This window comes from Coffea arabica, chromosome 8e (genome assembly GCF_036785885.1).
Source record: "Coffea arabica cultivar ET-39 chromosome 8e, Coffea Arabica ET-39 HiFi, whole genome shotgun sequence".
In the NCBI taxonomy this organism is placed as follows: Eukaryota; Viridiplantae; Streptophyta; class Magnoliopsida; order Gentianales; family Rubiaceae; genus Coffea; species Coffea arabica.
In genome coordinates, this window is record NC_092324.1 from 43578841 (window position 1) to 43639788 (window position 60948).

General features: G+C 41.0%; 2 protein-coding genes and 1 pseudogene across 2 annotated transcripts; 1 reads left to right on the forward strand and 2 right to left on the reverse strand.

Moving 5' to 3' along the window:
- The first annotated feature begins 21509 nt into the window (after positions 1-21509).
- Positions 21510-26165, forward strand: LOC140012798 (uncharacterized). The gene is made up of 8 exons (XM_072061108.1): positions 21510-22014; positions 22281-22490; positions 22671-23930; positions 24144-24474; positions 24662-25187; positions 25260-25370; positions 25452-25566; positions 25666-26165. The coding sequence occupies exons 1-8, from the start codon at positions 21510-21512 to the stop codon at positions 26163-26165; spliced, it is 3558 nt and encodes a 1185-aa protein (XP_071917209.1).
- A 2141-nt stretch (positions 26166-28306) lies between these two features.
- Positions 28307-30340, reverse strand: LOC140012598 (isoleucine N-monooxygenase 2-like; annotated as a pseudogene).
- A 17080-nt stretch (positions 30341-47420) lies between these two features.
- LOC113702845 (tryptophan N-monooxygenase CYP79A68) lies at positions 47421-49657 on the reverse strand. Its single transcript, XM_027224001.2, has 2 exons — positions 48662-49657; positions 47421-48216 (listed from the first exon to the last, which is right to left on the reverse strand). The coding sequence occupies exons 1-2, from the start codon at positions 49655-49657 to the stop codon at positions 47593-47595; spliced, it is 1620 nt and encodes a 539-aa protein (XP_027079802.1). The 3' UTR covers positions 47421-47592.
- Positions 49658-60948: the final 11291 nt, after the last annotated feature.

The window sequence follows — 60948 nt, forward strand, 5'->3', positions numbered from 1 at the left end:
TAGCAAGACTCCCCCTTGACTAGGACTCAAAATCCTATAAGGAAACTCCCTCCCTCCAGCCTATAAATATAGCACCACACAACACTTCAAGGGACACCATCTACAGTACTCTATACTGTTACCTTACTCATAAGCTCTACTGACTTGACCGTCGGAGCAACTCCGGGGACTTCAGCCCCGCCGTTGTTCTTTCTTTGCAGGGCTGCCTGCTCAACTTCCCCCTCACAGCTCGGCTACACTCAGCCAACCCGGCCCGTAGCAGCTCAGCTCGGACTGTGTCTTTAGCTCCCTGGCCAGCTCGCCAGCTCGCTCCCTCTCAGCCCGTCGTGGGAGTTACTCTGGGGAGCTAGCCCCCTTCGTTTATTTTTCTCTCTGCAGGACAGGTCGTTCGTTCTCTCCCTGTCAGTTCGGCCCCTCAGCTCGCTCCCACTCAGCTCGCTCAGCCCGTGGCAGCTCAGCTCGGATCTTGTTTTTGGCAGCCGCATCAATTGGCGCCGTCTGTGGGAAACACGTATAATTCTTCTCTTGCGAATCATGTCAAGAACTAGGTCTCAGAGGAACACTGACGGATCCAAGAGGACTGAACGAAGTGGCCCCCAAAACCCCCATCGGGGTCCGACTCCTGGAGACGAGGGGACGGGGCTCTCACGAATCCCGCCTGAACAGCTGGTTCAGACGGTGGCGGAAAACCTACCTACCTTCGAGGCAATCATGAACTATCTCAAAGGGCAGACGGGAGGTCATCATGACCAGGAGCCTAAGGTCCAAGGAGTGGAAGGAATTGGGCAATCAGAATCCCGAACGGGAAGTCCTAATCCCCGGCCGAAGCGGGCGTGCAGGGAGCTCATGCATGAACAGATCGAGGTCAGGGAGCCTTCCCACAAGAACTCTCGAACTGAGCACCCGGAGCCCTTCCGAAGGATTTCAAGGGGAGAGCTCTCCCCACGGAAAGAGCAACACCAGGTATAGGACGAGCTGGACCTACTGTTGGACCCTGAAGCGGACAGGTACATTGCTTCCCCCTTCGTGCCCGATATTGAGGACTACCCGCTGCCCGCGAAATTTAAAATACCGAGCATGAAATCTTACGATGCAACCACGGATCCGGAGGATCATCTGTTCGAATTCATGACGCAAATGCACCTGCAAACGGCTGCGGATGCGGTCAGATGCAAGACCTTTCCAATGTTCCTGGAGGGAAATGCGCGCCAGTGGTTCCAGGGACTACCCCCCAGGTCAGTTCGGTCCTTCAGCCAACTTGCGCGACTGTTCTCAACTCAATTCATTTCGTCGCAAGTCTTTTCCAAGAGCACTGCTCACCTGATGACAATCCATCAAAAGCCTGAGGAGTCGCTGCGGGGATACATGGTGCGATTCAACAACGAGTCTCTCCAGGTTCGAGATCGGGACGATAAGGTCGTCATGGCCGCCTTCATTAACGGACTGCGCAAGCAGAAACTATACAGCGAGTTCGAGGAGAGACCTCCCAAGTCAGTTCGGGAGATGCTGAATCGAGCTCACGAGAAAGCTAATGCAGAGGAAGCCAATCGCTTGAAAAGCAGCCCAGGCCGAGCTGACCGAAGACACAGTTGAGGCCGAACAGGCCGGAGAAGCTGCCGAGGTCACACAGGTCACAAAAGCAGCCCAGGTCGAGCTGAGGCCGAACAGGCCTGAGAAGCTGTCGAGGTCACACAGGCCGAGAGAGCGGCCAATGCCGAGCTGACCGGAGACACGGCTGAGTCCGAGCAGGCCGGAGAAGCTGTCGAGATCACACAGGCCATAAAGGCAACCGAAGCCGAGCAGATCAGAGGAGCAGCCGAGGTCAAACAGGCCGAAGAAGCTGCTGAGGTCGGACAGGCCAGAGAGGCTGTACAGGCCGAAGAGACCAAGGGGGTTGCCGAACAGGCCATCCCAACCTGGATATTGTATATCGGTGGAGCATCAAGCACGGGTGTGGAGTCGGGCTCCTCCTAATCAGCCCTACGGGGGAAGAATGGGCTTGCGTCTTGAGGTTCGAGTTCAATGCCTCCAATAACGAGTCCGAGTATGAGGCTCTTTTATTAAATCTCGCTCACTCTGTCCATACATGACCTGAGTTGTTTGGCATAGCTCTGAACAAGTTAGAGGTCAACTCGTGCATGTCAGGTCGCGCATGCGTCTATCTTTTCGCGCAAATGTATGAACTATTTTGCATTAGTTGAAAGTCAGATCGCGCGCCAGCTCGGGGTCTGCTCGCACAAGTGTATTTAGACAGTATGATAAGAAAGACATGGATGAAAAATTTTGCTAAGTATAGAAGAAACAAAAGTCTATTCAGTTCACAAGAGTCTATTTACAAAGGAGGAGTTCATACAAAAAACGGACTGATCCTACTCAGTTCGGTCTTACAAGTTGCTCGAGCAAGGGCCGCAATCTTGAAATCATGGGTCCCACACCGAACTGACTCGTCGTCTCGAAACTTGGTCCAGACTCATGCGACTTTTCGATGACTCTAGACTCAAAGGGGGGCTAGTGTAGTGGGGCAAATTTCCCAATAGCCACGTGTCAGTTCGGACATGATGACCTGTCAGCTCGGCCAACCAATCTACGGATGCCACGTGTCAGCTCGGATGCTGTGATAGGGCAGCTCGGTCAGAGCAGCTCGGACATAGAAAGTATCAGTTCGGCTGTTTCCACCGCCTCGCAAGTCATGTGGGCTTAATGGGCCGCGCCTCCCAAGCCTTTCGGGATCCACGGGAAAAACCCTAGCAAGACTCCCCCTTGACTAGGACTCAAAATCCTATAAGGAAACTCCCTCCCTCCAGCCTATAAATATAGCACCACACAACACTTCAAGGGACACCATCTACAGTACTCTATACTGTTACCTTACTCATAAGCTCTACTGACTTGACCGTCGGAGCAACTCCGGGGACTTCAGCCCCGCCGTTGTTCTTTCTTTGCAGGGCTGCCTGCTCAACTTCCCCCTCACAGCTCGGCTACACTCAGCCAACCCGGCCCGTAGCAGCTCAGCTCGGACTGTGTCTTTAGCTCCCTGGCCAGCTCGCCAGCTCGCTCCCTCTCAGCCCGTCGTGGGAGTTACTCTGGGGAGCTAGCCCCCTCCGTTTATTTTTCTCTCTGCAGGACAGGTCGTTCGTTCTCTCCCTGTCAGTTCGGCCCCTCAGCTCGCTCCCACTCAGCTCGCTCAGCCCGTGACAGCTCAGCTCGGATCTTGTTTTTGGCAGCCGCATCAATTGGCGTCGTCTGTGGGAAACACGTATAATTCTTCTCTTGCGAATCATGTCAAGAACTTGGTCTCAGAGGAACACTGACGGATCCAAGAGGACTGAACGAAGTGGCCCCCAAAACCCCCATCGGGGTCCGACTCCTGGAGACGAGGGGACGGGGCTCTCACGAATCCCGCCTGAACAGCTGGTTCAGACGGTGGCGGAAAACCTACCTACCTTCGAGGCAATCATGAACTACCTCAAAGGGCAGACGGGAGGTCATCATGACCAGGAGCCTAAGGTCCAAGGAGTGGAAGGAATTGGGCAATCAGAATCCCGAACGGGAAGTCCTAATCCCCGGCCGAAGCGGGCGCGTAGGGAGCTCATGCATGAACAGATCGAGGTCAGGGAGCCTTCCCACAAGAACTCTCGAACTGAGCACCCGGAGCCCTTCCGAAGGTTTTCAAGGGGAGAGCTCTCCCCACGGAAAGAGCAACACCAGGTATAGGACGAGCTGGACCTACTGTTGGACCCTGAAGCGGATAGGTACATTGCTTCCCCCTTCGTGCCCGATATTGAGGACTACCCGCTGCCCGCGAAATTTAAAATACCGAGCATGAAATCTTACGATGCAACCACGGATCCGGAGGATCATCTGTTCGTATTCATGACGCAAATGCACCTGCAAACGGCTGCGGATGCGGTCAGATGCAAGACCTTTCCAATGTTCCTGGAGGGAAAGGCGCGTCAGTGGTTCCAGGGACTACCCCCCAGGTCAGTTCGGTCCTTCAGCCAGCTTGCGCGACTGTTCTCAACTCAGTTCATTTCGTCGCGAGTCTTTTCCAAGAGCACTGCTCACCTGATGACAATCCATCAAAAGCCTGAGGAGTCGCTGCGGGGATACATGGTGCGATTCAACAACGAGTCTCTCCAGGTTCGAGATCGGGACGATAAGGTCGTCATGGCCGCCTTCATTAACGGACTGCGCAAGCAGAAACTATACAACGAGTTCGTGGAGAGACCTCCCAAGTCAGTTCGGGAGATGCTGAATCGAGCTCACGAGAAAGCTAATGCAGAGGAAGCCAATCGCTTGAAAAGCAGCCCAGGCCGAGCTGACCGGAGACACAGTTGAGGCCGAACAGGCCGGAGAAGCTGCCGAGGTCACACAGGTCACAAAAGCAGCCCAGGCCGAGCTGAGGCCGAACAGGCCTGAGAAGCTGTCGAGGTCACACAGGCCGAGAGAGCGGCCAATGCCGAGCTGACCGGAGACACGGCTGAGTCCGAGCAGGCCGGAGAAGCTGTCGAGGTCACACAGGCCATAAAGGCAACCGAAGCCGAGCAGATCAGAGGAGCAGCCGAGGTCAAACAGGCCGAAGAAGCTGCTGAGGTCGGACAGGCCAGAGAGGCTGTACAGGCCGAAGAGACCAAGGGGGTTGCCGAACAGGCCATCCCAACCTGGATATTGTATATCGGTGGAGCATCAAGCACGGGTGTGGAGTCGGGCTCCTCCTAATCAGCCCTACGGGGGAAGAATGGGCTTGCGTCTTGAGGTTCGAGTTCAATGCCTCCAATAACGAGTCCGAGTATGAGGCTCTTTTATTAAATCTCGCTCACTCTGTCCATACATGACCTGAGTTGTTTGGCATAGCTCTGAACAAGTTAGAGGTCAACTCGTGCATGTCAGGTCGCGCATGCGTCTATCTTTTCGCGCAAATGTATGAACTATTTTGCATTAGTTGAAAGTCAGATCGCGCGCCAGCTCGGGGTCTGCTCGCACAAGTGTATTTAGACAGTATGATAAGAAAGACATGGATGAAAAATTTTGCTAAGTATAGAAGAAACAAAAGTCTATTCAGTTCACAAGAGTCTATTTACAAAGGAGGAGTTCATACAAAAAACGGACTGATCCTACTCAGTTCGGTCTTACAAGTTGCTCGAGCAAGGGCCGCAATCTTGAAATCATGGGTCCCACACCGAACTGACTCGTCGTCTCGAAACTTGGTCCAGACTCATGCGACTTTTCGATGACTCTAGACTCAAAGGGGGGCTAGTGTAGTGGGGCAAATTTCCCAATAGCCACGTGTCAGTTCGGACATGATGACCTGTCAGCTCGGCCAACCAATCTACGGATGCCACGTGTCAGCTCGGATGCTGTGATAGGGCAGCTCGGTCAGAGCAGCTCGGACATAGAAAGTATCAGTTCGGCTGTTTCCACCGCCTCGCAAGTCATGTGGGCTTAATGGGCCGCGCCTCCCAAGCCTTTCGGGATCCACGGGAAAAACCCTAGCAAGACTCCCCCTTGACTAGGACTCAAAATCCTATAAGGAAACTCCCTCCCTCCAGCCTATAAATATAGCACCACACAACACTTCAAGGGACACCATCTACAGTACTCTATACTGTTACCTTACTCATAAGCTCTACTGACTTGACCGTCGGAGCAACTCCGGGGACTTCAGCCCCGCCGTTGTTCTTTCTTTGCAGGGCTGCCTGCTCAACTTCCCCCTCACAGCTCGGCTACACTCAGCCAACCCGGCCCGTAGCAGCTCAGCTCGGACTGTGTCTTTAGCTCCCTGGCCAGCTCGCCAGCTCGCTCCCTCTCAGCCCGTCGTGGGAGTTACTCTGGGGAGCTAGCCCCCTCCGTTTATTTTTCTCTCTGCAGGACAGGTCGTTCGTTCTCTCCCTGTCAGTTCGGCCCCTCAGCTCGCTCCCACTCAGCTCGCTCAGCCCGTGACAGCTCAGCTCGGATCTTGTTTTTGGCAGCCGCATCAATTGGCGTCGTCTGTGGGAAACACGTATAATTCTTCTCTTGCGAATCATGTCAAGAACTTGGTCTCAGAGGAACACTGACGGATCCAAGAGGACTGAACGAAGTGGCCCCCAAAACCCCCATCGGGGTCCGACTCCTGGAGACGAGGGGACGGGGCTCTCACGAATCCCGCCTGAACAGCTGGTTCAGACGGTGGCGGAAAACCTACCTACCTTCGAGGCAATCATGAACTACCTCAAAGGGCAGACGGGAGGTCATCATGACCAGGAGCCTAAGGTCCAAGGAGTGGAAGGAATTGGGCAATCAGAATCCCGAACGGGAAGTCCTAATCCCCGGCCGAAGCGGGCGCGTAGGGAGCTCATGCATGAACAGATCGAGGTCAGGGAGCCTTCCCACAAGAACTCTCGAACTGAGCACCCGGAGCCCTTCCGAAGGTTTTCAAGGGGAGAGCTCTCCCCACGGAAAGAGCAACACCAGGTATAGGACGAGCTGGACCTACTGTTGGACCCTGAAGCGGATAGGTACATTGCTTCCCCCTTCGTGCCCGATATTGAGGACTACCCGCTGCCCGCGAAATTTAAAATACCGAGCATGAAATCTTACGATGCAACCACGGATCCGGAGGATCATCTGTTCGTATTCATGACGCAAATGCACCTGCAAACGGCTGCGGATGCGGTCAGATGCAAGACCTTTCCAATGTTCCTGGAGGGAAAGGCGCGTCAGTGGTTCCAGGGACTACCCCCCAGGTCAGTTCGGTCCTTCAGCCAGCTTGCGCGACTGTTCTCAACTCAGTTCATTTCGTCGCGAGTCTTTTCCAAGAGCACTGCTCACCTGATGACAATCCATCAAAAGCCTGAGGAGTCGCTGCGGGGATACATGGTGCGATTCAACAACGAGTCTCTCCAGGTTCGAGATCGGGACGATAAGGTCGTCATGGCCGCCTTCATTAACGGACTGCGCAAGCAGAAACTATACAACGAGTTCGTGGAGAGACCTCCCAAGTCAGTTCGGGAGATGCTGAATCGAGCTCACGAGAAAGCTAATGCAGAGGAAGCCAATCGCTTGAAAAGCAGCCCAGGCCGAGCTGACCGGAGACACAGTTGAGGCCGAACAGGCCGGAGAAGCTGCCGAGGTCACACAGGTCACAAAAGCAGCCCAGGCCGAGCTGAGGCCGAACAGGCCTGAGAAGCTGTCGAGGTCACACAGGCCGAGAGAGCGGCCAATGCCGAGCTGACCGGAGACACGGCTGAGTCCGAGCAGGCCGGAGAAGCTGTCGAGGTCACACAGGCCATAAAGGCAACCGAAGCCGAGCAGATCAGAGGAGCAGCCGAGGTCAAACAGGCCGAAGAAGCTGCTGAGGTCGGACAGGCCAGAGAGGCTGTACAGGCCGAAGAGACCAAGGGGGTTGCCGAACAGGCCATCCCAACCTGGATATTGTATATCGGTGGAGCATCAAGCACGGGTGTGGAGTCGGGCTCCTCCTAATCAGCCCTACGGGGGAAGAATGGGCTTGCGTCTTGAGGTTCGAGTTCAATGCCTCCAATAACGAGTCCGAGTATGAGGCTCTTTTATTAAATCTCGCTCACTCTGTCCATACATGACCTGAGTTGTTTGGCATAGCTCTGAACAAGTTAGAGGTCAACTCGTGCATGTCAGGTCGCGCATGCGTCTATCTTTTCGCGCAAATGTATGAACTATTTTGCATTAGTTGAAAGTCAGATCGCGCGCCAGCTCGGGGTCTGCTCGCACAAGTGTATTTAGACAGTATGATAAGAAAGACATGGATGAAAAATTTTGCTAAGTATAGAAGAAACAAAAGTCTATTCAGTTCACAAGAGTCTATTTACAAAGGAGGAGTTCATACAAAAAACGGACTGATCCTACTCAGTTCGGTCTTACAAGTTGCTCGAGCAAGGGCCGCAATCTTGAAATCATGGGTCCCACACCGAACTGACTCGTCGTCTCGAAACTTGGTCCAGACTCATGCGACTTTTCGATGACTCTAGACTCAAAGGGGGGCTAGTGTAGTGGGGCAAATTTCCCAATAGCCACGTGTCAGTTCGGACATGATGACCTGTCAGCTCGGCCAACCAATCTACGGATGCCACGTGTCAGCTCGGATGCTGTGATAGGGCAGCTCGGTCAGAGCAGCTCGGACATAGAAAGTATCAGTTCGGCTGTTTCCACCGCCTCGCAAGTCATGTGGGCTTAATGGGCCGCGCCTCCCAAGCCTTTCGGGATCCACGGGAAAAACCCTAGCAAGACTCCCCCTTGACTAGGACTCAAAATCCTATAAGGAAACTCCCTCCCTCCAGCCTATAAATATAGCACCACACAACACTTCAAGGGACACCATCTACAGTACTCTATACTGTTACCTTACTCATAAGCTCTACTGACTTGACCGTCGGAGCAACTCCGGGGACTTCAGCCCCGCCGTTGTTCTTTCTTTGCAGGGCTGCCTGCTCAACTTCCCCCTCACAGCTCGGCTACACTCAGCCAACCCGGCCCGTAGCAGCTCAGCTCGGACTGTGTCTTTAGCTCCCTGGCCAGCTCGCCAGCTCGCTCCCTCTCAGCCCGTCGTGGGAGTTACTCTGGGGAGCTAGCCCCCTCCGTTTATTTTTCTCTCTGCAGGACAGGTCGTTCGTTCTCTCCCTGTCAGTTCGGCCCCTCAGCTCGCTCCCACTCAGCTCGCTCAGCCCGTGACAGCTCAGCTCGGATCTTGTTTTTGGCAGCCGCATCAATTGGCGTCGTCTGTGGGAAACACGTATAATTCTTCTCTTGCGAATCATGTCAAGAACTTGGTCTCAGAGGAACACTGACGGATCCAAGAGGACTGAACGAAGTGGCCCCCAAAACCCCCATCGGGGTCCGACTCCTGGAGACGAGGGGACGGGGCTCTCACGAATCCCGCCTGAACAGCTGGTTCAGACGGTGGCGGAAAACCTACCTACCTTCGAGGCAATCATGAACTACCTCAAAGGGCAGACGGGAGGTCATCATGACCAGGAGCCTAAGGTCCAAGGAGTGGAAGGAATTGGGCAATCAGAATCCCGAACGGGAAGTCCTAATCCCCGGCCGAAGCGGGCGCGTAGGGAGCTCATGCATGAACAGATCGAGGTCAGGGAGCCTTCCCACAAGAACTCTCGAACTGAGCACCCGGAGCCCTTCCGAAGGTTTTCAAGGGGAGAGCTCTCCCCACGGAAAGAGCAACACCAGGTATAGGACGAGCTGGACCTACTGTTGGACCCTGAAGCGGATAGGTACATTGCTTCCCCCTTCGTGCCCGATATTGAGGACTACCCGCTGCCCGCGAAATTTAAAATACCGAGCATGAAATCTTACGATGCAACCACGGATCCGGAGGATCATCTGTTCGTATTCATGACGCAAATGCACCTGCAAACGGCTGCGGATGCGGTCAGATGCAAGACCTTTCCAATGTTCCTGGAGGGAAAGGCGCGTCAGTGGTTCCAGGGACTACCCCCCAGGTCAGTTCGGTCCTTCAGCCAGCTTGCGCGACTGTTCTCAACTCAGTTCATTTCGTCGCGAGTCTTTTCCAAGAGCACTGCTCACCTGATGACAATCCATCAAAAGCCTGAGGAGTCGCTGCGGGGATACATGGTGCGATTCAACAACGAGTCTCTCCAGGTTCGAGATCGGGACGATAAGGTCGTCATGGCCGCCTTCATTAACGGACTGCGCAAGCAGAAACTATACAACGAGTTCGTGGAGAGACCTCCCAAGTCAGTTCGGGAGATGCTGAATCGAGCTCACGAGAAAGCTAATGCAGAGGAAGCCAATCGCTTGAAAAGCAGCCCAGGCCGAGCTGACCGGAGACACAGTTGAGGCCGAACAGGCCGGAGAAGCTGCCGAGGTCACACAGGTCACAAAAGCAGCCCAGGCCGAGCTGAGGCCGAACAGGCCTGAGAAGCTGTCGAGGTCACACAGGCCGAGAGAGCGGCCAATGCCGAGCTGACCGGAGACACGGCTGAGTCCGAGCAGGCCGGAGAAGCTGTCGAGGTCACACAGGCCATAAAGGCAACCGAAGCCGAGCAGATCAGAGGAGCAGCCGAGGTCAAACAGGCCGAAGAAGCTGCTGAGGTCGGACAGGCCAGAGAGGCTGTACAGGCCGAAGAGACCAAGGGGGTTGCCGAACAGGCCATCCCAACCTGGATATTGTATATCGGTGGAGCATCAAGCACGGGTGTGGAGTCGGGCTCCTCCTAATCAGCCCTACGGGGGAAGAATGGGCTTGCGTCTTGAGGTTCGAGTTCAATGCCTCCAATAACGAGTCCGAGTATGAGGCTCTTTTATTAAATCTCGCTCACTCTGTCCATACATGACCTGAGTTGTTTGGCATAGCTCTGAACAAGTTAGAGGTCAACTCGTGCATGTCAGGTCGCGCATGCGTCTATCTTTTCGCGCAAATGTATGAACTATTTTGCATTAGTTGAAAGTCAGATCGCGCGCCAGCTCGGGGTCTGCTCGCACAAGTGTATTTAGACAGTATGATAAGAAAGACATGGATGAAAAATTTTGCTAAGTATAGAAGAAACAAAAGTCTATTCAGTTCACAAGAGTCTATTTACAAAGGAGGAGTTCATACAAAAAACGGACTGATCCTACTCAGTTCGGTCTTACAAGTTGCTCGAGCAAGGGCCGCAATCTTGAAATCATGGGTCCCACACCGAACTGACTCGTCGTCTCGAAACTTGGTCCAGACTCATGCGACTTTTCGATGACTCTAGACTCAAAGGGGGGCTAGTGTAGTGGGGCAAATTTCCCAATAGCCACGTGTCAGTTCGGACATGATGACCTGTCAGCTCGGCCAACCAATCTACGGATGCCACGTGTCAGCTCGGATGCTGTGATAGGGCAGCTCGGTCAGAGCAGCTCGGACATAGAAAGTATCAGTTCGGCTGTTTCCACCGCCTCGCAAGTCATGTGGGCTTAATGGGCCGCGCCTCCCAAGCCTTTCGGGATCCACGGGAAAAACCCTAGCAAGACTCCCCCTTGACTAGGACTCAAAATCCTATAAGGAAACTCCCTCCCTCCAGCCTATAAATATAGCACCACACAACACTTCAAGGGACACCATCTACAGTACTCTATACTGTTACCTTACTCATAAGCTCTACTGACTTGACCGTCGGAGCAACTCCGGGGACTTCAGCCCCGCCGTTGTTCTTTCTTTGCAGGGCTGCCTGCTCAACTTCCCCCTCACAGCTCGGCTACACTCAGCCAACCCGGCCCGTAGCAGCTCAGCTCGGACTGTGTCTTTAGCTCCCTGGCCAGCTCGCCAGCTCGCTCCCTCTCAGCCCGTCGTGGGAGTTACTCTGGGGAGCTAGCCCCCTCCGTTTATTTTTCTCTCTGCAGGACAGGTCGTTCGTTCTCTCCCTGTCAGTTCGGCCCCTCAGCTCGCTCCCACTCAGCTCGCTCAGCCCGTGACAGCTCAGCTCGGATCTTGTTTTTGGCAGCCGCATCAATTGGCGTCGTCTGTGGGAAACACGTATAATTCTTCTCTTGCGAATCATGTCAAGAACTTGGTCTCAGAGGAACACTGACGGATCCAAGAGGACTGAACGAAGTGGCCCCCAAAACCCCCATCGGGGTCCGACTCCTGGAGACGAGGGGACGGGGCTCTCACGAATCCCGCCTGAACAGCTGGTTCAGACGGTGGCGGAAAACCTACCTACCTTCGAGGCAATCATGAACTACCTCAAAGGGCAGACGGGAGGTCATCATGACCAGGAGCCTAAGGTCCAAGGAGTGGAAGGAATTGGGCAATCAGAATCCCGAACGGGAAGTCCTAATCCCCGGCCGAAGCGGGCGCGTAGGGAGCTCATGCATGAACAGATCGAGGTCAGGGAGCCTTCCCACAAGAACTCTCGAACTGAGCACCCGGAGCCCTTCCGAAGGTTTTCAAGGGGAGAGCTCTCCCCACGGAAAGAGCAACACCAGGTATAGGACGAGCTGGACCTACTGTTGGACCCTGAAGCGGATAGGTACATTGCTTCCCCCTTCGTGCCCGATATTGAGGACTACCCGCTGCCCGCGAAATTTAAAATACCGAGCATGAAATCTTACGATGCAACCACGGATCCGGAGGATCATCTGTTCGTATTCATGACGCAAATGCACCTGCAAACGGCTGCGGATGCGGTCAGATGCAAGACCTTTCCAATGTTCCTGGAGGGAAAGGCGCGTCAGTGGTTCCAGGGACTACCCCCCAGGTCAGTTCGGTCCTTCAGCCAGCTTGCGCGACTGTTCTCAACTCAGTTCATTTCGTCGCGAGTCTTTTCCAAGAGCACTGCTCACCTGATGACAATCCATCAAAAGCCTGAGGAGTCGCTGCGGGGATACATGGTGCGATTCAACAACGAGTCTCTCCAGGTTCGAGATCGGGACGATAAGGTCGTCATGGCCGCCTTCATTAACGGACTGCGCAAGCAGAAACTATACAACGAGTTCGTGGAGAGACCTCCCAAGTCAGTTCGGGAGATGCTGAATCGAGCTCACGAGAAAGCTAATGCAGAGGAAGCCAATCGCTTGAAAAGCAGCCCAGGCCGAGCTGACCGGAGACACAGTTGAGGCCGAACAGGCCGGAGAAGCTGCCGAGGTCACACAGGTCACAAAAGCAGCCCAGGCCGAGCTGAGGCCGAACAGGCCTGAGAAGCTGTCGAGGTCACACAGGCCGAGAGAGCGGCCAATGCCGAGCTGACCGGAGACACGGCTGAGTCCGAGCAGGCCGGAGAAGCTGTCGAGGTCACACAGGCCATAAAGGCAACCGAAGCCGAGCAGATCAGAGGAGCAGCCGAGGTCAAACAGGCCGAAGAAGCTGCTGAGGTCGGACAGGCCAGAGAGGCTGTACAGGCCGAAGAGACCAAGGGGGTTGCCGAACAGGCCATCCCAACCTGGATATTGTATATCGGTGGAGCATCAAGCACGGGTGTGGAGTCGGGCTCCTCCTAATCAGCCCTACGGGGGAAGAATGGGCTTGCGTCTTGAGGTTCGAGTTCAATGCCTCCAATAACGAGTCCGAGTATGAGGCTCTTTTATTAAATCTCGCTCACTCTGTCCATACATGACCTGAGTTGTTTGGCATAGCTCTGAACAAGTTAGAGGTCAACTCGTGCATGTCAGGTCGCGCATGCGTCTATCTTTTCGCGCAAATGTATGAACTATTTTGCATTAGTTGAAAGTCAGATCGCGCGCCAGCTCGGGGTCTGCTCGCACAAGTGTATTTAGACAGTATGATAAGAAAGACATGGATGAAAAATTTTGCTAAGTATAGAAGAAACAAAAGTCTATTCAGTTCACAAGAGTCTATTTACAAAGGAGGAGTTCATACAAAAAACGGACTGATCCTACTCAGTTCGGTCTTACAAGTTGCTCGAGCAAGGGCCGCAATCTTGAAATCATGGGTCCCACACCGAACTGACTCGTCGTCTCGAAACTTGGTCCAGACTCATGCGACTTTTCGATGACTCTAGACTCAAAGGGGGGCTAGTGTAGTGGGGCAAATTTCCCAATAGCCACGTGTCAGTTCGGACATGATGACCTGTCAGCTCGGCCAACCAATCTACGGATGCCACGTGTCAGCTCGGATGCTGTGATAGGGCAGCTCGGTCAGAGCAGCTCGGACATAGAAAGTATCAGTTCGGCTGTTTCCACCGCCTCGCAAGTCATGTGGGCTTAATGGGCCGCGCCTCCCAAGCCTTTCGGGATCCACGGGAAAAACCCTAGCAAGACTCCCCCTTGACTAGGACTCAAAATCCTATAAGGAAACTCCCTCCCTCCAGCCTATAAATATAGCACCACACAACACTTCAAGGGACACCATCTACAGTACTCTATACTGTTACCTTACTCATAAGCTCTACTGACTTGACCGTCGGAGCAACTCCGGGGACTTCAGCCCCGCCGTTGTTCTTTCTTTGCAGGGCTGCCTGCTCAACTTCCCCCTCACAGCTCGGCTACACTCAGCCAACCCGGCCCGTAGCAGCTCAGCTCGGACTGTGTCTTTAGCTCCCTGGCCAGCTCGCCAGCTCGCTCCCTCTCAGCCCGTCGTGGGAGTTACTCTGGGGAGCTAGCCCCCTCCGTTTATTTTTCTCTCTGCAGGACAGGTCGTTCGTTCTCTCCCTGTCAGTTCGGCCCCTCAGCTCGCTCCCACTCAGCTCGCTCAGCCCGTGACAGCTCAGCTCGGATCTTGTTTTTGGCAGCCGCATCAATTGGCGTCGTCTGTGGGAAACACGTATAATTCTTCTCTTGCGAATCATGTCAAGAACTTGGTCTCAGAGGAACACTGACGGATCCAAGAGGACTGAACGAAGTGGCCCCCAAAACCCCCATCGGGGTCCGACTCCTGGAGACGAGGGGACGGGGCTCTCACGAATCCCGCCTGAACAGCTGGTTCAGACGGTGGCGGAAAACCTACCTACCTTCGAGGCAATCATGAACTACCTCAAAGGGCAGACGGGAGGTCATCATGACCAGGAGCCTAAGGTCCAAGGAGTGGAAGGAATTGGGCAATCAGAATCCCGAACGGGAAGTCCTAATCCCCGGCCGAAGCGGGCGCGTAGGGAGCTCATGCATGAACAGATCGAGGTCAGGGAGCCTTCCCACAAGAACTCTCGAACTGAGCACCCGGAGCCCTTCCGAAGGTTTTCAAGGGGAGAGCTCTCCCCACGGAAAGAGCAACACCAGGTATAGGACGAGCTGGACCTACTGTTGGACCCTGAAGCGGATAGGTACATTGCTTCCCCCTTCGTGCCCGATATTGAGGACTACCCGCTGCCCGCGAAATTTAAAATACCGAGCATGAAATCTTACGATGCAACCACGGATCCGGAGGATCATCTGTTCGTATTCATGACGCAAATGCACCTGCAAACGGCTGCGGATGCGGTCAGATGCAAGACCTTTCCAATGTTCCTGGAGGGAAAGGCGCGTCAGTGGTTCCAGGGACTACCCCCCAGGTCAGTTCGGTCCTTCAGCCAGCTTGCGCGACTGTTCTCAACTCAGTTCATTTCGTCGCGAGTCTTTTCCAAGAGCACTGCTCACCTGATGACAATCCATCAAAAGCCTGAGGAGTCGCTGCGGGGATACATGGTGCGATTCAACAACGAGTCTCTCCAGGTTCGAGATCGGGACGATAAGGTCGTCATGGCCGCCTTCATTAACGGACTGCGCAAGCAGAAACTATACAACGAGTTCGTGGAGAGACCTCCCAAGTCAGTTCGGGAGATGCTGAATCGAGCTCACGAGAAAGCTAATGCAGAGGAAGCCAATCGCTTGAAAAGCAGCCCAGGCCGAGCTGACCGGAGACACAGTTGAGGCCGAACAGGCCGGAGAAGCTGCCGAGGTCACACAGGTCACAAAAGCAGCCCAGGCCGAGCTGAGGCCGAACAGGCCTGAGAAGCTGTCGAGGTCACACAGGCCGAGAGAGCGGCCAATGCCGAGCTGACCGGAGACACGGCTGAGTCCGAGCAGGCCGGAGAAGCTGTCGAGGTCACACAGGCCATAAAGGCAACCGAAGCCGAGCAGATCAGAGGAGCAGCCGAGGTCAAACAGGCCGAAGAAGCTGCTGAGGTCGGACAGGCCAGAGAGGCTGTACAGGCCGAAGAGACCAAGGGGGTTGCCGAACAGGCCATCCCAACCTGGATATTGTATATCGGTGGAGCATCAAGCACGGGTGTGGAGTCGGGCTCCTCCTAATCAGCCCTACGGGGGAAGAATGGGCTTGCGTCTTGAGGTTCGAGTTCAATGCCTCCAATAACGAGTCCGAGTATGAGGCTCTTTTATTAAATCTCGCTCACTCTGTCCATACATGACCTGAGTTGTTTGGCATAGCTCTGAACAAGTTAGAGGTCAACTCGTGCATGTCAGGTCGCGCATGCGTCTATCTTTTCGCGCAAATGTATGAACTATTTTGCATTAGTTGAAAGTCAGATCGCGCGCCAGCTCGGGGTCTGCTCGCACAAGTGTATTTAGACAGTATGATAAGAAAGACATGGATGAAAAATTTTGCTAAGTATAGAAGAAACAAAAGTCTATTCAGTTCACAAGAGTCTATTTACAAAGGAGGAGTTCATACAAAAAACGGACTGATCCTACTCAGTTCGGTCTTACAAGTTGCTCGAGCAAGGGCCGCAATCTTGAAATCATGGGTCCCACACCGAACTGACTCGTCGTCTCGAAACTTGGTCCAGACTCATGCGACTTTTCGATGACTCTAGACTCAAAGGGGGGCTAGTGTAGTGGGGCAAATTTCCCAATAGCCACGTGTCAGTTCGGACATGATGACCTGTCAGCTCGGCCAACCAATCTACGGATGCCACGTGTCAGCTCGGATGCTGTGATAGGGCAGCTCGGTCAGAGCAGCTCGGACATAGAAAGTATCAGTTCGGCTGTTTCCACCGCCTCGCAAGTCATGTGGGCTTAATGGGCCGCGCCTCCCAAGCCTTTCGGGATCCACGGGAAAAACCCTAGCAAGACTCCCCCTTGACTAGGACTCAAAATCCTATAAGGAAACTCCCTCCCTCCAGCCTATAAATATAGCACCACACAACACTTCAAGGGACACCATCTACAGTACTCTATACTGTTACCTTACTCATAAGCTCTACTGACTTGACCGTCGGAGCAACTCCGGGGACTTCAGCCCCGCCGTTGTTCTTTCTTTGCAGGGCTGCCTGCTCAACTTCCCCCTCACAGCTCGGCTACACTCAGCCAACCCGGCCCGTAGCAGCTCAACTCGGACTGTGTCTTTGGCTCCCTGGCCAGCTCGCCAGCTCGCTCCCTCTCAGCCCGTCGTGGGAGTTACTCTGGGGAGCTAGCCCCCTCCGTTTATTTTTCTCTCTGCAGGACAGGTCGTTCGTTCTCTCCCTGTCAGTTCGGCCCCTCAGCTCGCTCCCACTCAGCTCGCTCAGCCCGTGGCAGCTCAGCTCGGATCTTGTTTTTGGCAGCCGCATCACATTGACTTTAATCAATTAATCGTTGGTTATAAGACTACAGTAAAAATTGGTAATAGAAATTCACTGTCAACCAAATTTTGATGGGTACATAGAATAGATGCCTTTGAATTGTTCATGTCTGTCCTAATACGTACTGCATTTAGCAACCATTCTCAATAATCAGAAAATAGTGCATAGAATAGATGACGAATGGTGAATTTTCAGGTTCTGTTCCATGCGTAAAGCAATTAGTGGGTAATTTCGTCACGAAAAAATGTGACCTTAATTTTAGGCATAAAAAAGTTAACGAGAGGGAGGCAAAGTGTACATACATTAATTTCAATAGGGCAAAGTGTTATTCAATCCCAAGTTCAAGGAAGCAAAGTTTATTTAATCCTTATTATTATTGTTAGCATGATTATCATTATTATTGTTTTGGTAAAACCTTGCATTCAGATGATGAAAGGCATTCCTTCCAACCAAAAAAAAAAGATGATGCAAGGCATGACATTGGAGCTTTAGAAGAATTAAACCTGCCTCATGTCCAAACTTCGAAGGCATATTCGTCCCCATATAACTATAAGACCGCTTCCAATACCTCCAACACGTCATTAATTAATCCTTTCATATCGAAGCATGAATTCAGAGCTTGCTTACTGGTACATGTACGCACCTTGCGCGCGCGCGCACACATAATTTTGGGGGTTGTCTATAGATTTGGTGATGCTCGAAATTTGGTGATAAAATGTAACTTGGGTACTAGCTCATTCAATGTCCAGTTGTTCCAGTAAGGGTGATAAATTTAGATTTGCAATAAAAGAATACACTAGGCGTAGAGGGTTCTTCATTATAACAAACGCATAAGTAGATAAAAAATAAGATCAGTAAGGAGAGGTGAAGTCCTGGATATACTTCAGGGAAATCCTCAATGTCTTTGAAAGGTTGTAATTTCCAATTTGGTCACTTTTAAGATTTCAATCCTACTCAGCGTCACAAATTAGATTGCTAACTCACGTTAATAATGAAAATATAGTCCTTTGATATGTTATTGCCTTGTGTTTTAGTGGAGGCAGCAAAGTGCTTCAATTTGGACGACAAAGTTTACTATTGTCGAAACATGTTACCCCACTTAGGTCCAATTGGTCGGGGATAATTCGTGGATTAGATCACACTAGGTAAGGGAGAAATGCTATTTTGGTCCTTAATATTTGGTGTGTGTGCTAAATTGATTCTCCAAATTTTTGAATTAAATTATATTTAGGATAATTGATAGAAGTTCAATAATGACAAATGATTAAAATCAAATTCTCGTTAATTAATAAATTTGACTTTGCACTTTGGATCCCTAGAAAGTTTGGAGTTTAGATTATTATGCACTCATAAATAGTTATTTGAGGGTTTTAGGATGACATAAGATGTAAATATAAATTGAAATTGTGTTAAATGAGTGCTAAGAATTCTGATAATAAAGAAAATGTGAAAAATGTAGAAAATTTGAGTCCTCCCGCTTACACTAAAAAAAAAAGAAAATGTGGAAAAGCTAATTAAACTCCCTTTTCCTCTCTCTCTCTCTCTCTCTCTCTCTCTCTCTCTCTCTCTCTCTCTCTCAATTTTCTATTTCATTTATTCAAGCCATTAATTTCTTATATGCTTCTTTTCTTTACATGTTTGGCCACAAATTTGGCTTTATTATATGTATTTGTTGTTTTGCACCAAGAATAATTAATGAATAATGAGTTTTGTCATTTTTTTACTTATATTGATAGTATTTAGTGCTTTAAAATATAAAGAATGTATACTCTATGTAAATTAAGTTGATCATTCTTCTATATTTCTTTCTTTCTTTCTTTTTTCTTGCATTTGACTAGGTTATGAAAAAAGTTTAATATGAATTAGTTACTTTGTAGAATTGTTTGAGTTATTCAGTAAAATTATAAATGCACCGAACATTATAATAAATGCTTCAAAACTTTACAATTGGAATGTTAGATTTTAATAAGAAAGAAAGATGAGAAAAAATGAAAATCGAAATGACAAGTGTCGAGTTTGTACAATAATAAATATATATTTAAATAAAATATAAATTTTTGTATATAGCGGTGAGAGGGTCTAATCCACAGGGACTAAAAAAATTCGTTTCTTCTAGAGTCTAGAGTACAGGGGATTTTTATAAAAGTGAGAATAATTAAATAACTCAAATAAAAGGACTAAGTGACAATTTATTAAAAATTGAATCAATAATAAATAAATTCTAGCCAAGAAATAACTTCAGAAATGCTTTACTCAATTTATCATTGATGCAATAATAATTCCATTTATTCACAGATAAACTAAACAAGCAATGACAATCAACTTTTCCTTACTGTATTAGTAATTAAGTAGGACCGTTAACTACTAATCTAATCAAGAAATATCCATAGGTATGACCTTAGAATTCAATTTCTCAATTGCCTTAAGAATTAGAGAAACTCTGTTCTAATCAAATAACACGCTACGAGGGTTATTTCAAATTAGCCCATATGTCCCCCTGACACAAACTCAATCATGTCAGTTGCCACTATTTTAAAACAATTAAACAATTACGGATCTAACTACTTTAATTGGTTCAAGGTTATTAGATTAATTCAAATACTAGATCCTAGATATTCAAATAATATAAAAACCATAAGAAATTAAATCAGGAAACATATGAATACCAGTAAGTAAAAGGAATAAATATAGTCAGTTCAATCTTACAATTGAACCAAATCCTTCGTCATTCCTTGACTAGAATGGGAAGCTTAGTTCATCTCTCCAGCAAAAGATACCATTTGAATTGTTTCATGCTTCATTTTATACTCCTAATCTAATTACTTTCCTAAACGAAATCAAATCCCAATGGGCAAATGATTCTTTTCAAAAAGTCAGGATAGATAAACTAGACTAGTATCCTATTAAAAGTGAAAGACTATCCAATCAGTGAGGAGAATCTGATCCTTGCAACTTTGATTTAGAACTGGAGATCTTCTCACGTGCCAAATCCCGAGCTTTCCAGACGTGCAGGGTAATACTTTGATGCACCCACACTGAACAACATAAAATTCCAGTGAAAAATCATGTCTTTAATTCCTTTTTGTTCCGAATCCCTACAAACCAATACCAATTACCAAATATGAGTAGAGTCTACCAATTAACACAATATTTGGCAAAATTCACGAGGAAAATAATCATAAATTTAATAACAAAAATGCAACCTATCAGAAAAGTTTTCAAGAATTCCTAAAAGAACTTTATATTAGTACTTAAGTCCACCGGTAAATCATAAATTTAATAACAAAAATGCAACCTATTAGAAAAGTTTTCAAGAATTCCTAAAAGAACTTTATATTAGTACTTAAGTCCACCGGTTTTTATTATCATAATTATTAATTACAACCATTAATTTTTTTCCTCTCTTTCTAACCATTTTCTCTCGATAGACACTTCCTTCCTCCACCATCTTTTCAGATTAATTCTAAGTTACATGGCTGCCCTTCAGCCACCGGCTGAGGGGCAAGGGTCTCCTATAGAAAAAAAATCTTTTTTCCAACTCTTTTCACATCCTGCAGCATCTCCTATCAAAATTCAGCAGGCCTCTGTGTATAAGGGGGCAGCTGCGGTCATCTTCTCCAGAGTAGATGCAGATAGACTTGCGGCGCCATTTAGATGGACTTTGGTTGGAAAATTTTCTCATGGACGACCTTCTTTGGAGGAGATTCGAAAGTTCTTTGCTTTGTTAAATTTGAAAGACCACGTTTCTATTGGATTGATGGACTATAGACATGTTCTGATTAAGTGCTCCGCGGAAGTAGACTTTAACAGGATTTGGACGAGAGATAATTGGCAATTGGGCAAATATCCGATGCATGTATTTCAATGGACCAGGGAGTTTCATGTACATAGAGAGTCATCTCTGGTACTGGTATGGGTAAATCTTCCAACCTTACCTATTCATTATTTTGATAAACACTCTTTGTTTTCCATATTGTCTCCAGTAGGAAGACATTTATTCCTGGATTCGGCAAAGGCTGTTGGGACACGTCCTAGTGTGGCCAGGGTGTGTGTGGAGATTGATGTAGCAAAAACTGTGGTGCCGAGGGTCTGGGTGGCTGTCGAAGGGGAATCAGGTTTTTAGCAAAGATTTGTACTAGAAAACATTCCACCATATTGTTCCTCTTGTTGGCGATTGGGTCATTCTCCAGAGGAATGTAAGAAGATCATCACAGAGGTTGGATATCGGAACCAGAATAAGCAACCCATGTGTCTGCAGAATGGATCAAACTTGGAAACAAAAAATGATCATATGACAATTTTTACACCTGTGCACAAACCACAAACTAATGGAAATGCAACCACGAAGTCTGTGGTTAATATTGAGGATACAAGACCAGCTGCTGTGATGGAGGACGAAGGGATGACATGTATATTGGACAAATCTGCTGAGCTTGATCAGATAGCCGACAAAGGAGAAACAACACTTTACAAACTGCTGAAATCAACGGCATTGTTCATGAAGAAGATCGCGATGTTGAGGTTCAACAAGTAACAGAATCCATGGGTGATGATATACATCGACAGGCTGGTAATGGTGATGACATGCACGGAGCATTGCATGGGGAACAAGGGGTAATTGGAGCCCAAATGCATAATGACCATGGACATGATTCAAAGGGGACCCAGATTCTAACGGTGCAAACTTTGGGAGAAGATAAAAAACAAATGGCCGACACCACCACCATGCAAAACAATAATGTCGACACTCATCATGGCCAGGAGGACAAGGGACCTCAGCCTATTGTGGAGCACATTTTGGGTGTTGAACATCATCAAGAGGCAGACAACACCGACCTGGACAATCTCTATGTCGATTTGCGTAGGGTTCAGGAGGTGGATTCCAAAGCAAATGCGGGTGATGAAATTATCTTGCCAATTATAGCAAGAAATTTATCCCCAAGACTGGTTGTACCACGTGAGAATTCAATGGAAACATCCACACACGCTTTGAACATTGACCAATCAGTAGCCGTTGAGCAGGATTGTCGACAAGTGCGGGGCAAGGGTGTGCGGGCTTATTTCCCATCCGACAGACAATTACGGTCATCGACATCATCCTAAAACTCATTCTAGGTTCTTTCCTATGATTAGTGGCATATTTTGGAATATTAGAGGGGTAGCTAAAACCCCTAATCTTAGAAGATTGATTAAATTAGTACGAATTCATCATTCTCAATTTGTTGTCATTTGTGAACCAAAGCTAGACGTGTCTAAAATTGAGTCCATCTGTCTACGATTATTATTTGATTATGTTTTTGTTAATTGTTCCAGAGATATTTGGGTATTCTATAGTAGTCCTTTTGTGTGTTCCATCGTTGAGAGTTCAGACCAGCATATTTCTAATAGATGTCCAAAATTCTTTGCTCCCTAGTCCAATTATCATGTCTTTTGTCCATGCAAAGTGTTCAGTAGAGGAGCGCAGAGAATTATGGTTCAACTTATTAAATGATAAGCCGAATTCTATTCCTTGGTGTATTGGGGGTGACTTTAATGTTATATTGGCACCTCATGAAAAAAAGGGGGGGTCATCCATTTGCTATAGCAGAGGGGGCGGATTTTATGTCTTTCAAGGAAGAGGATGGGTTTTTTGATGTAGGCTTTTCAGGACATAGCTTCAAGTGGATAGGTTTTTAATTAATGGAGATTGCTTGGATCTCTCAGACTCCATTTCTGTGCTTTACCTGGCAAGACATCCCTCGGATCATGCTCCGCTGAAGATTTCGTTTGCAGCTCGATCGGATAATAAACCAAGGCCCTTCCGATTCTTGAATATCTGGACGACTAAACCAGAACTCTTGGAGGTGATTCACCAGGCTTGGAATCAAGATGTGGATGGATCTCCGTTACGTATTTTATGCTCTAAATTATTGGCAACCAAGAGGGCTATTCAAGCTTGGAACAAACAACATTTTGGGAACATATTTGATGTTGTTCGATCTGCGGAAGATGCGGTACAACGGGCAGAGGAGGCTGTGGATCATGATGTTTCAGAGGAGTGCCAGGTGGAGCTCAGCAAAGCTCAGGTGCAGTTGCGGCACGCATTGTCAATTGAAGGACAATTTTGGAGTCAAAAGGCCAGGGTAAAATGGCTTCGACAGGGAGATCGAAACTCAAAGTATTTTCATGCGGCAATAAGACAGAGACGGGCTCAAGGAATGATACACCGCATCAAAAAATCTAATAGTGATTGGGTGGGCACAAATGCTGATATAGCAAGTGAGGCAATCTCTTATCTCTCTGATCTCTTCACGAGCTCTTTGGAATCGTCTTCTGAAATGTGGCATCTAATTCCGTCCATGATCTCAGAGGAGGACAATGTAAAATTGGAGGCAGTACCTTCGATTGATGAGGTCTATCGAGTTGCAAGGTCAATGGATGGGGACAGTGCTGCTGGCCCAGATGGATTCGCAGGCAAATTTTTTACATACGCGTGGGAAGTGGTCGCCCAAGATGTCTACAAGGTGGTACTTAGTTTCTTCTGTGGTGCAGAATTGCCTCGATTCATCACCTCTACTTCCATTATGTTAATTCCAAAGATGCCAAACCCTCAGGATTTTTCTCAATTTAGGCCCATCAGTCTGTGTAATTTCTTCAACAAGTTGCTATCCCGTATCTTAGCGGATAGAGTGGCTTGTGTGTTGCCAAAAATTATCTCTCCCCAGCAGACAGGTTTTGTCAAAGGTCGTAATATAACAGAAAACTTTCTGCTAGCTCAGGAGGTAATATCGGGTATTGGGAAAAAGACTAGAGATGGCAATGTGGTAATAAAGCTTGACATGTCTAAGGCGTATGACCGGGTGGCATGGGGTCATATTATTGGTATTCTGAGGAGATTTGGATTCGGGGAAATATTTATTGATTTGGTATGGAGATTGCTATCTAATGTCTGGGTCTCGGTCATTATAAATGGGTCTTCGTATGGTTTTTTTAAGTCTACGAGACCCACTATCGCCTGCATTATTTATTATAGGAGCTGAGGCGTTGTCTAGAGGATTGAATAACCTCGTCATGCAATCGGGTTATGTGGGTTTCAAAGTCCCATATGCATGTCCTCATATAACTCATTTGGCGTTTGCGGATGATGTTCTCATATTTTCAAACGGATCCTCCTATTCTTTAAAAGCTATCATGCAGGTACTAGAGGTGTATCAAAGGTGTTCGAGACAGCTGATAAATGTGGGAAAAAGCTGCTACTTAGTTCATTCGTCAATGTCACTGGCGAGACGACGGGTGATCGAATGTATCACTACATTTGCCTGGAAGTCATTTCCCATACGTTATCTAAGGTTCCCGCTCTATTTTGGAAGGTGCAAATCATCATATTTTGGGGAAGTATGTCAATCTATTCTAGCAAGGATTATGTCATGGAAATCAAGACTGCTTTCCTTTGGAGGCAAGGTAGTGCTAATCAAGCATGTATTGGCATCAATGCCAGTACATCTGATGTCAGCTGCAGTGATACCAGGTAAGGTATTTAGAACTATTGAACAGGCTCTCTCGACCTTCCTATGGGGGTCATCAATCAAGGAGTCGAAGTTTCACTGGATACGGTGGTCTCATATGTGTTATCCGGTAGATGAAGGAGGAGTAGGCTTCCGGAGGATACAAGATGTCTATACAGCCTTTTCATTCAAACTTTGGTGGAACTTCAGAAAAGGGTTGTCGTTGTGGGCTACGTTCATGAAAGCAAATTGCTGTAGACATCTCCATCCTTGTCAGGTAGAACTCAGGGCAATGGACTCGGCACTCTGGCGGAGGATAGTGAATGTGAGTCGACAAGTAGAGCTCTCTATGCTATGGGTGGTCAAATACAGAGCATGTCATTTTTTGTACGACAATTGGTTGGGGAATGGTGCTTTGTTCCTCCGAGCAACGGTTGTCCCAAATTTATCGTTCGAAAATTTCATTATCAATGGGCATTGGGATGTAAATATGTTATGTCAGACATTGCCAAACGAAATGGTGCCCTCCATTCTAGACCACCCAGTCCCGGAAGAAGGGGGTGAAACTAAAGTGATTTGGATGTCCACGACATCTGGAAAATTCTCTCTAAATTCAGTTTTTGGGGATATTAGACAAGCCCGTAACACGTCGATGGTATTTGAGAGGATATGGCATCCTAGGTTTCCTCTGAAAGTTTCATTTTTCATGTTGCAATTGTTGGTGGAGAGGTTGCCGGTACCAGATAGATTATGTAAACTTGGTTTTCAATTACCTTCAAAATGTTTTTGTTGTCATTCATCATCTTAGGAGTCAATTGAGCATTTATTCTCCAATGGCGATATAGCCTCGGAAGTTTGGAATTATTTTGGAGGAGCATGTGATTTGGAATTCCCAGCATCATCCTTGAGGCCCCGCATAGTGAGTTGGTGGTTGAGTTCACATGATTTTGAGATACGACGATTTATTGGACACATTATTCCCAGTATAGTTTGTTGGCAGATTTGGAAGGCAAGAAATAAAGCAATGTTTGAGGGTGCCCAGATGAGGTCTTCTGCCATTTGTCATGCCATTTTTTCGGAAATACAGTCCATGGTGGGAATTCAATTTAAACAAGGTTTTCAAGTACAGTCATTTCATTAGTTATATGATTGGTTGTATTCATCTAATGTTGGGATTGCATACAAACTTGTTTGCTGGGAAAATAAGCAATCAGGTCGATACATTCTTAATACGGATGACTATTCAAAGGGTAATCCAGGAGTGGGTGGAAGCGGTGGGGTTCTTCGGGATTCAAAGGGCATGCCTCTGATTGGTTTTTCGGCATATCTTGGAGAAACTACATGTCTCCATGCAGAGGCTAGGGCCCTCCTTATTGGTCTTCAAATATGTGTACATAGGGGTTTTGGAAATCTATATGTGCAATCGGATTTTTTGGTATTAGTTGGAATTCTTCAGCATCGTATTCATTGCCCCTGGCACATTCGACGGGAGGTCAGGCAAATTTGGAAGTTCGTGGAAGATTCGGATCGCTTTTTGCACTATTACAGGGAGGCTAACACAGTTGCTGATGCTTTATCCAATGTGGCTGTATCGCATCCAGAACAACAACTCAAGATATATAAGGCCTTTAATTCGTTTCCAAGATTGGCTCGTGGGGCAATTCGATTGGATAGATTAGGAATGTCTTCAATCCGGAAAATTAAACTCAACTAATCTCCTCGTGTATTTATTTTGTTGCTATTCTAATATAAAAGAAATTTTATATAAAAAATAAATTACAACCATTAGAGGCCTACATCCGCAAGTCATGCACAAATTTATATAACAGTATTTAGAATGAGTTGGTATATTAACATTACAATTATCTTTATTGACTAATTCTTACTTTACACAATACTTGTGTATTGTTATTTAATTATAATTAATTACATAAAGATATGCTCTTTAGGTTAATTGATACTTTTACGCCAATTTTCAAGAACTTTTATAGGAATTTAGGAACGTACTCATCAAATATTTAAACCAAATCATGTTTTGTTTCATCTTAAAACCCTAATTATAACTATTTGAACCCTAAGGGATAATGTTAATCGATACATCAAATATTAGGGACTGAAAATATAAAGTCAAAACTTTTGACTAACGCCAATTTGATTTTGACGGTTAGTTTTTGTGATTTTTTCGTTAATTGTCCAGAATTTTTGTAAAAATAGAAAGTTTTTTGGGAATCACATTTGTTTTGATAAAAACATTAAGGACTGGTTGAGCATTTTTCCCAAGATTAATTGTCTCGAGATTATTCATATTCTAAAATAGTTACTCCAGTTTGGTTAGTATTAGAACAGTCCAACATGTTGTTTGGTTAGCATAGGAGTGATTTAAAAGATGCCAACATTATTTTAAGGTAATTTCTTTTATTTACAAATCGTACAATCAGTACCACAAACTACCTATTAACACCAACACTGAATTATAACTACAACTATATAATTGTTAAGAAGAGTTAAAATTTTGTTGATCAAAATCTTGTATGTAATACTAAGTTCCAAGTTTCCACGCGCCCTTTGCTCCTTTCTCCAAGTAGAGACAAACTGTCTCACAGTTTTTGAGAACTTCTTGTACCACGACATCACCATGTGCATCCACAAGACATCGTGTCAAGGAAGTGACAATCTTAAACATGGTTTTTTTTTTTTTTGGCTGCAAGAGTTTTACGGATCCAACTAGATTAAATGATAGTTTAATATTTTTTAAAAATTTTTTCATTACAAATAGAGTTCGAATCCCCACCTACGGACCAAAAAGGTCAAATTCGAATCCCTTTTTTATGGTCACGAGCCAAAACTGGGTGCTTCTTAAACATGGTTTCATGGTAACATTAAGTATTCTCCATAGCTTGAAGTCTGCACCGCAAACTTCAATTGTTCCTTGTACTAATCTAGGATTTTATACAGTTTGTAGCATCTAACTCGAAATGTGATACTTACGAATAAACCTAGTACAAAAACATTCTCGAAACAAAAGTATAGAATACGACTGATAAGATAAATTAATCAGGAGTCTGGAGATATTTGTCCAAATAAGCAATTCTAAACTTAGCATAATATATTCCAATTTGCACCTCCTAATTAAATAATATATTCTGATTACATCCTAGACTGTAATTTTTGACACCTTTTGTACCTCAAGCTTTCATTTTTGTTCAACTCTAATCTTCAATTGATCTTGCTAAGAAAATTAACTGATTTTAAGGAGCGAGTGTTAATCACAATTAGTTCAACTTAATTCAAAATCCCTTGAGGTAGTGAGACTCAATGGTGAGATTCCATTGAGTCATTTTCTTCTTCTAAAAGCACGTCCTTTCCCTTTATAATCCTACGTCACGTTGACATCATAACTCAAAATCAACACCATTTAGTCATGCATGCTATGGATTTTTCACAAATTTAGTCCTTTAAATATGCAAAGAATTTAAAACTTGCAAGTTGAGGGCAAGTAAAAACACTTTTTTTTTTTTAGCTTTAGAATTTCTTTGTATAATAATTTATATCTCAATTAATCATTATTTAAATGATTATTCTTAATCTAAAACTTGTGATTTAGAATTTCATGACAATTGTTAATTTGTCACTTATTTTTATTTTGAAGTTGAACTTTAGAATTCTGTAATGATTATTAACTATATAATATTTAAATTCATATTATTGACTTGGTAGATGTGCATTAGGAACTATAAAAGTTGCTTAATTAAATAGTAAAAATGGAAAGCATTTTATTATTTTTATATGTGACTATTATTTTGAAAAATAAAAAAAGTGAAACATAAAAAGGTAAATCATTGAAAAGGTACCATCCTAGTTGAATTGTGGGAATCGTGGTTGAGCAACTGCAACGAAAGGTTTGGTAAGGAAGCCAGCATCCTCGCACTCTGCTAAATCAATTTGGGAAAGGCCTGATGGAATCTTCCAGCTAAAGCATTGAAGAAGTCTGGCAAGAGACATTACAGTGAGTGTGGAACCCAATAGGACTCCCGGACATCCACGCCTTCCGGTGCTGAAGGAAAACATATTTAATTCTGGATCGTTGAGATCCATTCTAGCATCATCCATGTCCTTCATGTGGCGCTCAGGCTTGAACTTCAGCGGATCCTCTCAGATTCGAGGATTACGGCTAAGTCCTGGACGGCTGAGGATAACATGGCTACTTTTCGGGATGAAGTAGCCACCAACGACGTTGTCCTGAGTGGATACATGAGGAACATTAAAGGGTGCTAATGGATGGAGCCGCAAGGACTCTTTTACGCAGGCATTCACATATTTCAGCCTCGGAAGGTCAGATTCTTGAACAAGCCTATCCTTCCCAACCACGGCGTCTAGCTCTTCTGTGGCTTTTTGAAGCATTTCAGGTTGATTTAGCATCTCTGCTAATGCCCATTCCACAGCATTTGATGGATTATCGACAATCGCAAACATTAGTTCCTGTCGAGCATGCATCATAGTAAAGTTAAAAGTGAAAACTAATACTAATCCTTTTTAACCAAATTCAGTAACCAACTGACCGTACAACAACACCATATTTCAAGTTTCATTTTGGTGGTGATTAAGGCTCATTGAGATTCCATCCTTTTCTGAGTTCTGCTAATCAACAAATTTGGGCAAATTATTTTTTAATATGGTCAGAGCGTGGCTGATGATGTCGTCTTATGCACCTTTTGTACGTCATTTGATGTGGACATGGTTTACCTGAATGTTTCCACAGCTTTGAGTCTGCATGCTAGATTTTATAATAAGTCTTGGAGTATGGTCCCTACGATTGATTTTGTACTTACATGAAAAGGCACTAGCTGATAAGGTGCTAAAGTTTGATTTACAGGATAGAGGATTCCTTACAGTAATTTGTGCTCTGATCTCCTCAGTTGTTAAGAGGGGTCAGCCGTTGCTATCTTTGAGCCTGATTAGGACATCAAGAAGGTCTTCTTCCTCCTTTTTCACGCCACTCTCCCACATTTTAATCCTTTTTTCAATTTCAGGATCTTGGTGCTTTCGTACGCATGCAATGGCCTCAGTAAGAATCTTTCCGTAGCCATCAAAATAAAAAATCTTCATCCAGGGCATGTAATCGGATACGCTGAATGCATACAAATGAGCAAGGATTTTGAAGAGTCCATTGATATGTTCAACTTCCTCAGCACCTGGTCCTCCGTCTGCCATTCCTTTCCCGAAGAATCTCTTGTTGAAAATCATCTTTCTAGTCACATTTCCGCAGTAGTGTTGCGTAACCAATCTTATGTCCACTAGCCCACCGGTGGCATTGTCCTTGCACTGGTTGTAAACATAATTAACCAAATGATCCGCTTCCTCTGCTCGCTTGCTATGAAGCCATTGGTGTTTAGCAGGTGAGAGCACACTGGAAACGACCATTCTCTTCATTTTCTTGTATTGATCGCCCAAAGGTGAAAGGATTGTCGTCAAGAATCCTTCACTACAAAGTTCCGCAGACATGAAAACAGGTCTGTTGGAGAAAATCGAGTCTTGTTTCTTGCAGAACTCGCGAGCGAGCTCAGGAGAAGTGACAGGAATGATATGAACACCGAAAATGCGGATACATGCAATTTCGGTATTCAAATCATCCATGACTTTGCATATCCATCGATTTGTTGGTTTGTTTCTCAGCATTTGGAAAATGCAACCAAAGAAAGGCTAGGGTTTTGGGCCAGGAGGGAGAGGGAATCGACGGGGTTTGTTATTCTTTAGACAAATAGTTAACCATTTGTCCATCATAAATATCACCAACAAAACCAAAGCCATGAATCCTGAGAAATATGGGATCCATGACATTGAGGTAAATCCCAAGCTTGAATCAACACAAAGACCGGAAGTGTAATTCATGACTTGAGACCGTATGAAAGTTCTTAAGAGTTGCTTTGAGCTTTTGGTATATGTGAGGTATTGAATGTCTGCAATTCCCGTTGATGGTTTGTAAAGAGCGCAATTATGCGATCTCTTGTAGGAGAAATTTTGTTGTTAGTATTAGGCATCTATGATTTTGCAGTAGCTCTCCCACGTTGGACTTTTGGATACCATTATTTGTGAATAAAAATTTCAAGTATTATTTAGCTTGGATTATAAAGACAACTTTCTATCACATTTTTATTTTATATATTATTATTCTAAATAATTTTTTTTTTTCAAATAATCTTCTATCCTAGCAGACCATATGATTTTTGCAGTACTGCCCCGTGTGGAATAAGGCACTTGGGATCCTCGGTGACATATTTTCTATGCCAATCCAATGTCACCTTTAATATTATGCCAAGTGTCCTATTATTATTTGCACTTTAATTTTTTAATAATTCAAATTGGTTTGGTTTAAAACAAATTTTCTCTACCCTTTAAAACTTTGAATCAAAATTAACCGGCCGGTCTAATTCAAATACCATCACTTTTGAGTTAACCACTCACGATCTGGGGAAAAAGAAAAAGAAAACCTAAGCCAAAGTCTTTCATCGGTGATTGCTTTGAACAAAGCCAAAAAGAGACAAAGTCCCTGGAAGCTTGTGTATCATCTCCACTCAGATGAGGTCCACACTTCAATGACGTTCTCCAGCAAATTCCTCCACCAGCTCCGCCATTCCGCGTGGCATCATCTCCACTGCCGATTGCCTCACCGTCAAAAGCACCAAGGATGTCCTCAATAAGCCCTCCACTGGCAGGGATACCGTGTACTTCATGGCTGATTTGGAGAAGGAGAAAGAAGATTGGATCAACTCCATGGACGCTCAATTGTGCAACGTTCCAGGTCCGTTATTGAATCTGAGGTCATTGATTACGATAGCAGCAGTGTTAGGACCGGCCCAGGAAATAGACAAATCCAAGTTAGGACAAAGTAGGCGGTATAACCGACCATATAATAGATAGGCGGTAGATACCAGCCATATAATAATTAGGCGGTAAAACCGACCATATAAAGACGGATAACAAAGCAAATAAAAGACACAGAAGATTTACGTGGTTCGGTCAAATTGACCTACGTCCACGGGCGAGGGAGGAGCAATACTTCTACTATGAAGAAGAAATACAAAAGACCGTAGGAAAGTGGTTCCTAAGCCAATAGGCACTTACAAAAGAGTTTAGAAAATATTCCTAAACTCAAAACAAGAGAGCCTAAAATATTTGACTGAATGGGGTAGATGACTCAAGAAACTAATAGCCCATATAACTCTCTTGAGTGGTGCACATCAAACGTTCAATGGCCTCTTCTATTTATAGGAATCAAGAGGGAAGCCTTTCGTTTCTGATCTTCGATGTGGGACGCAAAATTCTGCCATCCAAGGTCAAGAATTGCGGCTGCGTCTTGACAAATCAACAAATCTCCACCTTGGCATAATTTTAGTTCCACCATCGACAATAGTAAAATTACTCCACCTTCTCCACATAAGCCCCAATGGGCGTAAATCACCAACAATGAACACCAATCAAATCCAAGCACTGCTTGAATTTGTAAACTGGAAGAGGTTTCGTAAACATGTCAGTTGGATTGTCCTTGGTATTGATTTTCTGAATAAGAACCTTTCCTTCAGCAATGATATCCCGAATGAAATGATACTTCACATCAATATGTTTCGTCCTCTCATGATACATCTGATCTTTAGTCAAGTGTATGGCACTTTGACTATCACAGTGAATATCAGTAACACCTTGATATAGACTTAGCTCGCTAAATAAACTCTTCAACCACAAGGTTTCTTTGATTGCCTCGGTCACAGCCATATATTCTGCTTCAGTAGTAGACAAAGCTACGACAGGTTGTAGAGTAGCTTTCCAACTAACAGCACAACCGCCAATGCAAAATACATAGCCTGAAAGTGATCTTCTCCTGTCAAGATCCCCAGCGTAGTCTGAGTCTACAAAACCAACCAAAGTGTTATTATTTCTTCCAAACTCCAAACATGCATTTGAAGTACCTCGCAAGTATCTGAGAATCCACTTCACAGCTTGCCAATGTGCTTTACCAGGGCAAGACATATATCTGCTAACAACACTGACTGCTTGTGCAATATCTGGACGAGTACAAACCATTGCATACATAACACTGCCGACTGCACTGGAATAAGGAACCCGTGCCATATAATCTTCCTCTTCATCTGATTTTGGTGATTGAGCAGCAGATAGCCGAAAATGGCTAGCAAGAGGAGTAGATACTGGTTTAGCATCTTTCATGCCAAAATACTCCAAAACTTTCTCAAGGTAATTTTTCTGGGTCAAGAACAACTTCCCTACTTCTCGATCTCGCTTGATATCCATGCCAAGAATTTTCTTAGCTGCTCCCAAATCTTTCATTTCAAATTCACTATTTAACTGCAGTTTCAAAGTGTGAATTTCTGACAAATTCTTGGCAGCAATGAGCATGTCATCAACATAAAGCAGCAAATAAATGAAAGAACCATCATTTAACTTCCGGAAGTAAACACAACTATCATACATGCTCCTCAAATAACCATGACCCAACATAAAGGAATCAAACCTTTTATACCATTGTCTTGGAGACTGCTTCAATCCATATAAGGATTTCTTCAATAAGCAAACATGGTCTTCCTTACCTTCAATTTCAAAACCCTGGGGTTGTTTCATATAAATTTGTTCTTCAAGTTCACTATGTAAGAAAGCTGTCTTAACATCAAGCTGCTCTAACTCCAAATCATACATGGCAACTAAAGCAAGTAAAACACGAATAGAGCTATGTTTAACAACAGGTGAAAACACATCATTAAAATCAACACCTTGTACCTGACTATAGCCCTTTGCAACTAATCGTGCTTTATACCTTGCATCTTCAACCCCTGGAATACCTTGCTTTTTCTTGAAAATCCACTTACAACCAACTATTTTCTTATTTGACGGCGGCTTTACAAGAACCCAAGTTTCATTACGATGAAGAGATTCAATTTCTTCATTCATCGCAATCAACCACTTTGCAGAATCATCACAAGAAACTGCTTCTGAATAGGTGGAAGGCTCACCAACTGCATCAGTTTCTTCTGCAACAGATAAAGCATATTCAACTAAATTTGCATATCTTTGTGGTGGTCGAATGTCTCTCCTTTGTCTATCTCTGGCTATGGAATACTCCTCTTCTTCTAAACTATCTTCAACAGTAGATTCAGGTGTATCTACTGGCACTTGTTGAATAGAAGATTTGGACTGAGAAGGACCAGAACTGCCAATATCAAGCTCCACCTGCTTCTGTGTACTATTAGTAGTACAAGGACTAGAAGACTCCTTCTTGGAAGATAACATAGACAATTCATCAAAAGTAACATCTCTACTGATCACAAATTTTGGAGATTTGGGATCAGGACACTATAATCTGTATCCTTTCACCCCAGAAGCATACCCAAGAAAAATACACTTTTAAGCCCTAGGCTCCAATTTTCCATCATTCACGTGCATGTATGCTGTACATCCAAAAATTTTTAAATTGGAGTAATCAGCAGGAGTACCTGACCAAACTTCCTCAGGAGTTTTGAAATCAAGAGATGTAGAAGGAGAACGGTTGACAATATAACAGGCCATATTGATCGCCTCTGCCCAAAAGTCGTTTGTCAACCCTGCATTGGAGATCATACATCTTGCTCTCTCCAAAAGCGTTCTGTTCATACGTTCAGCCACACCATTTTGTTGAGGCGTCATCCTGACGGTGTGATACCGAACAATTCATTCATTCTTGCAGAATTCATTAAATTCACCTTCACAAAATTCCATGCCATTATCTGTCCTGAGCCGCTTAATGTGTTTTCCTGTTTGCTTCTCAATCAAAACTTTCTATTACTTGAAAGTTAGGAAAACATCATTTTTATGCTTAAGAAAATATACCCAAACTTTCCTTAAATAATCATCAATGAAAGTCAACATGTACCTGGCACCTCCTTTAGAAGAAGCACGAGAAGGCCCCCAGAGGTCTGAATGAATGTAGTCTAAAGTTCCTTTTGTCCTGTGAACTGCCGGCAACTGGAAGCTAACTCTCTTCTGCTTTCCAAAAATGCAATGTTCACAGAGTCCCATCTTTCCAATACTTTGACTACCAAGAAGACCTCGTTTGCATAAAATAGATAAGCCCTTCTCGCTCATGTGCCCCAATCTCATGTGCCATAATTTGGTAAAATCATAATCAGACAAAGTTGATGTAGAAACAGCAGCAGCACCTGTAATAGTAGATCCCTGCAAAATATATAGAGTACCAGATCTGTGTGCCTTCATAACAACAAGAGCTCCTCGAGTGATTTTGAGAACTCCATCTCCACCTGAATACCTGCACCCAATAGACTCAAGAGTGCCCAAAGAGATGAGATTTTTCTTCAAATCTGGAACATGTCTAACATCTGTGAGCGTCCTCACAATACCATCGTACATTTTAATCCGGATTGTGCCTTTGCCAACAACTTTACAAACAACGTTGTTGCCCATTAAGACAACTCCACCTTCAGTTGATTCATATGTTGAAAACCAGTCCCTATTGGGACACATATGATATGAACAACCCGAATCTAAAATCCACTCATTGTTAGATCTAAAAATATTTTCCGTTGCACAGAAAATGGTTCCATCATTCTCATCAGCTGTTATACTAGCTTCAGCGGATTCAGTATTTTTCTCAACAAAATTCCCCTTTTGCTTTTCTTTATTTTTCAATTTAAAGCAATCAGAGATAACATGGCCCTTCTTTTTACAATAATTGCACACCACATTTTTATGTCTGGACTTGGATCTACTTCTATTTTCTGTGTTTCTCTTTTCAGATCTACCCCGAACAAACAAGCCATCGGCTTGACTCCCACTACTTTCCCCAGTAATGTCCCTATCTATCTACTCTTTAGATTTTAATGCAGATTTAATTTTCCGATACGAAATTGTTTCATTTCCATAAATCATAGTATCGCAGAAATGCTTAAAAGACTGGGGAAGGGAACACAAAAGTAATAGGGTTTGATCTTCATCATCAATTTTCGAATCTATATTCCCCAAATCCATAATAATGGAATCAAATATATCAAGATGGGAGAGTATAGATGTACCTTCAGACATCCGAAGCATGTACAAACTCTGCTTCAAATATAGCCGATTCTCGACTGTCTTCTTCATATACAAGGCTTTCAATTTATCCCACATAGCCTTGGTCGAAGTCTCCGTTGCTACCTCACGCAATACCTCATCGGAGAGATTTAAGATTATGCTGGATCTGGCCTTCTTATCCATATCGGCGAAATCCGCATCCTTTACATCTTCTGGTTTGTTCTCGATTCCGTGAATCGCTAGATCAACTCCGTCTTGAACAAGAATGGCCTCCATCTTGAGCTGCCACATTCCGAAGTTGACATTCCTGTCGAATTTCTCGACAACCGTCTTTGTTATCGTCATTGTTGCCACAAAATCAGTAACTTAAAATTTGTCTCAAAAAAATTGGTTAAACAAATATGCAAGTCTCGTGAGCGGGCCCCACAGGGTGAGCGGGCCCCACGGGATGAAAGGACCCCACAAGGTGAGCGGGTCCCACGGATAAACGGACCCCACAGGATGAGTGGGCCCCACAGGATGGACGGACCCCACCAGATGAACCTGTCTTGCAAAATATAATAACCAGCTCTGATACCAGTTTGTTAGGACCGGCCCAGGAAATAGACAAATCCAAGTTAGGACAAAGTAGGCGGTATAACCGACCATATAATAGATAGGCGGTAAAACCGACCATATAAAGACGGATAACAAAGCAAATAAAAGACACAGAAGATTTACGTGGTTCGGTCAAATTGACCTACGTCCACGGGCGAGGGAGGAGCAATATTTCTACTATGAAGAAGAAATACAAAAGACCGTAGGAAAGTGGTTCCTAAGCCAATAGGCACTTACAAAAGAGTTTAGAAAATATTCCTAAACTCAAAACAAGAGAGCCTAAAATATTTGACTGAATGGGCTAGATGACTCAAGAAGCTAATAGCCCATATAACTCTCTTGAGTGGTGCACATCAAACGTTCAATGGCCTCTTCTATTTATAGGAATCAAGAGGGAAGCCTTCCGTTTCTGATCTTCGATGTGGGACGCAAAATTCTGCCATCCAAGGTCAAGAATTGCGGCTGCGTCTTGACAAATCAACAAGCAGGGCTTAATTTCCCCCTTTCCAATGTAATTTTGGCTTTGCCCTTCTACTTGAGTTTTAATCGCTTATTTGGCTATATCCCGACAAAGTTAGCTGATGCTCCAATTCTTGAAGTTCTAGACGTCCGAAACAACTCACTCTCTGGAAATGTTCCTAATGGTAATCTTATTCACCCAATTTTATTCTAGGGACATACATTTCTTGTAGTCCATGAAAATATGTTTACTTCGAACTCTAAGGGAAGGGGAGCAAATGCTGGCTGAAAAATATTTTACTGGTTCAAAGCTATTTATGAAAATTTTTGTACAATCAGATTTTTAACTTATGGGTGACGGACGTCACTGTGAGCTTTTAATGGTGGATGCAGCTTTGAAGCGATTGATTGGAGGATTTCAATACGAGAACAACCCAGGTTTATGTGGACCTGGTTTTTCATCTTTGAGGACTTGCACTGCTTCAGATCACCCGAATCCAAGTAGACCTAAAACTCATGGTGGTGGGTCAACTGGTCTGTCGACAAGAGACATTCCAGAGACAGCTGATCTAAGATTTAACTGCAGTGACACTCATTGCTCAAAATCGTCTAAAGCCTCGCAGGCTTCTGTCATTGTTGGAGTACTTGTGGTTTGTATTATTGTGTTAGTTATCGGAATTCTAAGTTTCTCACACTATCATCGCAAACAAAAACTTGAGAACGCATCGGATGTACAAGAAAGCCGCCTGCCTACTGATCATGCCAAGGGTGCTCAGAGGAAGAATGGTTCTCCCCTTATCAGCCTTGAATATGCCAGTGGGTGGGATCCACTCGCGGAGGGTCAACATTTTGGTGATGTCTCCCAAGAGTTTATGCAGAACTTCAGGTTTAATCTGGAAGAGGTGGAATCACCTACTAGGTACTTTGCCGAGAAAAACTTATTGAGTAAAGGCAACTTCTATGCTACTTATAGAGAAGGCCTAAGATATGGATCAGTTGTTACTGTTAAAAGCATTTCAAAAACTTGCTGCAAGTCAGAGGAATTAGCATTCTTAAAGGGACTGAACATACTAACCTCGTTGAGGCATGAGAATGTGGTCCGTCTAAGAGGCTTCTGGTCCGTCTTCTGGTATGACAACTGGACAGGGTCAGGCACATTATATCTTCGAGCGAATGTGCAGGATCATTTGTCCTTCCATGACTTTATTGTGTGTGGGACATGGGATAGCCACTTGTTGTCTCATGTCCTTCCGCCTGATTTAGTCCAGACCGTGGTGGGCATGCCGATCCCCTGTATTCCTTCGGTGCACAGGATGGTATGGACAGCGTCATCTTCTGGGAGTTTCTCATTATCCTCGGCCCTCCAAGAGGTGCGACAGGCTAACCCTCATCCTTCATGTTCAGTCAGGTTTGGCATCCGCACATCCCTCTAAAAATTTCCTTCTTCATGATGCGTTTGTTGCGGGGACGGTTGCCTTTGGATGATATTTTAACCCGGTATTGTGTTCACTTACCGTCTAAATGCTTTTGCTGTTTGGAGCCTAGCGTTGAAACGCTACAGCATGTATTCATGTTGGGTGATGTCGCAAAGGCAGTTTGGAAGTTTTTTGGGCCTCTCAGATCTCTCTCTGGTCTTAATTTGGCACAAGAGCATTTAACCGTACAGTTGGTCAATTGGTGGTACAAGTCTAGTAAGTCCGCGAGGATAAAATTTGTCTTTTGGCTCCTACCTGTATTTGTGTGTTAGAATTTGTGGAAGACGAGGAATTCAGCAGTGTTTGAAGGGATTATCAAGGATGTCCGATTTATTTGTCGAGCTATTATTCAAAACTTGAAAGACGCATACTGGATGAAATTTGGGGAATTACAATAGGTCGCATCTTGGCCCCAATTCTTGGGTTTGGTGGAGCAACGCCCTGATGTGGTTAAGTTTCATCTGGTTCATTGGCAGGCTCCACGGCTGTCAATGTTTAAACTTAACATAGATGAGTGCTCCAAAGGAAACCCGGGGTTGAGTGGTGGTGGGGGGATTCTTAGGGATGGCTCAGGGAAGTTCATCTTCGCTTTCGCTGGTTGTTTTCATGTTTCTACTAGCTTGCAGGCCAAGGCCAAAGCGTTAGTGCTTGGGCTGAGTTTATGTGCCCAGAGGAATTTTTTACAGCAATTGGTGGTTGAGTCGGATTCGCTAGTGCTAATAAAGATTCTGAGGAACGATTACCAATGCCCATGGACGATTAGTTATGAGATTGAGCAGTGTTGCGAGTTCTCTCAGAGGAGTATACAGTTCAAGCATTGCTATCGCGAGGCCAATAAGGTTGCGGATGTTCTAGCCAATGTGGGGTGTGCCTTGGTTTGAATCGGTATGTATTTATGAACATTTCAGGGACTTACCAGGTGTAGTTAGGGGTGAATATCGGTTGGATAAATTATCCTACCCGTCTATTCGGCGACGTCGAGTTAAGTAAGTAGGTGTCTTGTACTTGTCTTGTATCGTTGAGGTCAGGCTTCTGTCCCCCTCAACAACTGTTCTGAGGCAATAAAATCCAAGCATCTTGGTTTAAAAAAAAAAACTATTGGTACACCATTAAAATAAACAAAATTGACTAAAGTCTCTAAACTTTTAAAGCTCAACATAGTCTACTGCAAGAACTTCGGAAATTGAAGAACTTAAGCTTCAAAAACTGCCTTAAATTTTTATAAAGAGCAGATTTATGGTGAGTTGAAACTAAATGAGGAGTTGAATGGAAATCAGCTGAAGATTAGAGCTGTAAAATTGATAAGGGGGTGGTTGTTTAGATTAACGGGCAAAATGCTAAGCCAAAGAAGTGGATATCTGAGGTGGTAACCCGGGATTCATTCTGATACTTCAATTAATTATTAGGAGTAGAAAAAAGGTATGGAATAAACTTGTAATTTCTAGTATGAGTGTTCACGAGTTGAATGATAGGAGACACGCTAGATAGTTACCCGACTCGATATCTAAATTTAAAACAATGCTTTTTTTAATCGGTGAATGCATTTCTAGGCAGCCAACTAGTTGGCCATCGGGTAGAATTTTAAAGCTTTCTTTGGTGTAGGTCAAGGAAACGAATCTCTTGACACAAATCTAATCATGCCAGTTGTCATCAATTTAAAGTAAATTAAACAATTACGGATTTAACGCCCCAATTGACAATAGATTACCAAGTTAACTAATTATCTGGATCCAAAGCAATCAATTAATTGAACAACCATAAGTACTGTAATCAGAGAATATGCGAATATCAATAAATAAAAGGAAAAGATAGAATTAAGTCGATCTTACAATTTTTAGATGAACCAAATCCTCCATTGTTTCTTGACTAGAAAAAGGAGTTTAGTTCATCGTTGATGCAAAAAACCCATACAAAGCAAAGAAAGCTTTAAAATTCTACCCGATGGCCAACTAGTTGGCTGCCTAGAAATGCATTCACCGATTAAAAAAAGTATTGTTTTAAATTTAGATATCGAGTCGGGTAACTATCTAGCGTGTCTCCTATCATTCAACTCGTGAACACTCGCACTAGAAATTACAAGTTTAATCCATACCTTTTTTCTACTCCTAATAATTAATTGAAGTATCAGAATGAATCCCGGGTTACCACCTCAGATATCCACTTCTTTGGCTTAGCATTTTGCCCGTTAATCTAAACAACCACCCCCTTATCAATTTTACAGCTCTAATCTTCAGCTGATTTCCATTCAACTCCTCATTTAGTTTCAACTCACCATAAATCTGCTCTTTATAAAATTTTAAGGCAGTTTTTGAAGCTTAAGTTCTTCAATTTCCGAAGTTCTTGCAGTAGACTATGTTGAGCTTTAAAAGTTCAGAGACTTTAGTCAATTTTGTTTATTTTAATGGTGTACCAATAGTTACTACATATAAAAAATTAAGTAAATAACAAATTCATACATCATATGGGTCCCTCAGGTAATGTGTGTGTATATACATGCTAAGTGGTGTTTTCACTTTTGGCAAATCTTGAAACTTCCTACCCTCCATCATTGTTCTTATAATTTTGAATTATTTTATGTACAATAAATCTAAATAACCATTTTAAATGGATACTAAATACTTAGCATTCACTACTTCTTACAATTTATCTAAAATGAGTTGATTCAATAACCTAACAGACTATTTAAAATTGGAAATTTTGAAAAGCAAACGAGGAAAGATTCACCAATGAAATCCAAATGGGTTATACTTTTAAAAATAAACAAAGGACATTAAAGAAAGCCATTCAATTAGTTACCAAATAGAATAAAAACAATATATGAATGGCTCACAATTGAACAAAAAATCATTTATATCAAATAGGCTGACGAGCGCGGGGTATACATACAACAATTAGTTCATCCGCAGTCAAATTTTAACCCTAAATACCCCACACACGATTTTTCTACAAGTATACAGGTCGTGAACGAGTATAAGGCATTAAGGGTCAAACCCACAAGGAAAATTTCTAATTACCGGCAGTTTTAGAACTTCTTTATTATATAGACTACCATAAATGTAAAAGTAATAAAAATAATACTAAAAAACTGCTAGAGGTATGAAATTCCTTACTACTCTTATAAATGAGATTACCGGTTAAGTGAATGCTATTATCTTGGCTAGTTATGGCGTAATTTCCTTATGTATGTGAAACATACTCTCGTAGTGAATAAACTATACTTGTAACTAAGTCATATCTACTCTCGTGGTTATGAAATCAACTACAAGTTCATTTCTTCTATAAAATTACATGAAACAAGTTACTAAAGCCACAAAGGTACATCTCTACTTTCGTGAGTGTACTCCCTAGGTTTATCACTTCCTTGAATTAGTGTTAAATTTAAATTCTCATTGTAAACTTAACATCTTTAGATTATCATAATTAATGGCCAATTAATCATGATTAGAAAAGCAAAAGTGATAAATAACTTACTCTAAATAATATCATCAAATAACCAAGTAAACTTCACTAACAAGATATAACAAGTTCATCCATACTCTAGGCATAAACCTTTAGCTAATCATGGAAAAAAAACAAATCTAAACTTGTATTATAGCTAAATATGATTTAAATACAAAAGAGAAAGTAGTAGAAGAAATATCACCCTTGTCACCTGAGATCAATCTCTTCATCTTTGCTCCTCAATCTTTATCCAAATCTAGCTACAAATATAAGGAGGATAAATTACACTACCTATACTATACTACTCTAACTAATGAACTAAAAAAAACTAGTGAAGACTATATTTTTAGTTAGTTTCTCGAACCTTCCAAAGTTGTGAAAATAGTTTCCAATGGCTGCTATTTTATAGAAGATTCAAGAGCCAAATGAGTTGTTTCTAGTTGTCATTTTGACTCTTGAAACTCTCATGAGTTGTCTTTCCAATTTTCCACCCTTTCCTTGATAAGATACAGTCGAAATTGATAGCTGAAATTGAGTTAGAAAAGTTGTGTGAAAGCAGAGCAAGTTGATGAGCAAGTTGCAGAAAACAGAAGAGAATACGCGACCTCAGGAATACGCGACTTCTACTCGCGTATTGGAGGGTCGCGTTTTCACTTCAACAACACTTCAACTGCTATTTTCTCAATGATGGTGGCCGAACTAACTCTTGTACAACACATAAAAGTTGTAGCCCTTTGAGTTAGCTTTCCAATGCCTCGAGAATCATGCAGTTTGGAGCTCTGTGGACCAAGATATGACCAAAATACCCATGGCTGGTCAGAGCTCTGTTTCACCTTTCAACAATAGAGTTGCACTTCTGTATTTTGACTCTTTGACAATGAAAACGACCAAACTGGACTTTGATATCTTTATAACAAATGTAGGTATATCTCTTAGCTTCAAAATGGTATAAGAATCATCTCAATCTGAATATTGTAGCTCAAGATATTGCCGAAATACCATAAGGTGTCAAAGCTGTCTTCACTTGCATTTCTACCTTTGAATGTTTTGCACTTCATGTCTTCTTTAAACTACTTTAAATCATCAATAATCAACCAATTATCTTTTCAATTCATGCCATTTGATGATTGAATCATTAAACCTACACAACATGAAGTTTTCACTATTAAAATCTATAGAAATGCAATTTTTCACACTTAAACCATCAAAAGCATATTTTCACTAGAATTTTAGTTAATTAGCTATAAAACTAAATAAAACACACTAAAACTAACGAATAAAGCACACTAAAAACATATAAAATATACTGTTATCATAAGCATAACTTTAGTACCTCTTTTAGCCTAAGTTATACAAATTAAAATAATTAGGAAGAAAAATTAAATGCCCTGTCCATGTTAAAAGAAAATATGAAAATTAACTTAACTTAAAACATAATCTATGAACTATACACTTAAAAAACTAACACATAAATTATTATACCCATATCCATTTTCAATCTATTTTTTTCACTTAATTAATCTAGACATTGAGTGTAAGGAAAATCATTCTTTTTTATTGCTACATACATAACAAAAATGCAAAAATTAGATATTTGTACCAGTTCTTAGATCTATATTAGTTTTTTTAGATCCACTAATAAAACCCAAATAGACCACTTTTTTTAATAAATAAAGGAGATTAAGGAAACCCATTTAATTTGTAACCTAATATAATAGAACTGAAATATAATTAGCTCACCTTTAAACTATATATGGTTCATATCAAATAAAAGTAGAACTTTAGTTTCTCTTTTTTTTCAACTTTTATAAATTTGAATAATTATGAAGAGAAAATAAATGTCATTTCCATGCTAAAAGAAAATGTGATAATGAACTGAAATTGAAATATAACCTGCAAGCAATACACATACAAAATTAATAGATAAATTTTTGGTATGTTTCTGTCTCTTTTTCTTTCATTTTTCTTTCTTACATTGTTGTATTATATCATGCACTCAAAATAGTTTTTTGGAATATGTCCAATATAATAATCTCATAATGAGGGCAATCTTTAAGTAGAACTAATTTTTTTCTTATATGAACTTAAATAGAAAAGAGTGCTTTAGGATGGATTTTCTAAGAGTATTGTTTTTAAAAAAAATTTTAAAATATTTTTGAATAGCTATTTATGAAAAATTACAAAGATGGTAGGGTTTTGTGAATTTACACCCAAACTCGATTTTTACCATAAATCATGATTTCATCCTTGAATTTGGTCAAAAATATCTAGAAAGTGATACAACGGTTCGGGAGAGGGTTCAGGATAAGTAAAAATGTGAGGTTAATGAGGGCGATTTATAACTGAGAGAGTGGTTAGGTTGTGGGATTAATAGGAGGGGGTGATAGAAGGGATAGATAAGCAAAGGAGAATAGGCGGAAAGATGAGACATATCGTTAGCCATTGCTTAGTTTCCGTCAATTGTCCTTTACAGACGCAGAATATATATAATACGACGAGAAAATGAAGAAAAGTTGTTGCTTGCAGAAGATGTCTTTCAGTTGTTGATCCTAGTCCACATGCTCCTCAGTCACAGTTCCGAATATAGGCAAACTCAAACTCAAACTCAATGCCATTATAGTTGAACAATAAAGAGTATTTGATTATTGTAACCCCAAATAGAACAAGACTATGTTCGTTAAGGAATCCAGTCAACTGGCAATACCTTTGAGTTTGTCTATACTAATTACTAATATAAGTTTCATCAATGATGGAGCCAAGGGGAGGCAGAGGGGCGCCATGGCCCCCCCTAAGTTTTAAGAATTTTAATTCATAATATGTAAATATGTGTGTAAAATAAAATTGGCCCCCCCAAAATTTTTGCAATTTTAATTTATATTATGAGAGTTGATATATATATATATATATATATATATATATATATATATATATATATATATATATATATGAATTAGTCATCTTTGAATGGAATGGTTTGCAAACTTTAATTTGCCATGAATGTCCATATGCCTGTTACATTCATTGTTTGGCTCATAGGATTCAATTTGCTTTAGTTGCAGCTTCTAGAGAAGTAGCTTCTGTTCACCAATTCTTCTCCAATTTAGTTTTTATTATCAACATTGTTACTACATCTAGCAAACGTAATGATGAATTAAAGGAGGCTCAAGCAATTGAAGTTGCTACTAAGATTGCTAATGGTAAACTTGAAATTGGAAAGGGACTTAATCAAATTGGCACTTTAAAACGAGCTGGAAATACTCGTTGGGGTTCTCATTTGGATTCTATTTCTAGTTTATTGAAAATGTTCAATGTTACTTGTGTGGTTTTAAATAACATTGCAGTAGATAGAGGTTCATACTCTCTAATGTGGAGATGCAAATTTTGTTTTGAATCAGTTGTTATCTTTTAAGTTTGTTTTCACTTTGCATCTTATGAAAGACATTGTGGAAATTACTCATCTTTTTTGTATAGCATTGCAATGTAAATCTCAAGATATTTTGAATGCAATGTATCTTGTCTCAAGCACAATAAAACTACTGAAGAATTTTCGAGATTCGGGATGGGATGATTTCTTGGTGAAAGTTAAATTATTTTTTGAGCAACATCAAATTGATATCCTATGTATGAATGCTTAATATATTGCAAGACGTGGTAGATCTCGAAGTCATCATGATGAGATTAGTGTGGAGCATTATTATCGAATGGATATATTTCTTGCCACAATTGATTATCAATTGCAAGAGTTACATAGCAGGTTTAATGATCATACCGTGGAATTGCTTGTTTTGAGCACTGCTTTAAATCCTAGAAATGGATTTATACTGTTCAAGATTGATGATATTTGTAAACTTGCAGAGAAGTTCTATCCGAATGATTTTATGGAGCAAGAACTAGTACGTCTAAGAATAGAACTTCAACATTTTGAACTCGACATTCCAAATCATCCTGAATTGCAAGAATTATCTGGTATTCATGAGTTATGTCAAGGCTTGGTGAAGAAAAGAAAATCAGTGATATATCCTCTTATTGATAGACTTGTTCTTACTCTTCCTGTATCAACTGCAATTACAGAGTGGGCATTTTCAATTATGAAAATAATCAAGACAAAACTCCAAAACAAGATGGAAGATAATTTCTTGCATGATTGTTAAACTGTGTATATAGAAAAGGAAGTTACTGAAAAATTTAGCAGTGATTCAATCACAGATGAATTTAGTTCTATGAAAGAGCGTAGAACTCAATTTACTTCTAAGAAAAGATATTGAAATTTCAAAGTATGTTAACATAACTTTTATCTTTTTTCAATTGAAAATAGTTACATTTATATTACATGGTTATATATATATATATATATATATTGCATAGGTGACATATTGGAGAGCATCTTCTCATAATGTACAATGTACAAATTGGATGGTTTGTAATATTATAAGATATTTAATCAAAGGTTATCTACCGCATATTTATGAATAGACGTACCTTTATAATTAAATTTAATATTTGATAATTTTAGATGTCATATATTTAAATAGAAGAAAATTATTTTGAACATAATATATTAAGATAATTTTATTAGGAAAAAATTTTGGCCCCCCCAAAAAAAAATTCCTGGCACCGTCACTGAGTTTCATAGTTGTATCTATTAATGCAATGTGTACTATGTAATGTAATTGTTAATGGGATTAATGTTGCATATCTAACAGTCTATGCGCCAACAAGCATGGATATGCATATTACATGTGTCAAAATGAAAGTTTAAATTCAACTAAATTGAGATTATGCACATTTATCCATGCCACTAATATATACATTATCATAGTGTATATAAAATTAAGGGATTTTTTAATGGGTGTGCATACTAACAATTATTACCCTGTATTGCATTTATATACTTTTCTTATTTAATCTTACCTATCTTCCTTTATATTTATTTTCTTTCTCTAATTAATTTTACATTTTCAAAAATATGACATCTGAGATATATTTTAACGAGCACCCATTAGACAGATCCTAAACTTAATCTTAATTAATTAATTAATTAATTAACAGAAACGAAGAACTTGTTATATCTCACACTTTCTGCTTACAAAGGAAGAATCATCAAAATGCACATCCAAAGATATTACTGATTACCTTTTGGATGACTAGTACTAGATTATGTTATATTACATGTGACATAAACACTTGCCTAATGTTGGTTTGAAAACTATTTTCAACGTGAACTATTCCCTTGCTTTCTTGAAGGGCTGCTACAAAGAGTCTTTGATAACAACCAATTACAATATTTTACTTACACTTGATTTAGTATATTAATAGAGGCATATATTTTACCCCACACGGTTTGATTATTGCAGTTTTAAACAACTTATTACACAGTATCGTAATTGATGTTTTTCAGACTATATTAAAAAGTGGTGATTGAAATTCACCAGTTAACCGAATTTTGATGGTTGTCCAAAACATAGAAATTAGTACAGCAAAATTAATTATTAAGCCTCGCAAGGTCACAGATAAAGGTGTATTGTCTTTATGGCTCACTTTAAGTGGGTGCATTGAACCAAGCAAGCGGATATATGGACCAAGAAAGGGCCTATATTTGGGGGGAAGATTTATGAAAGGAGGGATTTTTAGAAAAATGAGAGGACATTTATGCACATGTTTTTGGTACCAGATAACTTGTCGGATATATATTTATTTTAAAAGCAGTAACTAATTTCTTTTGTGCTGAAATAGGAGAAACGTATTTTATAACAAGTTTTCGAGCATATTATTTCCTTGTAACAATGGTAAAATCTTATTTTCAGAGCAAAATGGCCTGAAGGAATGGATATGCCAACCAGACTATTTTAGAAATACATAACAACTTGTAGTAGTTCTGAGCTAAACTATTCGACAAAAACTTAATTCCGAAACCTCGATTACGAATATTTGGATTTCATATCTTATCACAAGTCAAGCAAGAATTTGTGCAGAATTGGCTACACTTAGTAGAAGTTCATTAGGAACCGTAAAAGTGAAAAGATGACACTAATAACAGGATAGGGAGAGTAGACACGAGAAGATGATACATAAGAAGGTAAATCATGAAAAGGTATCATCCTAGTTGAATTGTGGGAATCGAGGTTCAGCAACTGCAACGAGAGGTTTGGCAAGGAAGCCAGCATCCTCGCACTCTGCTAAATCGATTTGCGAATGACCTGATGGAATCTTCCAGCTAAAGCATTGAAGAAGTCTGGCCAGCAACATCACAGTGAGTGTGGAACCCAAAAGGACTCCTGGACATCCACGCCTTCCGGTGCTGAAGGAAAACATATTTAATTCTGGATCGTTGAGATCCATTCTAGCATCATCCATGTCCTTTATGTGTCGCTCAGGCTTGTACTTAAGCGGATCCTCCCAGATTCGAGGATTACGGCTAAGTCCTGGACGGCTGAGAATAACATGACTACCCTTCGGGATGAAGTAGCCACCAACGACGGTGTCCTGAGTGGATACATGAGGAACATTAAAGGGTGCTAATGGATGGAGCCGCAAGGACTCTTTTACGCAGGCCTTCACATATTTCAGCCTCGGAAGGTCAGATTCTTGAACAAGCCTATCCTTCCCAACCACGGCGTCTAGCTCTTCTGTGGCTTTTTGAAGCATTTCAGGTTGATTTAGCATCTCTGCTAATGCCCATTCCACAGCATTTGATGGATTATCGACTATCGCAAACATTAGTTCCTGTCAAGCATGCATCATAGTAAAGTTAAAAGTGAAAACTAATACTAATCCTTTTTAACCAAATTCAGTAACCAACTGACCGTACAACAACACCATATTTCAAGTTTCATTTTGGTGGTGATTAAGGCTTATTGAGATTCCATCCTTTTCTGAGTTCTGCTAATCAACAAATTTGGGCAAATTATTTTTTAATATTGTCAGAGCGTGGCTGATGATGTCGTCTTAAGTCACCTTTTGTACGTCATTTGATGTGGACATGATTTACCTGAATGTTTCTACAGCTTTGAGTCTGCATGCAAGATTTTAAATTTTGGAGTATGGTCCCTACGATTGATTTTGTACTTAAGTGAAAAGGCACTAGCTGATAAGGTGCTAAAGTTTGATTTACTCCATTTGTTTAAGAAATTTTTTATGTAACCATGCAGCAGGATAGAGGATTCCTTACAGTAATTTGTGCTCTAATCTCCTCAGTTGTTAAGAGGGGTCTGCCGTTGCTATCTTTGAGCCTGATTAGGACATCAAGAAGGTCTTCTTCCTCCTTTTTCATGCCACTCTCCCACATTTTAATCCTTTTTTCAATTTCAGGATCTTGGTGCTTTCGTACGCATGCAATGGCCTCAGTAAGAATCTTTCCGTAGCCATCAAAATCAAAAATCTTCATCCAGGGCATGTAATCAGATACGCTGAATGCATACAAATGAGCAAGCATTTTGAATAGTGCATTGATATGTTCAACTTCCTCAGCACCTGGTCCTCCATCTTCCATTCCTTTCCCGAAGAATCGCTTGTTGAAAATCATTTTTCTAGTCACATTTCCGCAGTAGTGTTGCGTAACCAATCTTATGTCCACTAGCCCACCGGTGGCATTGCCCTTGCACTGGTTGTAAACATAATTAACCAAATGATCTGCTTCCTCTGCTCGCTTGCTATGAAGCCATTGGTGTTTAGCAGGTGAGAGCACACTGGAAGCGACCATCCTCTTCATTTTCTTGTATTGATCGCCCAAAGGTGAAAGGATTGTCGTCAAGAATCCTTCACTACAAAGTTCTGCAGACATGAAAACAGGTCTGCTGGAGAAAATCGAGTCTTGTTTCTTGAGGAATTCGCGAGCGAGTTCAGGAGAAGTGACAGGAATGATATGAACACCGAAAATGCGGATACATGCGATTTCGGTATTCAAATCATCCATGACTTTGCATATCCATCGATATGTTGGTCTGTTTCTCAGCATTTGGTAAATGCAGCCAAAGAAAGGCAAGCATTTTGGGCCAGGAGGGAGAGGTAATCGAGGTTTGTTGTTCTTTAGACAAATAGTTAACCATTTGTCCATCATAAAGATCACCAACAACACCAAAGCCATGAATCCTGAGAAAAATGGGATCCATGAGATTGAGATAAATCCCAAGCCTGAATCAACACGAAGACCGGAAGTGTAATTCATGACTTGAGACCGTATGAAAAGGTTATCAGGCTGTGTAGGTTCGTTTGTTCTTATTACACAGGCTAAGAAGGAGTGTAGGCAAATGCAATTCTTGTTGATGGTTTGTAAAGAGTTCGATCATGCGAGCTTTTTATAGGAGAACCTTGTTGCTGGCCGCCAAATGTTTATGACATTGCAGCACTGTCCCCGTTGAACAAGTGTCACAAGGAACTTAGATGTTAGGAACAGTAGGTATTTGCCCATGTAGCATCTCTTTCAGCTCAACAAACGTACAGCAGCACTAAATATGAACAGTACATACCACGTGTAAATTAAGTTCATAGTCTAATGCCGAGGACGACTTAGTTCATAGTCTAATGTTTTAAGATTTAAAAGTCTTCGGTTCTGTTCCCTCTTTGTCCTTTTCTACCTCTTAAATCCCAACAAAAAAAAAAATCCTGGGTTCGACACTAAAGAAACGCTTTGAAACTTTACTATTCAGTTGTTAGATTTTACTATCAAGGAAAGACAGGGAAAAAAATAAAGGTTTTTTAAATCCCTATAAACTTCCCATGTTGGTGTTACTTTCACTAGTTATTGCAATAAAAAAAAACCCCTAGTTACAAACATTTGAAACCTATGTCTACAAATCATGTAAGAATTTGTGTAATATTAGCTAGACTGAGTTATATCAAAGATAGATGTTTGCTATTCTTCCTTTAATTTTTATTTTTTGGTTATTATTTGATTTGCCATTTAATTTAAACTAATTTAATAAATCTGGCACACTTTAAGCTAATTGAATTTAAACATGGTTGGTGGGATAAAATCTAAACCCAACAAAATAAAGGTTGATGGGATAAAATCCAAATCCAATAAAATAAACTGTTGGTGAGATAAAATCCAAATCCAACAGTAGTACTTTCAGAGATTTATAGCATAAAAAGTTAAGATATCATTAGTAGAATACAAAATTTATCGAACAAAAAAAAGATACTAATTTTTAAGTTTCTAACTAATGGACTATTTGTATGATCAAAACAAATTTTAATTCGCTTTTCTATCTTTTAGTTTATTGGGTTATTCAAAACATATCTGTTTTATATTCAGTTTAACTCATATTCTATTTTATCTGAATATTCTAATTGTATCTATTTGAAACATAGAGCACCATATTGAAACGAACTCTAGACATTAGGGCTCAAAAATCCAAAGTTGACGCTAATTTAATTTTGACCATTAGCCACCATTGATTGTATCAGTAACTTGGGGACCATATTTTTTGGTTAAAGCATTGGGAATCAGTTTTTCGCATAGGTCAAATATTGCTTTTTTCTTTTGTATTATTCGTTCTCTCGACCAACGGGCAAACAAAAAAAAAAAAGGAATGTCAATTTTTTTGCACATGGATGCCATGCACAATTCATGCAGTGCCATGTGTAGGACATCCTTCCATCTTTAGGTACGATTTAATGTCATATCAATTTGACCCCTAGCATCTATTTTCGCAACGGATCTGTTCCACACCCCGTGCCACTCTCTCTCCCACTTTTTATTATATTGTTATTTCTTCTACATAAATATCATATTTTATTTCTTTTTTATTTCTTTAAGATCCAATAACTATTAATTAAGTAAAAAATAAATACAATAGTTTCAAAAAAGTAATATATAATAGAAAATTAAAAAATACAGCAAAAAATTCATAAAAAATCTCATTTTTTATGCATTTTGATTTTTTGAGTTTGTTAAATTTTGTGTATTACTCAATTAATAGTTATTGAATCTTAAGAAAATAAAAAAGAATTAAAATATGATATGTTTATGAAGGAGAAATAATAATATAATAAAAAAGAGATAAAAAGTGGCACAGGATGTAAAACAGAAGATCTGTTGCGATTTATTCTTTTTAGTTTTTTTTTCTTTCTGACATTTTCTTACGAAAGTAAGAATTTTTGGCAAATAAACCTAACTTTGCTTGCAAACTTTAGCACCACTTCTGAAACTCATCACTATCTCGTAAGGCGTTGAGACCGTAGCATGTTACACGAAAGCGCGGCTTTCTCTGCAGGGTTGTCACACAAGACAAGCACGCCGCCCGCCTGCTGGCCGGGCGAAATGAAGTTCTCTCCCGGTCAACTGTCTACAAAATAAAAAAGAAAGGCCAATAATTTTAGTTGTGCAACAAGAAAAGTAGCACATTATTGCCTGCAGACGATGTCTACTGTTATTAATCCTTAGTCCAGATGCTATTCATTCATGCTTCAGAACATGTGCAAAGTCGAAGCTATTATAGTACACACACTCCCATGCTAGAAAAAATAAATAAATAAATAAGAATAACAAAGACAATATGTTAATGTAACCCAAAAAAAAAGATAACTTTTGTTAAGGTACCCTTTTTTTAAAACAAGGCATTTTGATTAATTTAAAAGTGTCTATTAATTTGTCTTTTTTGCATATGGGATGTGTCTAGTTTAAAACAATTGGTGGGATTTTAATACATCAACGAAATGACCTTTTTAGAAAAAAAAATGCAAAAGTTGAAAAAATAAAATAAAAATAAAAGTGTCTATTAGTATTTTTAAACTTCTAATTTGAATTTGATATGTCTCTAAGGTGAAATCCAAATAAGATAATTTTCATTTTTTCTCACTAAGATTTGGCTTAATGTTAGTTTGCTCTTTCCTAAATGTATGAAATAATCAAATTTGCCCTCTTTAGTGGTCTGATTACATATTGATTACACAAAAATATTAAATTGATAAAAACAAAAAAAATTTCTGCTTTGTTTATTTTCCTTAAAATCTTTTCGTATTCCTATTAGATTAATGTTTATTTTGTATGTATTATTTTAGTTATATTAGGCTTTCAATCGAATAACAATGATGATGATGATACAAAATGTTTGGTATTGAGATTGTTGGTTGAAAAATAAATTCTTTTTTTGTTTATGTAAATCGTTATAAAAATTGTATTATAATTTTTTATTAGTCAAATTAGTCAACAATTAATAATTAATCAAAACTATTAAAAAGGCTGTTATGTCTTGCTTTTTAAAACAAATATCAAGAGGCAAAATAAAAAATATCATATTTACATTTGGTTTGGAGTAAAGGTTTAACTACAACCCAATTATGTTAACCAGTTCAAACCAACCCATGAATAACCCGTTCAAGCCTATCTATTAATTTTGAATAGGTCTAAATAGGTACCCATTAAACCCATTTAATTGATGGGTAGTGGATTGATTTGACTCACCCATTTATACCCATTTAAAAATAATTATACATGTAAACTCAACTTTTAAAAGTGTTACACAAATAAATTTGAATTTCTTATCAATCTAATAACAATAAAATACTATTTTTTTAAAACAACATGAAAATATAAAAGAAAAAAATAGAATTTTAAGCGACTCATACATAATTAATTAGGTATACACATACTCATTTATTAAATGGGTTGATTCAATTACGACTCATTTATACCCATTATTCAATTATGACCCGTTCAAACCTGTCTGTTTCATCCATTTTGACACCTTTGGAGGGACAATTTAGAACTAAAATGTATCGGTTGAGGGATCTAATAAATACTTTTAAAAGTTGAATGACCAAAGAAGATATTCATAACAGTTGAAGAATTATTGGACTAATTTATTCAACAAGAAATCAAAATAAAGTCATTTCTCCTTGTGGAATCGTTTTGAGCCCCACATTGATACGAGAAAACTATTGAACATAAGTTACATAACCACATGAATAGACAAGCGATGAATGGTCCGCCCCATATTAAGACAAGAGCAAGGTTGGCTCGATCGAAGGGGGATGAGTCCAAATTTGCCTAATCCTTGTAGAAGTGAAAATTTAAACAAAAAAATGAAGAAAAACATGTTTCGACTGTTACCACTTTCGAACGACAAATTGTGTGGTTCACAAGAATTGCCCATGTACATTGAACAACGGTGGTTTTGTCAATGTTTCGTCGGAGTCTTGTTTACTCAGTCAAGAGTAACACTACAGGATGACTACCCATGGCTTGGATTTCATCACCATTTCTCACCATCACCCTTATGATCATATGAAGAAGTAATCACGATATTCATGCAAGTACATTCACTCTTTTTGAAGTTTATAGGTACTAATTTAGAGTGTTGAAACCATCAAATATGGTTTAGTACTGCCTCCAAATCCGTCTTGGGCAAAGAAATTCCTGTTCAGCAATTGTTACCATAATCAGTCATCCATCTTAGTTCTTTGGACTTCTGAGCAAGAATGTCAAGTTCGAACATTGGAACTTACAAGCGAGTGTGTTTGAGTAACTTCTTATTTGCAAAAATCATATATATATATATAATAAAGTCGTATCCTCATTCTTATCGTTTCATGTTTTCTCTTTCCTACGTGGCTTAACGAGACAACAAGTAGTTTCCTACGTGACTTGCTCCTTTTTTGTTTGGATTTATATCAATTCTTATTTCCTATATTATATGATTGGTCCAATAAGATATATCAATTCTTAGTCCGATAAAAATTGTTAGTCCGATAAGATATATCAATCATACTAAGATATCATACTAAGATATATCAATTCTTAGTCCGATAAGAATTGTTATCACTACAAGAAGTAGAAAAGTAACTAATTTCAATTAATAAATCATCTTTTCTTCAAAAACAATAGTTATTTGGACGATTGTGGTTTTATTTCCTATAATAATTCTTAATATTATAGGATTCTTATTTTCTACCCAAAGTTATGTACTTTAAGCAACTTAAATCAAGATAAACCTACTTTTAATGTTTTTATCAATATCTCTTTATATCCTTATCAATTCTTATTTCTTATGCCTACACTACATATAGCCTCTAATATATTGATTTCAAGCATCAAATTCATGGTTAGGTATTTTCAGTGCAAGCGGTTGGCACATTAAAGCATCGATTTTGGGTTTTCACTCCTCTTGATTATCAGGTATATTTTCTTTCAATACATTTTTTTTTAAAAGACATGTTGATCTTCAATAATAAAATACAGATATATGTTAAAAGTCTTGGCAAGCGATGCAACCGGTAGTGCTTGGTTTGTTATATTTGATCCAGAGGCTGAAAGAATAATAGAATACAAACTTTCTTTTGTTCTTGAAGAATTTAACAAGATAAACTTATATCTAATTTTTTAAAATATTTTTAATAACAGTAGACAATCCGACACTTATCTCAGCCATTGAATATTCTAACAAAAAAAAATCTATTATGCATTTCATTTTCAGGAAGGATTTAACAATTAAATCGTGTCATCAATTATAAATAAGATCACGTGGAAACCTTTTGTGTTCCAAATCAAGTTGAACAATTAGAATCTGGAACAATGTAGTAATAGATTTACTGTGACTAGATGGTTCCACTGTGATTTCGAGAAGAAAACGCATTTCATGCTTTCACAGGTAATGTGCAATAAATTTATCTTATATTTCACATATTATATCTCACATAATATTTTTGCCTTTAATTTTGATAAATCATTATCAGATTGGTGGAACCGACAACCAATACCAACCTGAAGTATCTTCTTCCCAGATCCCAATTAGTATAACAGATGATTCTAATCAACAACATTCAATACACTTCATATGAATCATTTATCAGAGGGTTCAACAAAAGCCACAGAAGAAGGGAATCCTCATAAAAAGATTTGCATGAGAAGGTGGATTTAATATACTATTTTACTTTCTTAAATTATAATCTTTACGTATTTTTATAAACAACCTTGAATGCGATAAATCATTTATTTTTTTATAATTAGTTATCCTGCTTTGCTATCATGCAGTGATAATGGAAAATCAATAAATATTGATTTGCACGGACAAATCGAGGAGAATGTTCAAATAGAAGAAAAACAAAAACAAGTTTCCGAAGAGTAGAATATTATTTGATACTATCTACTGCACTTTTTATTTATTTTCAGGTTTTTGAATGTTATGGTATTGTTGAATGTTATTTTTTCCATTTTTGAATTATTATTCTCTAAATTAGATGTTCAAATTTATATTATAAGAATACTTTATATTACAATGCGCACATAGTAATATACTTAAGACAAGTTATAATAGATTATACATTAAATTTGTATTTTATATCGACATTTTTATAAAATTGACTAAATAATTTATTATTTTTCGACAATTCCTGTTCAACGAACGGGTACAAAACTAGTTTATATTATTGCATTGTAAACGCGTTTTTAATAACACTTTTATCTTTTCAATGTCTGGCCGGTTCGGCAAATGAGGGCCTTGTTTGGCAAGTAAGTTTTTGGTCAAATTTGTCTGTTACAAAATTTTTTAACAATTTTAATTACAATAATCTCAAAAAAATTTTCAAAATTTTTGAACTATACACTTCAAAAAATCCAAAAATTTACACACTTCAAAAATTTTTTCTACAACTTCTACAGTAAGTTTTAGACAAAAACACTCAAAAAAACTCACTTGTCAAACGGGGTCGAGTTTTTTGGGTGTTTGACTAAAATTTTACTGTAGTTTACTGTAGTAGTTGTAGGAAAAATTTTTGAAATGTGTAAAATTTTTGGATATTTTGAAGTGTATTGTTTAAAATTTTTTAGAAGTTTTATGAGGTTACAGTAACTAAAGTTATTAAAAAACTTGTAACAGACAAACTTAATCAAAAACTTATTTACCAAATAGGCCCTCTATTTTTTTACATACATCATATTTTAAATAAATGTTATACCTTTTTTCCAAATTATTTCAAATAATCTCCTGCCCTAACACGCTCTGCTTTTAACATTTGCGGGGGACGTAACTAAACCATGAGAAAGTCATTGACGTCAAACCTGTTCTGTTCCAGACATTTGGCACCTCAGGGCCCCAATCTCTAGTCAATTTTAATTGGAAGTTCATATTATTGACCCTCGTAACAACCAAACAATAAACCTGAAAGTGACTACCACAAACATCCCGAGATTGAAAAATGCCGAACTTCAAACATAATTGGGAGTCTATATGTGGAGATTAGAAACCCAACATGTTAACTGCAAACATCAAGTACCTGATGAAAAACATGCTTCGACTACTTGAGAACGACAGGTGTACAATTTTGTGGTTCAAATTAATTGGGCATGCACATTGAACAACGAGTTTTTGCATGAAATTCAGTCAAGAGTAATAGTAGGGGATGATTATCCGTAATTTGGAATTTGTCACTATTTCTCACATAACCTTTATCACATTTCGAATCGGGAAAGCCATTGACTCAGTCAAACTAATATTTCAAATGATATTTTATCCAAATAATTTGGATAAAAACTTGGATAGATTCTGTCTGCAGTCCCACCTGTAGACCGAGTGGTCCAAAATCTCCCACGTCATCAGTAAACCCGAAGAGTTAAAGAAACCAGAAGTCTGTCCAAAATCTGTTTTGTTTTGCTAAACGTTAAAAGAGCTAAAGAGCTCTGTCGCTTTTTTCTACAATCAACAAATCCAACGGTGTATTTAGGTAGAAAACGGATTCCATCGATCAAATCCGCAGGTTAATAGTGTCTTTTTTCAAATTATCCGAAGAAGCCTCTGAACCACATCCTTCATGCCAGTTGGCACTAATCCCCACCCCTCCACCGCACCAACAAGTTTTTGGCCTACCCATGTGATGGGATACGGGGCACAAACGGTTGCAGGTGCAACCGTTTGTGTAGGTTGTCTTCATTTTGCACTGCGCGTAACATTGGTTAAACACGATGTAACTTTTTTTTCACAGGATGTATTTTCACAACAGATAGTGGTGGGTCCCACACTTGGCGCGGAAAACGAGTTACATGGTGTAATCTCAGCCGCACAAAATTTTGAGGGCCAATCTTGGCCCTCAACCGTGCAGGGACGGTCATCGTCCCTGCCCCAAATCCCCATGTGATGATATTCGTTCATGATTATGTTGTTTTGAAAGCAGAATTTGACTTGTGGGTTCATCAAAAAAATCTTTTTTTTTTTAGAGTATTAGGGTTGTAAGAGAAAAGGGATATGGATTTTAAGGTATAGAAGTAGGCAAATACTTGTCTGGGAATTGCCTTCATTTTTTTTCTCGGATAATTAGCTTTCCTAGTTTCCGTTTTTTTTCCCTCAATTTCAACTTGATTTGGCTCCCTTTGTCTCTCTCTATTTTTGGAAGTAGAAGGGGAAGAGGGAACCCAACAACTGGGATGTTTAGCATCAGGGAGAAAGAAGCAAAAAAGAGGAAGGCGGAGTGTTTAATTAAGAACTTCTTGATGGAGAGCTGCTTGCTTGTTAGAGTTGTATAAAATGTGGAGGAGGTCAGAGCAGAGACCAAAAAAGTTCCGGCACAATGTTTAGGGCCGGGATTCGGGTTTCGTTCTTTTTATTTTTATTTTTATCTTTTTATCTTTTCACTTTCTCTTTTTTTATTTCTAAAAAAGAAATGAGATGTTCCCAAAGATACGAATTTCTGAGAATTTATTCCAATTTTAACTCAAATCACTATAAAGTTAGGAGAGTTAGGAGGAGAGTCAGGAGCTGGTGTCTGAATATTTAATTCTTAGTAGTGACGCGATAATTTTTGAGACACTGAATTTACAAGTGGACTCGTAGATCAGGTCTACCCGAATTTTTACCGTGGAGCAAATGTTAACAACAAGCCACGTCGTGTCACTAGGCCTTATGGACAAAATTATCAACATACAAAAAAAAAAAAAAAAAAAAACCCCTATTCCTTGGGTGGCTCATATCCATGCAAAACATTTTCAAAAGAGCAATCAAAGGATGAAAACCTGACCTTTAGATTTTTGCACAAACAACATCAATGGGATTAACATGTTGTGTAGGACGGACAATTAATTGTATCGTACCTTATTTTATCGTACCTCGAAATTTGCGACCAAGTCTGCAACAGTACCTTGATTGAATTTCTTGCAAAGAAGACTAGCATAGTCAAAATCCCCCGTTCAATGTACATGGCCAATTAATTTGAACCACAAAATTGTATACCTGTCGTTCTCAAGTAGTAATAGTGTCGAAGCATGTTTTTCATCAGGTACTTGATGTTTTCAGTTAACATATTGGGTTTCTAATCTCCACTTATAGACTCCCAATTATCTTTGAAGCTCAGCTTTTTTCAATCTCGTGATGTTTGTGGAAGTCACTTTCAGGTTTTTTTGATTGGTTGTTACGAGGATCATTAATATGAACTTCCAATTAAAATTAGGTGCAAAATGTCTGGTTCCAATTAAATTTCTCCATTGGAGCCCCGAGGGGTCAGCTCAGCCGGTGAGGCTATGGGGTAATCCTCATGGTGGCACAGGTTCGAGTCTGCCCTCACATACCGCCTGGGTGCTCTTGGAGGCCGGGGTACTTCAGGTGCAGGGGATTAGTCGGGTCCAGTAAGGATTGATCCGGACACCCTTGTGTTGACAAAAAAAAATAAAATTAAATTTCTCCATTGGAGTCTTCAAAAGATGTGAAATGACGGGCTGGAATGGAAATACTAGTAATTATGTGGTAACAATCCAATTATTGAAAAAGAATGGTGGTTGGGTAATGGGAGATGGATTCTGTAATCTTTAAAGTTACATATACCTGCATCCCGGTCTGGTTAATTATGCTAACTAGTACAAATTAGATCGTTTCAACGGACCACCACTTTCCCCGTCTCAATTGGATCCTCCCATAGAGTAGATTCTCCCCTCTCTCCTACCCTCCGTAGGAGTAGAAATAGGCTAGACATGTGCCGTTACGAAAAAAAAAAAAAAAAAAAAGAAGAGGACCACAACTTTCCACTTATGGTGTTGGATTCTGTTCTGCCCATCTCGTCTTTTTCACAATCCATATGATGAAGATGGTGTCCTTGATGAATAGAAGGTTCCATTTGAGGCAAGTGATGAAGATGACTGGACAAGTGGGTTGTTCATCTTCCTTTAAAAAAAATTGGGTTAGTTGCAAAATGCACTCTTGAGTTATTACCAACTTGTAGCTTGCTCATCTTCATCTTGGAATTTTTGGCACATTATTCAATTGCCATTCATTTGGTGGGCTGAATATTAACAAAAAGACTTAAACACCCCTGCAAAATATATGTTCAGTAATTTTGCGTTTTACAATTTCATCACAGCTACCTCCAGTCCATTTTGCTCATTAGCAACTTCGATAAAAGGAATTTGTTCTCTCTTCTTCTCCAATAGTTTTTCACTTCTAGTGCAATGTATGTTTACACATTGTGAGGACAAATCTCTCTGCTTTTGCCTTTCGTTGCTTTCTTCTTCCTTTTTTTTTTTTTTTTGGTAAGGCTCTGTCTTATCTTTGGGTTGATGAATAGCGTCTTTCATCTCTTATTTACCAATTGAAAATGGCTTCCATCACAATCCAACTATCACCAATCTCATAACCACCAACAAAGACAAATAGCAAACTAACAAAACTGGGAAACTCAAAGAAACCCCACCGCGATAAGCGAATATATATGGAACCAAAACCAAAACAAGCAGCACAAATCCCATAAAAATTCATCTCATGTGTACGAATTGAGATCCTAGGTGTAGTCTCTGAATTAGGGTGGAAAGAAGAATTTCGTTGGGCGTTTGAGAAGATTGTACTGATTTGAGGGTTTAGCAAGAATGAGGAGGAGTAGAAATTGGAGGGCTGCTTGGGGATCGAAAATCATTGGGAGAGAGGATAAAAGGGCCATCACTCATTTGTGTTTTAGCAAGTATGTGAGGGATAAAATTTTTTGGCTGCTTTAGGGCAATTGGGAAACAGGATGGAGAGAAGAACAAGAGAACTAGTTACTTTAGGGATTTTGGACACAATTGTCAACAGAATTTTTTGACTAATGTCTAATTGAGAATTAAGAGATGAAGGTATTACATTACTAAAATTCATGGTTTAAGGTGTAAATTACAAACCAAAGATAGTTCAAGGTTGCATTTTATATTTAACCTAAAATATTTGTGATTGAGATTTATCCATGACCATAATCTGAGTTATTGACTAGAAGTATAATCTAGTCAAGTCGAGTTCAAGTAGTACACTACTCGAGCTCGACTCAAGTTAAAAAAACTTGAGGTCAAGCTCTCGATTTTGTTTTGTCTTACTTCTACTTAAGATCGAGATCGATTAAATTGAGTCCAATCGAGCCCAATTTAGTCTATATAATATAAATTTATATTTTATATAATTTTATTCAAGTGATGAGATAGGCATTTCACATTAATAAATAAAAAAGCATATGTACGTAAAGTTCAATTGAGTTCAATTAAATTCGATGAGCAGTCAACATCACATAGTAGGC

Excerpts from the sequence above, each read along its gene's own strand:
- LOC140012798 (XM_072061108.1), top strand. The coding sequence starts at position 21,510 with ATGGGTGATGATATACATCGACAGGCTGGTAATGGTGATGACATGCAC. Across the intron at positions 23,931-24,143 it reads TATAAATGGGTCTTCGTATG|GTACTAGAGGTGTATCAAAG; the intron begins GTTTTTTTAAGT and ends GCTATCATGCAG. Across the intron at positions 25,188-25,259 it reads TGTTGGTGGAGAGGTTGCCG|GAGTCAATTGAGCATTTATT; the intron begins GTACCAGATAGA and ends TCATCATCTTAG.
- LOC113702845 (XM_027224001.2), bottom strand. The coding sequence starts at position 49,657 with ATGAATTACACTTCCGGTCTTCGTGTTGATTCAGGCTTGGGATTTATC. Across the intron at positions 48,217-48,661 it reads AGATTAGAGCACAAATTACT|GAACTAATGTTTGCGATAGT; the intron begins GTAAGGAATCCT and ends CATGCTTGACAG.